This window comes from Vigna unguiculata, chromosome 9 (assembly GCF_004118075.2).
Source record: "Vigna unguiculata cultivar IT97K-499-35 chromosome 9, ASM411807v1, whole genome shotgun sequence".
Taxonomy (NCBI): Eukaryota; Viridiplantae; Streptophyta; class Magnoliopsida; order Fabales; family Fabaceae; genus Vigna; species Vigna unguiculata.
Genome location: NC_040287.1, coordinates 23,885,861 through 23,957,949, shown reverse-complemented (window position 1 = coordinate 23,957,949; position 72,089 = coordinate 23,885,861). Strand labels below are relative to the sequence as shown.

Below are 72,089 nucleotides of genomic sequence, written 5' to 3'. Positions count from 1 at the left end.
GCTCCACTCGGTGTAGAGTTGCCAAGGCTTAAGCGAGCCTTTTACTACTGTAGCAGCAAAATTTGAAAAGTTGTAGAGTAGAAAACTCATTTACATGCAAACTCATTTACGTGACAGCCTTGAGGAGTTTGTTTTCTTTTTGAAGCAGTTGTGTGGCAGCAACCAAAGCTAACCCGAAGTCAAAACGTGGCAGCCACACTCCTAGCTTAAAGCGGTGCAATAAGTTTTTCTTGAATTGGTACATGTGGCTTAGTTGCGTCTGCTGTTTGGAGCAGTGCAGAGTTTGTCCTGGCTATTTTTGGTGCTGATTTGAAGCTTGAAACAGCAGTTATTTAATGCAGTGTTTTTCATCTTTTACTGCTGCTTTGGCCTACCACCGTGGATGCTATCCTGAGGTGATTTTTGGTGCTATTTTGGAGTATTATTTGGTGCAAAATTGTGGCACTTTAGTCATGTTTCTGGTTGAATTTCTGATGCACTTTTTGCATTTTGCTTTGCTTAGTTCTTACCATTTAGAGTCATTAATTGTTCATTATCGCTTTGCTTGAGTCCCTTGTCCATCATTTCTCTTTGAGTTTGATTTTCCTTGGTTTCTTGTGTTGTGGGTCAATGTACCTTAAGCTAAATTGTTGGAAGTATTGCTTGTGTAAGTTTGTATTAATCATCACAATTTAGCTTGAGTATTTTGTTTCACATTTCCAGTAGTAATTCTAAATACTTTGTTTAGAATCTTAGTTTGTCACATATTCACTCTTGTCTTTTAAAGTGCTTTTCTCGTTGTTAGGATCTTAGTTTGTCACATATTCACTCTCTTTGGTTTAACCTTTTCTTGCTTTTGGTGCTTTTTAGTTTGTCTTTAAAGTTCCTTGGTTTTCTCTTGGAGTTTTCCTTTCATTGGCCTCTTGAGTTGAACTTAGATCTGTTACGTCTTTCACTTTGATGTTGAATTCTTGATGGGTTGATTGGAGGTTCTTTGAAGAATTGAACAGGAACTTGAGAGCGAGTGAATACACTTTGAGAGTGAAACACGAGTGGAATTGAGTGTAAACACGTAAGGAGTGGTGAGGCCCATTTGATAATTTTATCCACATTACTTTTGCTAACCACTTACTGTGTTTTGTGTTAGTTCTTGTTTTCTCTCTTTCCCTACAGGAATTAGGAATTCTGAGCACTTCAAAATGTTCCATACACGTTCGACCTTGATAGAAGATATCAACTTCATTGTGTCTAGAATTACAAGGTTGAATAGCAAACTTGAGAAAACTTGAGAGTCTTAGAAGGGAGCACCATGAAGATAGACGATCATTGCCAAAAGACAAAACAAGTGCTATTAGGTGCACCAAGTGTGCAGGTTATGGACACGAAAATTATCAATGTCCTAATTGGAACGCCAAGTACATGACTCTTCAAAAACTCCAAGATTACATTGTATACTTAAAAGAGGTGAAAATGAGTGTTAGGAAAAAGCTCGAAGTCAAACAAGGACAACAAGCACAAAGGGAGAGAGAAAACGCAAAAAGAGTACTAAAGGAAATGTGGGAAAAAGCCAAACAAGAGAAAGAGCTAAAGAAGGGAGAAGAGAAAGAGCGAAGAGAAAAGGAAGAAGACGCACAAAGAGAAAAACACGAGAAGGAGTCTCTCCTCACACCCCTGACATGCATGGTTGAGATGAAATCCTTAAAGGGGGATGATAATGTGTTAAATTGTTGTTCTCATTCACATCATGATATTGCATTTTCATTGGGAACACTTAGTAACCCATCTCTTTTTGTCTTAATGCGTAGGGAAGACTTATACATTAAGGAGCAATGGCATAAGCAATGGGGTGAGGAAAAGATGATAGAAAAGGCAGCAACAACATGGGCCAAACATGAACCTAACTTTAATAATCTGATTGTGTGTTTGGCCTATCATGAAAATCCAGAAGGATTTCAGGGACACTCTTTTTCTGTTCTGATTACTATAGGTTGTTTTCCTTTTTGTTTCATTGTGGATAGTTTAGTTGTGTTGAAACTCTTTGATGTGTTCTGCAGGTTTATCTTTGATCCTGGAGGGCAATCTCCAAGCACCTTGATAATAAGAGATTGGCCTCTTCCATGATTCCAATCTCATTTTTTTATAGCATTTTATTTATGTCTTTAGACTATTCTGGTTTTGTGTGCTTTCAACACTTATGTTTGTGTGATTGGTTGTAGGTAATAAATGCTAAAATTCGAGGTCGAATTTTCTCCAACCCGGAGGCAATGATGGAGGCGTGGTTCGATATCGTCACAAGGATTTTAAAGCAATTGATGGAATCATGCCCAAGACCTTCAAAGAGATCTCGGATTAGATTCAGATCGTAGAATATGAACTCTTTTATAATTTTTGTAAAGTTTTTTTTTGTTTGGGCTTTATCGGACCTTTAGTTGTGTTGGGCCTTTTTGTTTTTCGGCCCATAGTATATAAGCCCTTGTGACACACATTTGTATTCAGATTTGAGTTTTATAAAATAGTGAGTTTTCTCTCAAGTCTCGAGGTTCTCCTCAAAACCACCGATCCTTATATTTGAATCTCCGATTCAAAGTGGCGGATCTTCCTCATTTATCTTGGAATCTCCTCCAAGTGGCGTGAATTCCTCCCGTTCCGAAAACCCCAAAATCGATGTCCTCCATTTTCCCTCATTCGTTCTAGGGTTCATACCCATTTTCATTCTAGACAAATCTCACCGCGAAATCCGAGACGATCCTTCATCATATGCTCTCTTCAATAAATTTCTCAAATGGAGTGAGGATCGTAAGCTTTCTAGTTCCACGACTTTTGTTGCCCACACAGGTACATCTTTTGCTAGTCTGACTTAATATTCGTCTATTGGTCCTTGGGTGTTCGACTGAGGTGCCACCAATCACATCATTAGTAACAAATCTTTGTTTTCCTTTTTGTCCTCTCCAGATAATTTACCCTTCGTTACAATGGCTAATGAGTCTCGTGTTTTAGCTCATGGTGTTGGGACTATCGATCTTTTCCCTTTTTATTCATTGATAATGTTCTTTATGTCCCTAGGTCTCCTTTTAACTTATTATCCATTAGTCGTCTAACTTGATCTCTTTATTGTGTTATTTACTTTACCTAATCTTCTGTTTGTTTAAAAGATTGGGGTTCGAGACAAGTAATTGGCACTAGATGTGAGTCCCGTGGTCTTTATCATCTCTACCCCTCTTCTCATGTTGGCGCAGTTATGGAGTCTTCACCTCTTCTTCTTCATGCCCAGTTAGGCCATCCTAGTCTTGCCAAGTTGCAGCAGCTTATTCCTGGCTTCTCTAAGTTGTCTAAGTTGGTGTGTGAGTCATGCTAGTTAGGCAAGCATAGTCATAGTTCTTTTCCTCGTAGTGTCGCACACAGTGCTTCATCTCTTTTTGCCTTAGTTCATTCTGACATTTGGGGACCTAGTCGTGTTGCATCTAGTCTAGGTTTTAAATACTTTGTTACTTTTATTGATGATCATTCACAGTGTACTTGGTTATTTTTAATGAAGATTCGTTCTAAATTATTTCATATCTTTCAATCTTTTTTTAATGAAATTCAAACTCAATTTTGTGTTCCTATTAAAATTTTGCGAAGTGATAATGGTCGTGAATATCTTTCCAATTCTTTTAAACATGTTATGGCTTCGCGTGGCATTTTGCATCAAACATCTTATGCATATACACCTCAACAAAATGGGGTGGTTGAACAGAAAAATAGACATCTTATTGAAACCGCTCACACTCTTTTAATTCATGGTGGGGTTCCTCAATCTTTTTAGGGTGATGTTGTTCTTACTGCCTATTTCTTATTAATCGCATGCCTTCTTCGGTTTTAAATAATAAAATACCTCATTCCATTTTATTCCTCATGAACCTCTTCATCCCTTACCTCTTAAGGTTTTTGGGTCTACATGTTGTGTGCACAATTTTAGTTCTGGGCTTGATAAATTGTCTCTTCAATCACACAAATGTGTTTTTTAGGGTTTACGCGATCCCAAGAAAGATACAAGTGTTTTTCTCCTTCTCTTAATCGTTATTTTGTTTGTGCAGATGTCACCTTCAATGAGTTTTCCTTTTACTATAAAAGTTTTTCTCCTTCCACTGAGTCTCCATCTAATACTGTCAATTTTCTTAGTCTTGTCAATATTCTTATGCTATGTGATCTTCCAGGTGTGCCTTGTACGCTGTCAGTTTCTGCTCCACCACCTCTTCAAGTTTATAGTCGTCGTCATCGTCCTCAACAACCAGGGAGTGACTCACCTCAAGTTCCAACTATTGTGTCTCCTCCGGATCCGACAATTGAGTCTTCCCTTCCACCGAGTAACCTTCCAATCGCCCTCAAAAAGGTATTTGTTCTACACGTTATCCTTCTCCTCATTATATTGTTTTAAGTTACCATAGATTGTCTTCACCTTTTTATGCTTGTCTTTCGTCTATTTCTTCTATGGCCATTCCAAAATTTGTTTGTGATGCATTAGCCCATCCTGGTTGGCGTCAAGCCATGCTCAATGAACTGAGTGCTCTTTATAATGGTGAAACTTGGGAGCTTGTCCCATTACCGCCTGGAAAATCTGTTGTTGGTTGCAGGTGGGTGTTTGCTATTAAAATTGAACCTAATGGTACTATTGATTGTCTCAAAGCACGTCTTGTGGCCAAAGATTACACCCAAATCTTTGGGTTGGATTATGGTGATACTTTTTCTCCAGTTGTGAAAATGACTTTTGTTCGTCTATTCATTGCCATGGCGGATCTTCAAAAGGGGTCTCTTTATCAACAAGAAGTTAAAAATGCATTCCTCAATAACGATTTGCAAGAAGAGATTTATATGGAGCAACCTCCTTGGTTTGTTGCTCAAGGGGAGTCTTTTGGGTTGGTATGTCGTATGAAAAATTGATAAAGACTTGAAGAAATGACGTGTTGATCAAGCTTGATGTGTGTTTCATCTGACTAACACATAAATATCTTAAAGCTTGAAGATTGGAGCTTAACATGAGGACAATTTGACATAGAATAGTTATCTTGTGTCTAGTTGCTGTCTTTTAGTCTGTTAAATGGGTTTTTGACAGGTTAATTGGCTGGTTGATATAGTTTTGTTATTAACAAATTCAATAAGCTGAATTAACATTCAATCAACTGATTTCCCTTAAGTCAAGTGAAATCAACGGATTGAATAGGTAATTCAACTTGTTGAATATGCTAATAGACAAACTATAAAGTCTGATTTTTCAGAGAGATCACTAACATTGAGCATGAAATCAGTGTGAATACTTTGGAAAATTCTCTCTCTCTGAACTACATAGATTTCCAGTTGTTCGTGAAGTGTTCTTTGAATTCTTGGAGCGTTTTGCTTGGTGTAAGAGACTTGGAGAAAGAGGTTTGGTTGACTAGTGAGAGTCATCACTAAGGTTTGGTCTTTCTTAAGTTTCTGGGTGTTGTCTGGTGTGATTCTAGATTTCCAAGTGAGAGTCTTGTCATTCTTTTTTTAGATTATTCTAGGATTCAATGGTCTTGGTGTAGTTTTGACAAACTAGATGTAGCTCAGATTTAAGTGAACCAATATAAAATTTTGTGTATGTTTGCTTGTTCTTCATTTCCTTGCTTGTTCTTTGTTAAAAACTTTCAAGAAAACTGTTTTAAGTAATCTTTGTATGGTTTTCTAGTGATTTGATGTAATTTGGAGTTGTAACTGTGTTTGTACTATTGATTAGAATTAAATATTGATTGGTTGTGCAAGTTGTTTCTAAGTTTATCATTAATTGTGTTTTCTGCATAATTTTTCCAGTATTTGAATATGTTGTTTTATGGTTTTAATCTTTTGAAAAGTACTGGTCTGTCTAAGTGACTCTCTGTTTAATGAAATCAATATGTTAACTCTATTTTCAATAGACTAAAATGCTTGTTTCATAAGTGATTGTGTGTTGAGTTATTGGTAAATCCGATTCAAATAAAATGGTTTTTACAAGATTAAAAAGATCTAAAGTTTTAGAAAGGGCCAATTCAACCCCTATTATTGGCTAATTACTTCTTTCACCACTTACACTTTCTGCACAAGAAATTGTTCCATGATAACAAACTCTTCCTCCAAGAAAAACCTAAGCCATTAAGGAAATCCACCAACAAAAGGACAATAATGGAATTTGGCGCATTTTAATCTTAGGTTACATTAGATGGGAACAACTTGTCTAGTGCAATTGGGAAACATTGTTTCAAAATATTCAAAAAGATTTAGTTTAAAAAATTAAGAATTCCTTGAAGAAAAAAGGAAATGCAAAAATTCCTTATGCATCAACAAAAGAGAGTCTAATATATGTTCATTTTTGTATGCCTTCGTATATTATGTACGTTACAAAGGTGTTAGGGAGATATTTTTGAAACCTAGGATTGCATCTTTTGAAAACAATTAAATGTCATATGGTACTTACATATCAAAGGTTGGATAAGGTTGAGATCATTGGGTATATTGATTCAGATTTTGATAGATGCCAAGATAGGTTGAAATTTGTAACGATCACGGGAAGATTTGAGAATTTTATCTTTTTAATTATTATTTTTTCTATTTAAATATTTGTTCATAATAAAAATATTATTTTCAATTTTATTATTTTATTACTTTTCTAACTACTTGTTTGAATTCAAATAATACTCAGATGTATAGATAAATGAACAACACAATAAATATAAATTGCAATTAATTGAGACATACTTCCGTAGTAAACAAAAATAAAATGTATGTCTAACTATTATAATAATAATAATAATAATAATAATAATAATAATATCACTATAATAATATCCCATAATGATAAAAATACTAATAACAATAGTAATAATAATATTATCACTATAATAATATTTCGGAGTGATAATAATAACAACAACAATAATAATAATAATACCACTCTAATAATATAATTATTATTATTATTATAAATGCAATATGATTATCATAATAAAAAAATATTTTTCAGTTCTATTAATTTACTGATTTTACTAACTACTTTTTGAGTTCAAAGATTTCAAGATAAATCAATAATAAAACAAATAAAAAATGCAAATAATTGATATATAATCCCATATTAAATAAAAATAAGATGTTTGTCCCACCATACTACTACTACTACTACTAATAATAATAATATTAATACCACAATAATAATAATATCCCGTGAAAAATAATAATAATAATAATAATAATAATACAACTATATATATATATATATATATATATATATAAATAAATAAATAAAGAAACAAACATTTTAATGTCCTATTTTGTTTTTAGAATTTTATCATCTTATTAATTTTTAAATTTATCTAATTTTTCATTAAAAAAATATTTTAAATTTTATTATTTTTTGTAACTATTTATTGAATTCAAATAATACTCGGTTGGATTGATAAATAAACAACCAATAAAAAAAATTGCAAGAGATAAGAGTGGTAGCAAATAAAACTAAAATGTGTGTGTAATTACAATAATAATACCTATAACGTCCCATTTAATTAATAAGCGTAATTAAAGGAAGCGTCATACACAAACAGTATAGTAGCGCATTCATGGGGTCTTAAACACAACCCCTACAATATCCTAGGCACACCACGATGCCAAAACTAAACTAGTTACAACATTCAACAGTAATTTCAAAAGGAAATTAAAAAGGAAACTAATACATGGGCCACAACCCAAAAAGAATAGATCCAGTCCAAGCAGACTATGTAGCAGAACCTCCATCACCCTGATGATTACAAGAAGCTCTCACCTCTGCTCACATCAACAAGTTGATGATCATTGCAAAAGAAAAGACCATACCACAGAACATACAACAACAAATAGTAGGGTAAGCTAGAGTAGAAAACAATTTATCATGCAGTCACATACTATGAACCAATCCAAGCAATATTTGTAAATCATCCAACATGTTATGACTTTCTCAAGCAATACACTAGACTCTGACTCGACTCATCCGGATACATATAATCTGGTCGGATTCAGCGGATGCTTGCACTTGTGGTGGATACCTCTGCTCACCCCCGAGCTATGTGTTACAATGAATCAATCCCCCCCACACAAGGTTAGTCCTTAATGAGTTTCAAGCCTCCTGCTACTCTCACCACAAGAGTTAGTCCGCTCTAAGTGAGACTAATTGACTCCTTAGAGTGTTAGGATGCAATCCTTACCTTGAATCCTTAACGAATTATATAGATAGGGCACCACCATGGACAGCCACTAACAGGGGCCATGGAATTACGTCCCAACCACCGAAACACTACCCTGAAACCCCACCTAGAGATTTCAAGGAATTACGCACTAACACGGACCAATCATGCTCAATCAATCAGGTAATATTTATCATACACGTATCCTCATGCCAACCCTTTTTAACCAATCCTCATTCATATCCAAGTATTGAATCCATGCCAACTCAACCTTTGTATTTCATATCAATGTCATTCCTATTTGATACCAATTGCCTCATTTAATTTACAAGCCAAGTTCATACCAAACCTATCATTCACCATCCATTAATCATATCACTCATACATAGCAGTTCATCACATATTTTTCATCATAAACAATATACCCAAGCAAGTGCCAATCATCCAAGAACAATAAACCACCACAAACCTCACTGCCCTCGCCCAACTCCTCGCTCATGCTGAAGGGTCTCGCTCAGGCGAGAGACTCTTGCTCAGGCGAGCCCCCTTCACCTAGGCGAGGGCTCGAAGAGGGGAACAATAATCTCACACGGGAAATCGCTTAGGCGAGACCCCTCTCGCTTAGGCGAGATGTTCGCTCGCTCAGAAAGGACGTGGGTCGCCTGAGCGACTACTTGCGTGAAGTAGTTTGGCCGAGCCTATGTTAATCTCGCCTAGGCAAGACATGCTCGCTTGGACGAGAAAACCAGAGTTCACCACTGTTCTCGCGTGCACAAACACACAACATATCACCCATAGTTCAAAAACGCCATTCACAGGTTCATATTAAGCCACGATAAAACAGTAGTACAAACAGATTACACACGATAAAAAGGTGAACCCTAGCTTCTCGTACCTGGAAAAAGGGCTAGCAGCTGGGTTCTTGGGTACGAATAGAGGAACACAACAGCTCCTAGAGCAGTTTAGCGAGCTGGAAACATACAGAACAATTTAAAACGAAACTCCCCAGAACGACCTTAGTTGGGACACAAAGTAACACCGCTAAACAAGAGAGGTAAGGAATGGGAGGCAACTTACGTGGAACAAAAAGTATTGGTTCTAACTCGATTGACCAAGGTGACACCAAACCCTAGCAGAGTGGAAGACGGCTACAACTCAAGGTTTTCTGAAAGTGAGTTGAAAGAGTAAGTTAGGACAGACTTAGGTCTATTTTCCCCTTTGGGCCAGCCCTAAGGTCCAAAAGTTTGGGGCAGCTTTTAAATAAAAGGGCAGAACGAAAAGTGGACCTTACGATACCACTATAAAATTAACATTTTGTTTATATAAAACTAATAATAATAATAATAATAATAATAATACAAATAATAATTATTATATAGTAATATAATAATAATAAAAATAATTTTATAGAAATATAATAATAATAATAACCATTATAAATACAGTATGATTATCATAATAAAAATAAAATTTCCAGTTCTATTAATTTACTTATTTTAGTAACTATTTTTTTAGGCGAAATATTTAAAGATAAATCAACCACTACACAAATAAAAGTACTATGATCCTGAAGTAAATAAAAATAAAATGTGTGTCTATAATAATAATAATAATACTAATATTATTATTATTATTATTATTATTATTATTATGTGATAAAAAATTATAATGATAATACAACAACTACATGTATGTAAAGAGATACACATATTTAATATCCTATTTTATTTTTATAATTTTATCCTCTTAATTTTTATTTTTTAAATTTAAATAATTATAGATGATAGAATTTTTTTTTCAATTTTATTATTTTATTAATTTTGTAACTACTTATTTGAATTCAATAAATTAATTCGATATATATATAATAATAATAATAATATTATTATTATGATAATACTAATAATATTAATAATAATTTTAATAATAATAATAATAATATAATAACAATTTATTTTTATTACTATAATTATAACAACAACAAAAATAATAACAATAATGTAAATTCTAAATGATGTAATATCAATAATAATAAAAAGTATAATAATAAAAATATAATAATTTTAAAAAGAATGATAATTAAAAAACAATAAAAACAATAATAATTTCAATAATTATTGTAAAAATAATTAATATAATAATACTATCATAATAATTATTATTGTAATAATCGTAACGATATAAATTACAATAAAAAAGTACTATTATAAATAAAATAATATTTATAATTATTATTATAATAAATATTATAATATTCACAATAATAATATTAGTATTAATAAAAGTTAATATGAAAAATAAAATAAAAATATTATAATCATAAGTATTATAATTATAAAAATAATATTAGTATTAACAATTCTAATAATAATAAAAATAATATTAATAATAAAAATAAAATTAATTGTAATAATAATAATATAATAATAGAAAAAATAATATTATTACAAAAACATTATAATAATAACAATATTTATGATAATATTATAATGAAAGTAATAATAATTATAATAATAATATTACAAATAATTATAATGATTTGAGGTATAAAATTAATATATTAATATTAAAAATAATATTAAAAACGAAAATAACAATATAAATGGTAATAATTTCAATAATAATAATAATAACAACAATGAATATAATAATATTATAATTATAATAATATTCATAATAATATTAATAATAATATAAAATATTGCAATAAACAAAACAGAAATATAATTAATATAAATTTTATTTAATGATAATAATAATAATAATAATAATAATAATAATGTAATAATTACAATAAAAAAGTAACATTAATAATAATAAAAATATTAATTATAATAATGTTATTAATAATAATAATAATTACATTGTAGTAAAAATAATAAAAATAATAAAAATTATAGTATTATTAATATTAATTTTCATAATAATAATAATAAAAGTATTATTAATAATAAATTTAATAATAGTAATAATAATAAAAGTATTATAAGTGGCATGTTCGTAAATAACGTAAGTGGCATGTTCGTGAATAAGGAAAGATAGTAGGGGTAGTAATTCAGTGGCAATTTCGTGTATGGGAAAAAGTAGTAAAGACAGCTTCGTAAATTGGATAATAGATCAATGCAAAGTTACCAATTAACCCAAAAAGTGTATAGGTGTCAAATTTTAAAATAGGGGTGGTTTAGAAATTTCAATAGTACTTAATTTTCTTATACATATAGTAGATTAGTTTTTTAATTATTGGTATCATTTCTATTATTATTTTTATTATTATTATTATTATCATTATTATTATTATTATTATTATTATTATTATTATTACTATTATTATGTGTTATTATTAGAAGTGTTTTTTTTAATTATAAAATTTTTTAGTATACTAGATACTTTTGTTAAATATATTGGTATCATTATTATTTTTTTATTATTATTATTATTCATATGGGTGTTATTATACAAGTTTTTTTTAAGTGTATAATTACTGATTTGTTCTTCAACTTTTTCGTTAAGTTCAATTTGGTACCCAAATTTTTGGTTTGTTCAATTTAGTACCCAATTTTCTAAAGAGATTCAATTTGGTCCTCTCCGTTAAGTTGGAGTTAACACCGTCTCCGTACAGAACACGTGTCAAGCCATGGAATTTTTAATTTTTTTTCAAAATTTTTTTTTTCAAAAAATATTAAAACTGTCATGTGTCAGTTTATCATCATGCCACGTGACAGCTTACAATCATGACACGTGACAGTGATAATAGTTGTTTTCAATTTAGTACCCTAATTTAAATTTTTGTTTCAATTTAGTACCTCAATTTTGTAAAATGATTCAATTTCGTCCTTTCCAATTTGAGGCCAAATTAGTAACTAAGTTTAATTATAACTTATATATACATGTTAAAATAATTGTTTTGAATTTATACATCAAACACTACATCTAAATATTCAAATTATTTTATTTTTTACAAGTGTAAAAAGGTTTCATGTGTAAAAAATTACAAAGGTTAAAATGTAAAAAATTAAATAATTTAAGTATTTAGGTGAAATGATTTGATGTATATATTAGAAAAAGTTATTGTAACATGATGTAATTAAGCTTATTTACTAATTTGGTCTGAAATGGGAGAGGACGAAATTGAATCATTTTAAAAAATTGGGGTACTAAATTGAACCAAAAATTTAAATTGGGGTATTAAATTGAAAACAACTATTACACTACAATGTGTCATGATTGTAAGTTGCCATGTGGCACGATGATAAACTGACACGTGGCATTTTAAAATTTTTAAAAATTTTTTTTTTTAAAAATTAAAAATTTTATGGCTTGACACGTGTCCTATACGGACACGGTGTTAACTCCAACTTAACGGAGATGACCAATTTGAATCTCTTTAAAAAATTGGGGTACTAAATTGAACAAACCAAAAGTTTGGGTATCAAATTGAACTTAACGAAAAAGTTGAGGTACCAAATGCGTAATTATACATTTTTTTAATTATAAAAAACGTTATTATACTAAATACTTTTGCTAAATAGATTTTTAATCTTTTAAAAATTTATAATTTATAATAATCACTATTACTATTATTATTATTATTATTATTATTATTATTATTAAAGGTTAAATAAATATAATAACAATTATATTATTATTCTGAAAAGATTTGAAATAAAAAAAAAAAACCTACGTACACAGGATCATAGACTATTATAATTATTTCGTAAAATCAATTAATTGCACCATATTTTAATATCAATTTTATTTATTATATTTAAAATTGAAATTATTATCATATCACTTAAATTTATTACTTTATTACTTTAATAATAACATTTACAACAACATAACCTAATTTTCATAATATTTTCACTACTTTATTATTTTGTTATACAAAATAAAAAATGCAACATATGTATACGCATGGGTCGATGTACAAGTTAATATTGAAAAAATATACATAAACATCATTAGTAGTGCACTATGAAGAAAGAAGAATCAACATCGACACTAAAAGGGTATGACCAGATGTAGGCACATTTATAGTCTTCCATGCAAATTATTTCTAAGCTGGGTAATATACATTCAATCTTTTTAGGCAGAAGAGCAACCCAGTAATTTATATGGAAATATCAAAATTTAAACACATAATTGGATATTTTGAACAACGTATCTTTTGCAAAGAAAATTGATTTGCAATGTCCAAAATAGTGATTAGCAACATTGCTATGCTTCATTTCAGAATGTGCATATGTGGTATACTTCCTTTTTGGTACAACTGACGCGTATTATGCTTGGAAAATAGTCAATCCTCAAAGTAGAGATTAGGTTCTTATAACAACGTTTACTGAATGTACTAAAATATATAAATGTACTAATATATATATATATATATATATATATATATATATATATATATATATAAAGAATATATTTCAGATTATTACTATAAATTATTGTATCTAATCATTACTTTTTGATTTTAGGAATGTATATAATAGACTTTCAGAAGAGAGATTTGCCACATGCTCGTATATTATTATGGTTGAGTGACTCAAACAAGTTAGAAAATGCAAAGCACATAGATCATGTAATCTTTACTGAACTTCCTCATCCAGATCTATATCTAAAACTTTCAAAGGTTATTCAAATATATATGATACATGGTCCATGTAGAGCTGCTAGATTCAACTCACCATACATGAAAGAAGGTCGGTGCTCTAAATTTTTTCTTGAAAAGTTTAGACATGTATATAGATGTAGAGATGATGGTTTATTTGTGGAGAAAAATGGACATAAATTAGGCAATAGAAATGTGGTGCCTTATAGTCCTCTTCTCTTAATGAGAAGCTCATGTTAATACAAAATATTGTAACAAATCAAACTCAATTAAATATTTGTTCAAATATGTCAACAAATGTCCTGATAAAGCCACAATGAAAATTACAAATAAAGAGAATGAATCTACATAAACGATCGTTGTTGATGAGATAAAACGATATTATGATTGTAGATATTTATTGCCATGTGAAGCAGTTTGGAGAATTTTTGGTTTTGATATCCATTATAGATGACCTGCTGTTCAACGTTCAACTTTTCACCTACAAGATCAACAACCAGTTTTGTTTAAAGATGATGATTGAATTGATGATGTTGGACAAGAATGAGAATATGAATACAATGATTTTAACTTGGTTTGAAGCTAACAAGAAATTTGAGAAAGGCATGAACTTGACCTATGTTGAATTTCCAACAAAGTTTGTTTGGGTGTCTCAAAAAAAACAATGGAAACCAAGAAAACATGGTTATAGTATTGGTAGACTGACATATGTTCCTCCAAGATCAGGTGAATGCTACTACATGATAATCTTGCTGACTAAACAAAAAAAAATTAGTTTTATACAGTAAAAATTATATGATCTTAAAAAAAAGTCTTGAAAAGAAAATTACACCAATGACTATTTTAGTTTTAATTATATTAATCTTTTAATATTTTAATTTTCTTATAATTATATATATATGTGTGTGTGTGGCTTGCCTTAATAAAATTATACTATAAAAATTTATACAATCTTAAAAAATTTCTTGAAAAGAAAATTACACCGATGACTATTTTAGTTTTAATTATATTAATCTTTTAATATTTTAATTTACTTATAATTATATTCATGTTTTAAAATTTTAACCCAACATTATTAACATTAACATGGTTATTCTAAAGGCCCTCCCATTAATGTAAATGTGGACAATAATGTAGGCTTTGTTTGGACCTCCCACTAAGACTTTTTTACTATTTTTCACTGTTTGCATGTTCGTATGGTTATTATTTCTTCCATCTCCAAATTTCAATTTCACAAATATATGAGGAGTGAGTCTCTTCTACAAGTATGACAACGGACATGAAGCAACATGAAACCTACACAACCATATTTTAGAAGTTTAACACTATCTACATATATTCGATTCGAAGGTATGCCATTATATGGTTGCTCTGTAAATAGTGTTGGTTCCCATTATATGCTATAGGTTAAAGGAAACTTGGATATGAATTAGGTCCAATTTCACATAGATATTTATGAATGAAAAATAACGAAAACTGATGTATGGAACCAAACTTCAGAAAGATGCAAGTGGCTACAACGTACTTTTCTTAATTTTCATAAATACAATAAATTCTTTTTTAGGTATTGAAAATGCCTTAAAAACAGGAGGTTGTATTTCCACACTTTCTTTACTTCTTTATGACTATTGAACATTCATGTATGGTTATTCAACTTGGTTATGTGTCGACTTGAAGACATATTGGGCTTTCAAATTTTGGTACTAGTTCTAATAAGTAGAAGCATCAATTACTACTAAGTTTAAATACATGTTTATTCATCTACTGCTATTTTGTTGAGTAAAATTTGAATATATGTTTCTTTTATATTTCATTATTTCTATGTTAGAAGATTACTGTGTTGGAAGGTTTTTTTGGTTACTAACCTACATCTATGTCTCTATAACTTAATCAATTGATTCAAAGTATGTCAAATATAATATTCATAATTTTATTCATTAATTTATGCTAAATTTTATTTATAGTAGAACATTAATTTATACTCAATATTCAAAATAATCTCGCACAATGCACGAGTCAAAATAATATATATATATATATATATATATATATATATATATAAAGATTATTTGATTGATTATGAATATTTTAATAATTTAAATAGGGATGAGATATGGTGGGGATGAGTATTATGACGGGTACGGAGACGAAGATGGTATAGATATGGACATTCCCATATTTAATTGAAAAAGTCAGGAACTCTCCAAATCCATACCATATTCAGTCAATGCAGAAATTTTTTGTCAAAACGATGACGAATTCAAATAATATTCACAAAACAAATTTATTTGGGATTCCTAATTTTCAAAGTAGAGCTAGGGATGGATTGGCGTTCTTCCTAATCATTTAGAGGAAAATTCGTTTAAGAAAGAATAGACAAACATGACCAAAAATTATCTATAAGAATATATAAAGAAATATCCTTTTCTCTGTCCACATTCGTTATTTCAATTTTACCCTTAAGTATTTTAAATTTAATTATTTTAAAAATTGTTTATTTTTAACCGTTATTCTAAAACCTTCTTTTATCTTTAACATATATTTTTTTAAAAAAATTTGTGTACATATTTTTTTTCTATTTTTACATTTAACAACTATTTCAAAAATTAATTATATATTCTATAAAAATTAAAAAAATCAAACACATAAATGGGACAACGTCTATGTTTTTGCTAGTATATTATAACGACTAATTAAAAAAAATAACTTAAAATATTTTAAAACTAATATTAATTGACATAAGGTCACAATATATGTTGGATGGTTAAAATGGTAGGTATACAAAAGAGTTCAAGTTTTACCTTTCACGGTGGAAATTGTGCAGAAATTGTATACTCCTTCTTCTCGAATGGCTGGAGAAAAAACATTCCTATCAAATTAAATTCGAATTTGAGTTGTTTTTCTAATGGCAAGTTTCAGAAAAGTTGCGATCAACGTCTACAGAGTCATCAATTCCAACAAAGCCACCATCGCTACTTTCACAAACCCTGCTAACACTCTCAGGTACCCTTCAATCGCACCTTCACTTGTTCTTCTTCTTCTATTTTTCCCCTTTTAACCAAGTTTTTTCCGCAGACCTTTTTTTGGTTATTCCAGGTTTACCCCTTTCTCGTCCCACACTCAAACCCCATCCCAGGAAATCGATTTATCAAACGAAGAAAGCAAAAGACGCTTGTTTAACCAGTTAGTGTTTTTCCTTTTTTATAGCTTTATCAGTTTTTTCAATTGGTGAATCTGTTATTTTCAAAATCTTTTTGATTTGCTTTATTTTTTCTTCAACAGGCTATTGTATAGAAGCAAGCAACGAGGGTTCCTGGAACTCGATTTGGTCCTCGGCAAATGGGTTGAGGAAAACATTCACACTTTGGATGAAAATCGGATTAAGGCTCTCATCTATGTTCTCGACCTGGTAATTTATTTATTTTCATCTTCACATTGGAACTATTATTAGGCTTATATAAATTTTGAACAATTCAAATGCTAGAGTTGCTGCTTCTCGGCTACTTTATGATATTCAGGAACTTGAACAATTTCTAAACCTGAATGTGAGGTTTTTTGGACTAGCATATTTCATAAAATATTTGCACTGTCCTCCTGTTAAGCAAATTGAAATTCTCACTAAAAGGCTCTTGTGAAAAGTTGTGAATCAGAATTTTCACTGAAAGATTATAATGAAGGTTGCTTAAGATCTTATTTCCATTTTTATCTCTTAGATAAGCTTGTTTCTGTCAGTGATGTCTTTTAAAACTGTTTTCTGGTTTGAGACTTGAGAGGATGACTTAAATTCAGTTAAAGGGCACAAGAGATGGAAGTTTCAAAGTGAAAGCAACAGCTATTTGGTTTACGGCAACTTGATGTTTGCATGATTTCAAAGCTATATGAAAAATCAAGCCTTAAAGACCGTTAATAATACAGAGCCTAATCTGTAATATTATAAATTTGGGAGTTCATCTGTAGGATAAGAGTCTGGCTACAGGAATCTAGATGTTTTGGAAACAAGTTTCTATTCTGTCTCTTAAAGAGGATTTAGTTTATTAGTTTTTGTTAAGAGAGTTTCTGTTTTGAAATTAGAATCTTTGAATGGAAAATGCTGCTGCTTCTTTCACTTTTCTCTTTTGTACGCAAAAACACTTTTCTCTTTTGTACATAAAAAAGGGATCTTTTGAATGATGCTTTCCATTCTCCTAGTTGTTGATAATGCATCACATATATAATTGGACTGAAGTTTCGTAACTTTTGCCCCTTTCTAGTCACTACTAGATTTGAACCTAATTTAGAAGGGTGGCTGAGAAATCACGTATGTGCAATGGTTTTGTTAGAGGACTTTGCCAAGTTGTGATGGAAAATGACAATAGAACTGCAAGTAGCAACTAGATGCCAATAGTTTAAGGCAAAATATTTGTACTGTACAGGAAAACCCAGATTTATGGAAATGGATATCAGGGCAGGAACAACCCCCAGAATCAGTCAGCACAAACCCAGTGAGTTTTATTTTATTAATTGAATGATGAAATCTGATAATTTGGTTGATTTTTTTCCCCTTTGCGCGCTCTGATGCCGGTTAGTCATATGTTGCTTAGGTCTTTGCTGCAGTGCATGAAAGAGTTATGAAAAACCTCAATAGCCATTCTGCTCCAGAAGTAAGAGCAACGCCTGGCCAACCATGGGTAAGAGGCTGGGATGATATTAAGAAAGGACAAGACGGTCCCGTTTCTGGAAATCAGTAAATTGTTGTCATCTTTACCATGAACGAAATCTGGTCCACCATTTTTATAACTATGAATAAATAAATAGGGGTTGGGGACAACTCAAAGGTTTGTATTAGCTTCTAGAATTAAGTAAAAAGGATCTAAACTTTATGATGATAGTAACCTTCTTGGTTGTAACCTTTACTTTTGTTTGTTTTATATCTACTAAGTTTATTGTTGAGTGATATCCTTAGCGTGGTTTGATTCGGATTGAAATAATTTGAAAGGATTTGAAGGTAAAACAGAAATAATTTTAAGTGTTAATTTTTAAATTTTTATGGTCTCATATTTAGAATTTAATGTTTCTCGTAGGTTTGTAGCTAAATGTTTTGTTTCATTTTTCTTAAAGTAAGTTCAGTTCAATGTGCTGTCACTACAGGCAACCAAAATGAAAAGATAAAAACTCAGTTTTCTTGATTTTTATGTGTTTATATTAACTAGCTTGAGACCGAGTTTAGGCATGGGTCGTCGTTTTTGTACTTATTTTTTAATAAAAAAAATTAATGGAATAAGTATTATATTTAATAAATAATTTATTTACATATTTATATTTAGATGTTGTAATTGTGTATAAGTATTTAAATAAATATGGGTTTTAAAATGACAATAAAATGAATATTATTTAATATTGAATAGTTTACATTTAATAGTTAAATATATCAATTTAAAATGGTGATTATAAACGTGGTTGAATGTAATCATATTAAAGTTTAAAATGGTCAAATTTGAAGCTTAGTAGGAACTTATATGTATAATTTGAAAGTGTGGTTTTGAGAGGATTTGTAATGGATATGTATCTGTTTATATGTATTCCATATACATGTGGGTGAAATAAGTATTTGTCAGAATAATATTGTTACTTAAAATTGTTATTTCAGAATGATTTGGTCGGTTAATGTGGTTTGAAAATAGAGATTGAAAGATAAATTTGATATAGGAAGGATGCAACGAGAAATTAGTGGGGTGCAGTAATTAAAGACCATACACAAGTGGAATGTGTGTAGAGATGGCAAATAAACCTGTCCCCGTGGGTATTGTCCGAACCCGTCCCCGTTGTCCCCGTGGGTATTGTCCGAACCCGTCCCCGTTTTGACGAGAATCCCCGCATTGACTGGGTATGGGTATGGGTATGGGGAATCCCCGACTTTTTCAGTTGGGTATGGAGATGGGTATGGGGATGTACATATACCCGTCATAATACTCGTCCCCGCCATATTTCCATTCTCGTTTAAATTATTAAAATATTCACAATTAATCAAGTAACCCCTATATATATATATATATATATATATATATATATATATTCTATTTTTTATTTCTTTTAATTATTTCATTTGTCATGAAACTCATTCTCATCTCCAATATATTTTTTATCTTATCATAACCTTTATATAATTATGTTAAAATGATGTATGTTAATAAAAAAAAAATTATGCCTCACATTTGAATATTTATATTATTTTTTAATATTTTTATTTATTATAAATTTTCCTTTCACATGAGAATGTTTATACTCTCAATTTAAGGTAATATAAAAAAAATTCTTTACTTATTATTATTATTAATTTTTGTTTAATTTGAAGAACTCTTTTGTTTCATTAAAATAATTTTCATTATTTTTCAACCATTAAGTATATATGTTGATATTTGAAAAGTTTTCTTAGTTCTCTAAGATATTTTTCGTCTTATCATACCTTAGTTATACATTTGATTTCCTTTGTGTGATTTTTTTCGATAGTCTCTCAAATTATTTCTAAAACACACATTTGTTAGTTTTTTAATATTTTTATTTATTGTTTTTATTTTCATCATGTAGAATAATATTTCGATATATTCTATCTAATTATTTTTTATTTTATAACTCATTATTAATCATAATGTAATCTTTTCACTTTAAATTTTGTTTGAAGTGGTTAAATATATATATATATATATATATATATATATATATATATATAATGATATTTAGGAATAGTATATGATAATTCACTACAAGAAAAACATGAAATGGTGACTGATTTAGTCAGTAACCCATATCAGTCACTATTTTTCGTCATTGGTGGTAGTAGTTGATTTATTGTCTGAATCAATGACTAAATTAGTGACCGATTCAATGATCGAATCGGTACTTGATTTAGTGACCAATTTAATTACTAATTTATTTGTAATTTAATGACAAATTTTTTGGTCACTAATGATATTTCTATTTAATTTTAACCACTTCAAACATAATTTAATAATTAGTTCTCTAAGGTATTTTTCATTTTATCATACCTTAATTATACATTTGATTTTCTTTGTGCGATTTCTTTCGATAATCTCTCAAATTATTTCTAAAACACACATTTGTTAGTTTTTTAATATTTTTATTTATTGTTTATTTTCATCATGTAGAATAATATTTCGATATATTCTATCTAATTATTTGTTATTTTATAACTCACTATTAATCATACTGTAATTTTTTTCACTTTAATTGTATAAATAACTTTTATTTACTACAATATAAAAATTTAATGTAATTGTTATGAATATTTTTTTGTCACTATCCAACATATATTGAAGTTCAAAAGATAGAAAATCTATGTCAAAATTTTATTATTATGTTTATTATTTGTTCTTTATGTCATTTTGATCAAGTGATGTATTATAACTTTTATTAGTGTATAAAAAAGAGATTCATTATAATTTAAAAAATTGAAGTAAACAAACATTTAAAATATATTTTAATTTGATTATTTGTTTTCCTTTTATTATTATGTTTATTATTTGTTCTTTGTGTCATTTTGATCAAGTGATGTATTATAACTTTTATTAGTGTATAAAAAAGAGATTCATTAGAATTTAAAAAATTGAAGTAAACAAACATTTAAAATATATTTTAATTTGAATATTTGTTTTCCTTTTATATTTTTTTGAAATATTTTTTAATTTTATCAACTAAGTTCATCAATGTTGTAGTTTGCAAATTTAATAAATGTTTTGGTTCACATGAAATTTTATTTGGTATTCTAATATAAAATGTAAACAATTATAATTTATTTTAAGGTATTTGACATCGAAGAAAATCCTCCTAATATTGAATTTCATAATATTATGTTTTCTTTACCGTAATTTTTTTCTTTTATAAAAATTAATATTGAAGTAATTAGAACACGGGTACGGGTATGGGTACGAGATTATACCCGTTACCCGGTGGGGATGGGGATGGGAAAAAAGTTTGATACCCGTTGGGTTTGGGTATGGGGATGGGGATGAATTTTTTATGCGGGGATGGGTATGGGATAGCGAAACCCGTCACCGCCCCGCCCCGTTGCCATCCCTAACTGTGTGACTAGATCTGTGGTGGCGATTAGGGTGCACCTGGATGGCTAAAATTTGATGGTTTTTGGGTAGTTAATGCTCTTCTTGATGGAAGAGCAAACTTGTGGAGGATATATGAGGACAACTTGGTGCTCTATTATACGTCATCTTTGAATGAATTAATTGGAATGTTTGGGTCTTTTTTGAATTTGAATTTTTGTGTAATTTAGTTATATGAAAGTTATATCGTGGGTGGGGGTTAATTGTATCGATCCCTTCAATAGTAGTGGTAATAACAACGACAATTTCAAGTAGTATTGCTGAAGAAAAGTAACAACGACTGGTACTGCCGAAGAATCGTGGTGTTTGAGTTAGATACTGCGAAGGAATTTATTAAATTATAAGTTTATGTCTAATGAAGATAGAAAAATATATTGGTATGCATAAATGAAGAAATGATTATAGGAACATACGTTTGAGATTGTTTTGTGCACTTTAGAATTGTATAACATAGGTTAGATGGAACCTAGATTGTTTTGTGCACTTTAGAATTGCATAACATAGGTTAGATGGAACCTAGGTGCATATTTGGAATAGATTGCAGAAAACTTCTTTGAAGATTATATTGTTTGTAGAATTCAAAGGTTTCTTTTGACTACCATGTATTAGTATTTTTGGTCTAACTTTACTTTGAATTCTAGATATTACAACATATAGTTGTTCATGGCTGAAAATTGGTGATGAAAGGTACAATCCTATTGATGCTACAAATTTTCCTTGATATTTGTTTATCATCAATGAATATGATAGGATAACTGAGAATTGTCTTTTAATAAGCTTGGAAGGCTATAGGAAATGTGATGGTGACATAGACATTCGAGGTATATATACTTCATGACCTTTTCTATTTCTAGTAATTATCTTTGTTATAATAACATATTTTGCTAGTGTACTTACTATTAATCTACTGTCATTACATAATACCCGAGCCTGGTCCAAGTTCCTAAAAAACATAATTGGGGCCCAATCTTGAGTTTAATGTTATGTTTTGGGAGACTTGATGTATTTAATGTATTTAGATATTCTTAGGTAATTTGATCATATACATCAACAACCATTTCTTCAGTGTTGACAAAGTATCAAAATTGAGATATTCTTTGTGTTACCTATAATAGTACACTGAGTAGGCATTATATACCATTATTCATATATTTAAACATACTACACCGAAGGATGATGTTAATATCAAGGGCATACCTGGTGTTAAGGACAAAACACATTCATTAATCTCATTTACAATTTCTATTCTGCTAACCAAAAATGGTCTAGACTACAATAAGTAATCATTGAAATAGTTTTGTGTTAGATCTGGGTATGCGCTGTTGATAATAGTTTCAATACGATCATTAAAATCCAATATCAAAAATTCTGGTCGAATGTTAATTTCTACTAAAGCATCATTTAGTCCAACTAATATACCATCTCTGACCTTTACCATCCAATCAACAAATTCTTTAATTTTTTCTGTCTTAGTCAGGTCCAATCTAGCTTGTGATACACACATGTTCTTTATCGAAGATAATATTTGACAATGATTCCAAAGGTAAGAAGAATTTATAGTAGTATGAATAATATTTGATCTTGTTCCTCTTGACAAAACTAGGAGTATGCCTGAACTCTCCACCAAACACTAACTTTTCCACCAAAAGTTATCTTGTACTTGGTGCTATCCACATAAGTCTTCCAATAGTGTTTCCTTTTTCCTTGGTTTCCAACATCTATCTTTTTTCACATAAACAAACTCAAATACAAATTGACTGTAGGTTAAGTTTCATGCCTCTTGTAATTTCTTGTTACATTTGATCCAACTTGTGAACATTGACTCAGTAGTGTTTGGTTTCGCAATAAATTGGTCAATTTTGTTTGCATCTTTGAAATATATTGAGTGATGAAAAAAAAGTCTTTCAACAGTTGAATTTCTTCCACGAATAGTGTTGGAAGTCTCATAATGACTAAAGATAAGACCATTTAAAGCATATAAGTATGTGCAAACCTCACCTCATAAGTAGGTGATTGAAGATTAGAGCTTAAAGTGAAGACAATTTGACATAGTATAGGTTTCTTATGTTTGGTTGCAGTCTTAGCTTGTTGAATGAGTTTTTAACATGTTAATTGGCTAGCTGCTATAGTTCTGTTATTAACATATTCAATCAGTTAAATTAAATTTCAATCACCTTAAGTCAAATGAAATCAACAGATTTAACAGATAAATTAACTTATTGAATATGTTAACAAATAGATTATAAAATCTAGTTTTTTAGAGAGAATTGTAACAATTGCCATTTTGAGCGCGAAATCAATGTGAACTTTTAGAAATTTCTCTCTTTGTACTCTTTTGAGTTCCATTTTCAGTTATTCGTGTTGTAATCTTTGATTTCTTAGAGCATTTTTGCTTGGTGTAGAGACTTGGAGAAACTGTTTTAGTTGGATAGGGAGAGCTATCAACCATGTTTGGTCTTTCTCAAGTTTCTGGGTGTTGCCTGGTTAGTTTCCAGGTCTACAAGTAGGAGTCTTGTTGTGCTTTTGTAGAGATTCTTGTGGGATTTAAGAGTCTTGGTGTTGTTTTGTATATCTCGAAAGTGTAATCTTGGTGAATTGTGTAAATCTTTTGAAATAGTGTAAAGTCAGACTCAGATTGCCTTGACTAATTAGATGTAGCTCAATTTTGAGTAAACTAGTACAAAAAGTTTTGTGCAAGGGTTTGATCTTTCTCTCTTTGGTTGATATTTTGATAAAAAGTTTCAAGAAACATGTTTTTAGCAATCTTTGTATGGCATTTGTGTGAATTGACATAATATGGACTTGTAATTTTGTTTGTATCATTGTTTGGAATCAATTTTGATGAGTTGCTTGAACTGTTTATGAGTTTATGTGTCTTAATCTGTTGAAATTTACTGATCTATTTGGTTGACTCTCTATTTAATAAAATCAACTTGTTAACTCTATTTTCAATCGATTCAAAATGCATGTTCCAGTAGTAATTGCATACCGAGTTCTTGATCATTTTGGTTCAATTACATGTGTTTTTACAAGTTTGAAAGGAACTAAAGTTTTCAAAAAGGCCAATTCAAACCCCCTTTTTAGCTAATTACTTCTTTCATTTTCTACAAACATGTCAACTAAGGTCAACAAGTCAACCAAAGTCAAGTCATAATAAGTCAACTTAGGGAAAGTCAAAAAAAAACTAAACCAAAAGAAGATGAAGAAACTCCTAAGAAATAAAAGATATAAAAAGATATAAAAACAATGATAAAGAAAATATATTGGTTTCATTTCTTTTAAAATAGATTATTCACTAGTTATCTAAGGATTATTGTTCAATTAATTATTGTCTTAGATTTTTAAATTAATCAATATAAGTTTTCAATTAATTTGTTGGCGTTATTACTATTAACCAAATTACATTATTTATTAAAAGCAAGAACTTTATAAATTAATCATAGTAAATTTAATCAAAGTATATTCTCAATTAAATATTACTATGCCTAATTATGTTTATTCTTTTCCCTCTTATATCAAGTAAAAAGCTAATTAATCAAAGTACATTCTTCATTAATTATTGTTAAAGTTTTTACCTTTAATCAAAGTACATTCTCAATCATTGGCAAAAACACACTCAATCATATGAAAGTTTCTAAATTTAATCAAAGTACATTCTCAATTAAAATTAAAAACCTTTGAACACATATGATTGATATGTTATGTAGATTTAACATCGTGCTAACTTATTACAATATAAAAACCATTACTTTTACTTGATTAAAAGGCAAAAGACATAGAAAAATATAAATCACAGTAGTAATCAAAATAACAAACCAATTATTGCATTCTAACCTCATAATCCCTAATGAAATTGTAGTGGAACAAACTTGACAAGCTTAACCCTCCATGGAATCAAAATAACATCAAAATAAAAGAAGAGAGGGTAGAGAGAGGATGAAATTAGGGCCCCTTTAAAGGGTTCCTAACCTCTGAAGATCCAAACTTTTTTCTTCTATTTTCTCTTGGTTTCTTTATATAGGACTTAATTGGGCTTAGATCTTGCCTTTCTATTGTTGTAATTTCTCAAATATCTTTAAAATAATCATAAGTATCATTTATATTTATAGTGGTTATGAATATCTAAACATATTTAGAGAGATATAACTACTTTTAAACTATTTGATAAATATAGTTAGTTGACAATTTCTGATATAAGTAAATAAATTAATTACATATAGATATCTTATAAATTATTACCAACTAATATTTGCATTACTTTTTCAAATCAGCCTTTTGCAATCTCCTCCAATTATCTTCTAAATAATTCAATATCTTCAAGATATAGTTGTTTGTTGTGGAAATCTTAAAAGATTTAAGAAGATCTTGCCATATTTAAAAAAAATTGGTAGTTATTATCTTTTGATATTTTATGATATAATTAAATAAGATAATTATTTAAAATATCAAATAAAATATCTAAAGATATATTTTCTCCAGATTATCTTTAATCATAAATATTTATGAATTATCAAAGCCCTTTTTTCCTAGAAAAAGATAGAGAAAACTACAAGGTTCAATTTTTGTTGCATGTTCCCTCTTCTTAGCTTAGCCAAACTTCACTTTTTCAATATTTTCTTGCCTTCTTCATTCAATGCTTGACTTGGATTTTTGTGATTTTGATAATTTTCTATTCTTGGATTCACCTTTAAGATGTCATGAACCTTTAATCAATTTATTTCCACACCTCCATAAGTTCAACTTAGCTGCAACTGCACTAACACACCTCAAAATATCCAAAGAACATTTATGCAACTAAAAAACTATTTTTAACATGTTTTTGTATAATAAATCCAATTATAACAAATCCTAATTAAAACAATATTTTAAAGCACAAAAACCAATTAGGAATCCAATGTTAAAGGCTAACTGAGAGCATAAATATGCACTTATCACTCCACTTCTAAACATGTTTATTTTACCTAAGCATGTGTCTCTATCCTTAGTAGGGGTTAAGGGCTCATCATCCTCCTATTCTTGGCAAGAGTTTGACCATAAATTCTTGAAGACTTTCTTGGTTGAGTTTAACTTTATTTGAGCAAGTAATTTCTCCTCCCTCCCATGAGGTCTTTCCCAACCTTTACTCTTGAAGCATCCCCTAGCTTTGGAAATTTTATTGTCCCTTTCTTTGTGATTAGGCTTATGTTTCCCAGGATATTCACACGAGACTTGCGCCTAGTGGTTCTTTTCTGGCGCCTAACGTCAATAAGTTAGTGAGCACACTAACTTTGTAGCGCCAAGAGGTACCAAAGTTTTGCACAACAGAAGCAAAGTTAGTGACCATTGCACAATTGGTGCCTGACAACACTATAGGGTGCTCAATGGTGCACGAGAAGCTAGATATTTCTCTGAGTTTTGATTGAGAATTTTTACTTGTCCTGAGTTATTCCCCACTTAAACAACTTTATAAAATTGTAGTATAACTATATTTTAACTCAAGAAGTACCATATTTGATCAATCAAGGTCTCATAAAGGAATTCCTATCAACAAGAAAACCAAGGTTCTACGAGAACAACACACACTCTTTAGTACCAATTGAATCAAACTCGCTTCTTTAAATAAATCCTACAACACTAAACACCAAAACGCACACGATCCCCTAGACAAACAACAAAAATACTGATTAGAGTTCTAAGACTACCATTAGGATGAGAGAGCAACAAAGAGTCACCAAGAGCAACCTTGAATCATATGCGACTCAAGACCTAAAATACGTAGAAAAGAACAAAACAAAAACTTACACTATTTAACTTTCTGATCGGTGAGTTTTGTAGAGCTTCTCGCTAGGAGCAAATGTATGGTCTCTGATCTTCAATCAGATAAAGGCTGGAGTCATAAACTAATAGAGAAGATAGATAGAACTTAGAGTAATGGTTTTTAGAGAGGATGTGGTTTTTCTAAAAATAAACTTTCTTTCTTAAAAGCTTTTATATAACTTAACCTTTTATTATTAAAATATTACAGTGCTATATTTTTATAAAATCACAGTTACTCTAAAGTCATTTTTTAAGTTCTCACGTAAAACAATTAACTTGTGATATTTTGTTAATTAAACTTAAATTTTTTATCTCTAAAACTTATAAAAGTTAACAATATTTAGCAATTTATCACATTGATTTAATTTTATTCAACTCAGAAGTTAATTCAAGCGAATTTCAATGAATTTAGAGACTTTGATTCACTGTTTAATTACTTTTTAATTTATTAATAATGTATCTATTTTTTTTAGTTTAGTGGACATTATTATAATTCATAATATAAATCCTCTTAACCTATACGAATAAGTGAGGTTTGTTTTCGGTGTATATCTTTTGTGAGAAGCTGTATTGGAAATCTAGACCAAATAAAAATAAATAAATAAGAGTTAAACCTCACTTATACTATTTCAGTAAGTGATTAAGCAATAAAATATATGTCTTAATTAATTTTTAAATTAATGAAATTAGATGAGTAATTTTAAAATGACAAAATAATTATAAAATAAAGCTAATAATAGAGAAGAAAAAAAAAGAATAAGAGAGAATTGAACTAAATTTTCTATGTGTCTTATTAGTGATAGGAATAGTTTATTTATGGATAGAAGATATAACCCATAAAGGATATAAATAAAATAATTAATACAACTTGGGTGTCCATTGATAAGAGGATGTTCTTTGTGAAAAAAAGTAAAGGAAAAAAAGTACAACATTTTGTATTGTTTAATATAATATTGTTCATCATATATTTTATTTCTCCCCCTGATGTAAACTCATATCATTAAGTTCGCGAAGTCCAATCTTATAAACCAATTACTCATAAGTTCTTCTTGTTAAAGACTTTGTAAATAAATAGATCTGTCAAATTTTAATATGAACAAATCTTTTGGACCTCTATATCGCCCTTTCAATTGAACAATGCATTATTGTCTTCATGTATGGTTGTTGAGTCCATTTTTCCCGAGGATAGACCACAAGTTTGTTGCACATGTTGAATTATACACCTTAACCAAACACATTCATGACTTACCTCATGTAATGCTAAAATTCATCATGATTTGACAATGTTGTTGTTATGGTTTGTTTCACATGTCACCATGAAATCATTATTCTACAACATATGTGAACAAATATTTTGTTTGTGATCAACCATTGTGACATTGTGAGGATCTGATAAATAACATGCATCTCCATAACCCATTAGATATGATTTTAAATTATTTGGATAAAATGAGCTCATATTCATAATACTCTTAAGGTAACAAAGAATATGTTTTACTCCAATCCAATGTCTTCTTGTAGGTGAAGAACAATATCTTGCTTAACAAATTTAAAATAAATACAATATCAGATCGAGTATAGTTAGCAAGATACATTAGTGCTCCTATAACATTGAGATGTGGTACTTCTGGACCAAAAAGTTCTTCATCATTTTCTTGGGATCTAAAAAAGCCTTTATCAACATCTATCGACTTCAAATCATTAGAGTGCATAATGGGTGTGTCTTTCTATTTAGAATCTTTTAAGCACCTTCATTATATAAGTCTCTTGATATATAAAAACACCTTTATTTAAATACTCAATTTTGAATCTCAAACAAAATTTTTCCTACCCAAGATGCTTCATCTTAAATTCTTTCTTTAAGCAATCAATTGCCTTTGTGAACTCATTAAGAGTTCCAACGATGTTTATCTCATCTACATAAACAACAATTATGGCAAATCAATTTTCTAATTTCATATAAATACAAGGGCAAATATAATCATTTATATACCCTTTTAACAAGTATTCATTAAAACGGTTATACCATTTACGTTCTAATTAGGGATGTCAAAAAAATCCGTACCTGCGGGTATCTACTAATAAAACCCGTAACAGGTAGGAAATAGATATTATAAATGGATATCCACGAGTAACAGGTACGTGTATTTTTTATACTTACATGTTACCGGGGCAGGTACGGGTATCATAGTATTTATACCTATGGATACCCATACCCACTATACTCTAATTTAAATTTAAAAAAAAATGATTAAAACATTCACACATTGATTTTAAATGGGTTATTTTTTATCAATTGGTTTTAAAAAATCTTTATTTCTTTGTAAATTATCATTCAACACTATTTAAATGGGTTATTTGCACTTTGTTTGAAATTTATGAATGTTATGCATTGTATTTTTATTTGAATTTATGGTCAAAATATGTTGTTAAATATTAAAATTTTCTTTTGTAAATACTTGCGAGTACCTGTGGATATTAAAAAAAATATGTCAGTATCTGCATGCCTCGTTGACATCCCTAGTCGTGATTGCTTTAATCAATAAGGGGACTTATTCAATTTTATTGAATAATCCTCTTTAGAATTTTCTTTATTAGACAAATTAAATCCTTTATGGATTTTCATATACATATCATTCTTAAGAGAATCGTACAAATAGGATGTAACATCATCCATTAAATGTAAATGCAAAGCTTCTTGTGCAATTAGGATAATTAAATATTTGAAATATTGATGCATCCATACTAGTGAATATGTCTTATCACAAATCAATACCATATTTTTGTGAAAAAACTTGAGCAACTAATCATGCTTTGTATCTAACAATTTCAACATTCTTATTTTGTTTTTGAGAAAAAATCCATTTGTACCCAGCAGGTTTTACATCCTCAGGTGTGTGAACTACATGTTCAAAAACCTTTCGTTTTGCAAGGACATCTCATTATGCATTTATTACATCTTTTCATTTTGGCAATCATTTATTTGTTAATAATCTTCAATTGTAATTGGTTCTTGATCCTCATTGTCACTCATAACATTCATTGTTATATTATATGCAAAAGTCTTATCAACATTGACTTTATTTTGGTTCCATATTATCTTATTTATGACATAATTTATTGAGATTTCATCATTTTCAACAATTTCAGGTACCTGAGATTCTTCTGGAACCAAATCATTAATTATTTCAAATAAATCTCTTGGGATTTCCAAGTTTTTGACTAGGTCATCTTGCATTTTAGCTCCTTTTCTCATTCAAGAGTTTTTATCTTTGGAACCAATAGGTCTACCACGCTTCAACTATGTCTTTGGAACCAACAGTCCTACCATGTTGTAGGCATGTTATGAATTAATGTCAATTATATTTGGAGAACTAACAGTTGGTATATATGATTTAGATACTCTTTTTTTGTGAGTAAAAGCATCTAGTAATTGATTGACTAATTTTGTAAATGAATTATCCTTTGAACTTCCAGTTCACATTTTTTTTCTGTGAGGATCAAGATGAGATCATGTTAATTCATTCAACCAATATCTTTTTTCAATTGTTTTCTTTCTCCCCCTAATGTTGGAAAAGTTTATTCATCAAAAAGACAATCGTCAAATCAAACTATAAATAAGTCTTTTATTGATAGTTCAAGATATTTTTTATTATTGATGGAGAATCATATTAAACATATGCTCTCATTTGTCTTTGAGGACCCATCATAATCTCTTTTGGTGGGGAAATTGGAACATATACACCACACCAAAAATTCTTAAAGGAGAAACATTAGGTTACTAACTAAAAACCAACTGCATAACATAGTATTTATGATAACTTGTTGGCTTGATGCGAATCAATACTATAGCATGCAAAATTACATATACCCAAGTAGTGTAACATCTCTACTGGAAATTACTTGATTAAAATAAATAAATAAGAATAAATAAATTCAAATGTTGTACTTTATTACTCCCAAAATGTGGGAAAATTTAAAGCATTATTAATCGTGTCATAATTTAAATACAGCTTAATAGTAATTTCATTACAAGTTCCAAAATCTGACAAAACAATGGAAAACATAAGAAAATCCCTAGCTCAAAATTCCCCAAGCTAGCCCTCTCTCCGTCTCTATGCATCACCAGCATCACTTGTAATATCATCTGCTCACGTGTAATGAATCGCACGATCATCGCCAAACACACACAAAAAGAGTGAGCTTATAAATAGATTAGCACTTAAGATAACAAAATAAAAATAATGCACCCATCTCATTCATCCTAATTAATTCTTGGTTAAGACCCCTAACCCTAAGGCTTTGCAACCTTCACAACACACAACATAATTAGCCATGGACTCAGGATTCATGATGCTTACACGAACCTGCCCACTCGTGGTCTTGCCTCTACGAACCTCCCCACTCGTAGTCCTACCCTACAGACCTGCCCGCCTGTAGTCCAACACATGTGATCCACCAGCCACGTACCTCTCCGCATGCAACACCTCTCAAATGTGAGCACGGAACATACGAACCTACCTCGCTCGTATCCTCACATAAGAGTAACTGGGTATGAACCTCCCCGCTCATACCATCACATGTTAAACACCATCCATGAACCTACCCGCTCATGGCATAGCGTCTCCTGATCCACGTTCGCATCATTGCGTACAAACAATATACACAAACTGCACTAAACTCGCTTGGGCTAGAAGCCTTAGCTTAAGCGACCAGGTCTGTCTCACTTAGGCTAAGCTTTCTCGCCTGAGCGAGCGTGCTAACCTGGTTTATCTGCGAAGTCTCGCTTAAGCGAGTCTCTCCTCGCCTGGGCGAGATCGCCCTTCGCCTAACACCAAAAACTCTCGCCTAGGCGGCGAGTTAAGCAAAACACAAAGTTAAGCAAGAGTTCTCACTTAAGCGAGAACCTCTCGCCTGAGCAAAAAGCCTTATCGCCTAAAAATTGACCTTTTCGCCTATGTGAGGTGCTCAAATCAAAGTCTCACACCCCTCGATTTCTCGCTTAGGCGAGTGGTACTCGCCTGAGCGAGATAACAGGTCGCCCAAAACCTGGGCACTCTGCCTAAGCGATTAGCTCAAGCAGAATCAGGGTCAAGACTCTGCAACTCTCGCCTAGTCGAGATTGGCTCGCCTGAGCGAGATTAGCAGATGGAATCCCTGTTTACTCACGCACAAAGCAGAAACAATTACCAACCTGTTCCCAACATCACCAAGCAATCCAATAACAATGACAATTTGCATAACACATGTTCCAACTCAAATTGACCACTCAGAAAAATCAAGATTGATACAGACAATCATACAAATCAGAAAACCCCCAATATATTCACACAATTGCATAAGATGCTTTCCAAAACATATCAAAACAACCCATCTCTAATTCAAATCAGCTTTAGCAAGAAAATTCATGGTACTCAATAATGAAATCATGCAATTCATTCACAACCATAAAATCAAAGCATAAAGCTCCCCTAACCTGAAAATCCTTGCTCCAATTTGGCCTTCTAACCTTGGCTTAGTGGTACCCAAGAACCCTCCTTTGCTCTCCCAAAACAACTACATCTTTTCTCTCAATTCCAACTGACTCTTCCCTTTTGAATTTCGTCCTCCTCTCAACACTCTAGGTTTTTCAGTCTCAAAACCTTTCCACTGGCCTTATGTTTCCCTTTTTATATGTCCTTAATTATGGTAAAAATGGCAAAACAAAAATAATTAAAATTGTCCTTAATGATTTGATATTTTGGGTGTTAATGGTCATTTAAGGACTTTGGTGGCTGCCCTCTCATGACATCTAGGGTTTCCCCTCCCTGTTCATATTCAAGTCAAGGTAAAATTTAGCAAAAAGAAATTTTTAATTTCGTCCTTAACAAGGTTTGAACCCACCACCACTCAAACACAAAGCATATGCATAACCAATTCAACCAATCATGTTTCATGATAATTCCTATAGTTTTAGGATTAGATTATCATTACTCCTATTCAATCATAACCTTAGAATATTGCACAAAATAAAATATCATACAATTGGCATATATAAGACTCAAACCCAAGTCCTTTCACACAATCAAAGTACTCTCAACCACTTGAGCTAGTACTTTTCCATGTCACAACACTTAACATTAAATGCCATAAAGGCTTCTACTATCCGCATTTATTAATAATTATTTATTTAATTATTTAAATTCTCGGGTCTTACAAGTAGCCATTGAAAATTAGCTCTCATAAGTAATGATCTTACAACCAATTTTAGACGTTTTACTAATTATTCTGTAAGTCCATTTTGAGTGTGAACATGTGCTACTGGATGTTCAACTTCAATTCCAATTGATATACAATACTCATGAAAAGAATGAGATGTAAATTTACCAACATTATCAAGTCATATTTTCTTAATTGGATAATCTGGGAAGTGAGCTTTAAATTGTCTTAATAACTTTGCAAATGCCTGATTGCAAGTTGATAATAAATAAATATATGATCATCTAATTCATGCATCAATTAAAACCATGAAATATCTAAGGGATCCACATGATAGGTCCATTAGACCACAAATATCACTCTGAATTCGTTCTAAAAAGGAGATTGACTCATTTCTAATTTTTCTAGTTATGATCGTACTATCAACTTTCCTTTGTGATCGTTCTGTACATGAGAACTTCATCTACATCACTTCTCTCCTTCTAAACTTCTTCCCAAACCAAACTGAATCACAAAACCACAAGTCTCTATCACTCACCTCTATAAAGATGTTAAAATCAAAGGGAGAGAAAGAAGTAATTTCAAGGTTGGTGACGTGACTTTCCCTTTAATTCTTAGAAGTAATTTTGGGTTTGGTAAAGTGACTTTCCCTTTGGTTCTTCTCACTTAAATGAGTGCTCTCTAAAAATGATAATTATTCCCAAATTAACACTCTCAAATCGTTGGAAACTCAATTATCCAAAGAAGATAAACACTCGCTTTTTCATTTGTGTGAACTCATATCCAAACACATCATTAATGTTATAGTTGATATTTGAATCACTGTCCCAAATGTTTATTCTTATACTTCATATGTCTTCTTGTGAAAAGGTGTAGACCAAATAAAAATGTTAAATCTCACTTATACTACTTTAATTGTAACGTCCCATTTAATATATAAACGCAATTAAAGGAAACGCCACACATAAGATAGCATAACAACGCAGTCCTAGGGTTCCCAACATCACCCCTACAAAACTAGGCACACCACGATGCCAACAAAAGTAGGATAGTTGTTTAACTAAAAGTTACAATCTAAAAACCACGAATACAGGGGCCATAGCCCTAAAGAAAACACGAAAGAAAGAAGTGTGAGATCCAGCCCAGATGGCTAAGTAGCGGAGTCGCCATTCCCTTGTTGCCCATGAGAACCTCGCCCATCTGCTCCCATCAACCAAGTTGATGATCATCGCAAGAGAGAACAGCCACATACATCACAACCATGCAACAAAACGGGTAAGCTAGAGCCAACAACATATTCATCATGTAGTCAAATATATTTTCCTCATCTCATATCCACATAGCAACCAAACATGTTATGACTCTTCATTCAATACACTACGACTCGACTCGACTCATCCGGATACGTATAACTTGATCGGATTCAGCGGATGCTTGCACTTGTGGTGCATACCCCTGCTCGACTCTGAGCTGCTCATCTCCGAGCTATGTGTTACAAGTGTTACGATGAGTCAAATCTCCCTCACCACAAGGTTAGCCCTTAATGAATTTCAGGTCTCCTGCTACTCTCACCACAGGAGTCAGTCTGCTCTAAGTGAGACTAACTGGCCCCTTAGAGTGTCAGGATGCAGTCCTTACCTTGAATCCTTACCTAGTTATACAGATGGGGCACCACCATGGGCACCCACTAACAGGAGCCGTGGAATTACGTCCCGACCACTGAAGCGCGACCCCAGAGGTCTCACCTAGAGATCCCAAGGAATTTACACGCTGACACGGACTAACAGTCATAATTCAGCAATAAGAGAATATTAACACCATATTTACATTTCCATACCAACCCCTGAGATTAATTCCTCATACGTGTCAGATTTCAAATCCATACCTCGGATCATCACCACCCCATGAATCTAGGGTCTCATCTCATATTAATCACGTATTCCTTTAGTTCCAATCCATTCATTCATTCCACATGTCAATATCATACCCAACCCGTCATACGTCGTTCATAACTCATGCCAAAAATGCAGAATATTCTATTATATACATATCCATCATTACACAATCATACTCAACCAAGATAAATTCCTCGGGAACCATCAAACATCCAAATCACAGCAGTGTCTCGCCCAGCACCTTGCTCAGGCTGAGGGGTCTCGCTCAGGCGAGCCTCCCCCTCGCCTAGGCGAGGGCACAAGGGCAGAAGCATGAGCAACGCGGGATCTCGCTTAAGCGAGATCCCTCTCGCCTGGGCGAGTTGCCTGCTCGCTCAAAAGTTGAGCGAGCCGCCTGGGCGACTCTTCGCGCAGGAGCTCTAGGCGAGCTCCCTATTTCATCTCGCTTAGGCGAGACTGACTCGCCTGGGCGAGATTAACAGGTCTCGCCACTGTTCTTCACTGCACAACCATGTTTTCCGACCGAACAACACATACCAAGTATTTTCACACATCAAAACGACAGATCCAACCATACAATCAACAACCAACGCAAAAACAGTTCTAAAAAGACTCGAAACTAGAACCCTAACTTCCTGTACCTGGAAGAGGGCTAATGGAGCTTCAACACGGGACCTCGGAGTGCACCAACCCAAGGATGGCTCGCAGAACTGGCAGGACAGCGAAAAAGAATCAGGGAAACTGAGTCAACAGAGGCTTGTTAACTGGAAATATGAAACAAGGTAGCGAAAAGGGAATCAGTACGGCTGGGGGAGACACTTACATGGAGTAGAAGCCCCTTTAGCTTACGTGACAGTCGAACGGAACCCTAGCGGAAGTGAAAGGCGACTGCAGCTCAAGGCAAGGGTAAACTTTTCTGAAAATGGTAGAGTACATTAGGTTTAGGGCAGACCTAAGGACTTATACTGTGGGCCGGCCTTTAGGCCCAATACTGTAGGGCAGCCCAATAACTTTTAGGGCTGAGAAAAGAAATGAGCCTTACATTAATAAGTGTGAAATTAAGCAATAAAATATCTTTCTCTATCTTAATTTTAAATTAATGAAATTTGATGAGTAATTTTAAAATGACAAAAATTTGTTTGAATAATTCTCCTATCGTTATATTTACAAATTTAAATAATTGTTTTAGTATTTCGGAGAGTATATAAATAGTTTTTAATATTTTAAAATCCATTAACATCAATTCTCCTTCTTATCTTCCTTTCAGGGGAGGAAACACAAAGACAAAATAGCAAGAATGGGGAGTGGAAGAGAAGGAATATATTTCATAGCCTTTCTCCTTCTCTTCTCTCCTTCGGGATTGAGATTCTCAGAGGCTGCAACAGAGGACCCAATTCCCGCAGATTGGCCTCACCAGTTCCACGCGTTGATGTTCATGAACCGAACCGGAGTTCTCCAGAAAGTGGACTTGTGGTACGACTGGTCCAACGGTCGCAACTTCAACATCATTCAGAATCAGCTGGACAACGTTGTAACCTACGACCTGGAGTGGAACAACGGCACCTCCTTCGTCTACACGCTCCATCCCTCCAACCCCACGTGCCAGGTCCTGCACGTAGAAGTGGGTATTCTCCGCCCCAATTGGCTCCAGGGTGCAACCTATCTGGGTCAGCAGCGCGTTGATAATTTCCTCTGCAATGTGTGGGAGAAGGTCGATTTCATTTGGTACTACGAGGATGTCCTCACTCGCAGGCCTGTTAAGTGGATCTTCTACTCAGGTACACTTATACACTCCTCTCTTGCTTTCTAAACCCTCACCTATGATTCATTATATGTTAATTATATAATCAATTAACAATTACTTAATTGATTATGTAATTAACATTGATAGTTAATATATCAGTACTTATTGGAGAAATGAAATTTGAAGCACTAAACATTTATGAGTCGTTTCCATAGTCCAAGACTTTATCTTTTCTGAACTTCAATCATAGTTTTTGCAAAGGTCTCCAAAGTTTCAATTTTGAAAAATGATTACTTCTGATAACAACAATTGACACACCTTTTTCACCTGATCTTAGTGGGAAGAAATAACTTCGCAGTCACCATGTGAACCCAAAGCTGAACTTAGTAGGATGAATAAAGTCCCACTCACAAACACGTTGTCTTTAGTTAAACCTTAGATGTAGTTTTTAATTGATGTGCCATAACTTGATTGGAGGAACATGATTCAGTAGAGGAAATGGGGAGAGGTGATTTATGCCTAATCTTCGTAGACACATAAAGATAATCAACTGTTATTATTTTTTGTCAAATGAAAAAGCTTGAACATATTTGCTAAATAGATATTGATGGAAAACATGAATGTACGTGTAGTGGATTAGGACTACTTCATTTTTTTTCAATAATGACTAATTCGATCAGCTCAACAATAGCTACTATTATATAGATTATGATATTATCTTAAAACTGAAGTTTGATTTTATCTGAACATCAACAGTTATTACCCCAAAAATTATATTGTAGTCATATCATTAGTCAATTTGCAGTTATTGGTATTTTTTTGTTAGCTATGTTTGTATGTCTTCCTTATTTTTGAAACCTTTCCTTGGGCGTTTATTGAAGTTAGCACGGTTTGATTTAGTGAATACTAATCTAATTTGGTGAATTTAGGATACACTGCTCACGTGATGACATTTGAGGTCGGTGCAGTACTTGAGGATCCAAATTGGCAGGCTCCTGTGTACTGTTTTACTGAGAATGAAAAGGAAAATGATAACCCCATTTTAAGATCTGCTGTTCGTGGTGGTTCTCTTAGGAGTTTGATGATGTAATTATAGTTTTTATCAACTAGAGGTGCTCATGCATCACTCTGTTGTTTGTGAGCTATGACAGTCTTTGGAACTTGTGCTAGACCAAGTACCCACAAATTTTATTGAATTTGCTCTGTTTTTGTGGGACTTATCTAATGTTTTGTTACTTTTAGTAGTCACACTCTGGTAAAAGAGGCTTAATTTGTTGGCTCATAAGAGATGGTATCAAGGCTTGGCCTTAGTTTACCAGATACTTGTAAGTTATTGAATTAGAAAATTTGAAATATTCTCTTTGGAAAGAGATATTTTGTAAAGTGTTGGTCTTCCATTCACTTGTCAAACATTTTTTATGACTGATAAGTGGAACCATTGTAAGTGAAGTGGGAAAGTGTAACCTAATGTTGTATAGAATCCTGATAAGCGGAATCATTGCAATTCTTTTGCTTATGATTTGAATAAAATTCTACATGAAGAGACGTGAATAAGCTAGTGTAGCTTTCATGAAATATGTCTCTTCTCTACTTTCTTTATAGATATATATTTGAGCTTATGGTGAAAACTTTTGTGTGATCTCATACTTTTCTATGGAGTATGATGAAGAAGAAGATTTGATCTAAAAATCAAAGACATCAAAAGACACTCAAGAGCTTGAAATGGATTCAAAACCAAGTTAAAAAGACAATGAGTTGTTGAGGTAAGCACCATTAAACTTTCAACTATGATCTTGTTTGTTTGTTCATGAAAGAATTCTCTGACTCATGGTGTGTAGTACACTAAAACATGTCAATGATTTAAATGCCATTATTATTAGAAAATAATGAGTTGTTATGATTTAAGCCTTATGGATTGCTTCCTAAATTCTAACCTTCTAATAATGCAAAAGTGTGACATATATAATATTAAATAACAAAGAAAATAAGTTAAATCAATAACTATTATTAATGAAAAGAGTAATTATGGAAAATACATAAACCAACTACTGAAGAACTGTGTGTGGCTGATAACACTCTGATAGCTAACAAATCAAAGGAACCTGAACATCTCGGATTGAAGGTTGGTCAACGTTGTGAAGAGTTATTTGTAAAATATATTCGATCTTGTAATAACAAAAAAATCGTCACATCTGTCTCCTTAATTCTTCACATGATAGTTAATGATTTATTTTGTTTGCATCAAAGAAATCCCCTAGTGAACATTTGTATGAAATTTAGTTATTTGTCACTGTCGAATTTTTGGCAGTTTTGTACTTATAAAAATATTGTTCATTAAGAATAAAAATGAGTGCAGTTTGCTTTATAAGAAAATTTATAAGCACATTTAGGAGAGAATATCACTAGGAGAAAAAAACAGAGTATTAGCGTGATTCTATGAAATTATTATTATTTTTAAATCAAACCATAACCATTATATACTGTGCTTTGGGGTGTGACATAGAAGAAATTCATCACAATCCTTCTAAGTTGTACCCAAAACTTTTATATAATTTTTAAATAATTACTTAAATATGGACTCAAGTTAATACGTTGTGATTAAACGAAGATAAACTGGTTCTGCATCTCTTTTCTATTATCTCGTTTAAACTTTTACATTCATCTTATTTATGTTTCAATAACAATTTGTTTTTTAATTTCTAGTCTTTTTGTTGTTGAACTCTAACAATCGATTCATAGCCCTTTTCTCTATTATAGCTAGAATAATTCTTCTGCTGGTGGTGACCGGTTATTCTTAGCTAGAATTGAAAAAAGAGTGTGCAAATAGGTTCCCATTTCTTATATCCTTAGATAAAGGTGAACGAACTTCTTTCTGGTCCAAACCCTTTTAAATAAAAAATAATGCATACCCTTCATTACAAGCGAACTGTAAAAAAAGATTGAAAATGTGATGCTATTAATTTAGACAAAAGAGAAATTGAACTACAGTGATAGAAATAAAACTTCCTCAATAAGCTGAGGAAATCAAATTTAATTTTTAGTAAATTGTAGAAGTTTGTTTTCACATTTTTTTCGTTTTCAATCAGAGTCGGTTCGGCATGCAAAGCATTCATTTTAGGCTTTCGAAAAAAACATTTCAAAATTTATTTTTAGTACTAATATACTTCAATTAAATTAATTATAAAATTATGTTTAAGATAAAAAAATTTAAAAAATAGTATTAATGTATTTATATTAAATTAATTATAAATTTATATTTGAAAAAAATTTAATTAAATTATTATTAGTGTCATTGGATATTTAATGAGTTAAAACTTTTTTTCGATAAATCATAATTTTGTTCAAGAAAAAAAAATGATTTAAATTATCAAACATTTGTTTTGCAGTAATAGCCAACTTTAGGAGCATAGTTTTTATGTCATGATGAAATATTCTAAATTTTGCGGTTTCAGAAAATCCTCAGTTGGAACATGGAGTTAACATATAAAAGTAATTCTACAAAGTTGTTGTTATTTGCATCTTCCATTATGTTGTATAATACTTGATCATTTTCCTACCACTCTTACTCAATATTTTTTCATCGTTGATAAGCTCACAACCTTTGATCTTTGACCTCTAGTCTCACCCTACTTCATCCATTAATAACACAACTTCTTTATAGGATGATTCATTGGTAGGTGTAACTTGTTGTGGTGGTACATGTTGTTGCGGTTGAGAATCAAATGGAACATATGATGGCTAGGGTGGATATTTAGAATATAGTTGTTACTCATGGAATGTTGGTCGCTCATATTCCAAAAAAGATGGTCTAGGATATAGATAATTTAGTTGAAAAATAGTTAACATACTTGTATCAAGTGTAGTAGTAAGTGTGACAATTTGTTGCTCATAACCATATGAATCATGTGGTTGTTGTGGATAATAATCACATTTCATATAAAAATATATAGATATCTTAACTAGAAAATTTGAATAGGCTATTCAAAATCTAGAAGAAGAGAAAAATTGAAGCTTTAATTACATTACAAAAAGAAGCTATAAATAAATTTATACAAATAAATAAGAAAAATGGATTACAAAATACAAGGGGATGTTTTTTGAAAAACAAAATAATAACAAAATATATATATATATATATATATATATATATATATATGAAAGTAACATTAAAAAAACATAAATAATTATTGACGAAAATAAATGTAATTCTCAAACTTATGATAACAATTAAAAATATATATAAAAAATTAAATGGATAAACTTTATTATCTATAGAATCATGTTAAATAAAATTAATTTTTAGGAAATTTATATTCAATTTATAAGATTGTTTAGACTCATAATTTGTACTAATATGTTTTCAAATTAAAGATAGAAAAGAAACTAGTATATATAATCTACCTCACCACAATGTACAAGAAAGGTCCTACATAACCACGTTACATGTTTTACTAGTTTAAGATTATTATTTTTTTTATCTCGAAAATCTTACAGATGACATATTCTATGTTTTACCTAGTTTAATTTCATATAAAAAAATGACAAAATACATATTAAAAAAATATGAATTTGACTTAATCATATTTTTAGAGCATAAATTTGTAATAATTTGCTTTTCTCTAAATTTTAAAAACATGAATATAGCATCTAAAATCATACCTCATTATTTAAAACAGTTCAAAGTAAACACATGTTAGATAATCACGTAGTTGCATTGCAGTTTTTCATCATCCTTAAAATCAGATTAGAATCGCATTCTCTTAAATTAGAAAAATGAAAATAAATTTTCAATTTGATAAAAAAATACTGATAGAAGAACATACATAATCCTTGCAAAAATAAAAAATGAGATTAAAAATAAAATAATAATATAATATAGATCAGAGTGTTGATTTTAGGTTAAATTACTTTTTTGTCCTTCTATTTGTCATGAAATTTCAGTTTGATCCTCAAGTTTTTTCGTTGTCTCAATTTGGTCCTCATTTTTTAAAAAATGACTCAATTTGGTTTTCACCGTTCACTTTGACCAGACGGTATTAAAGTGAACACCACGGATCAATTTCTGATTTTTTTGAATTTTTTTAAAATATTTTTTATTTTTTTTAATTTTTTTTAAATTTTTGACATGTGTCACTTCACAATTGTACCATGTGTCAAAAATTAAAAAATTTTAAAAAAATTCAAAAAATTTAAAAAAAAAAACCAAAAATTAACGATAAGAATCAAATTAAATAACTTTTACAAAAAAATAAAGACCAAATTAAAGCAATAAACAACTTGAAAATTAAACTGAAACTTCGTAACAAATAAAAAAGAAAATAAATGAGTAATTTAAGCTTGATTTTATATTACTATTTTAATTTAATTTATTGGCACAACGCAGGACATAGCACAGCACAAAACTATTGCAGAACATAAGCTATTTTACAGAATTGGGATTTTGGGTATAAACAAACCGAACCGAACCAATATGGGTGGAATCGAAATTGGAATCTCTGCTTCCTCTGTGTCTGCTTCTACCTCTAGACGATGAGCGATTTACTGGGCAGAGTCAAATAACACAGGCAGAGGTAAGTAATTCAACTATCTCTCTCTCTCTATCTCTTCTTTCTATTCTTTCTCTGTCTCTGGATTCAACCTTTCACGATTCTGGTTATGGTTGTGGCGCTTCCACTGAGATTTTGAGCGCCGCGACTAAAACCAATTCCTCTAGATTCCATCATTGAGTATTCATTATTATTAGCATAAAAGAAAAGAATAGATGGGTTCGGGGTCGGATTCGAATGGATGGAACCGTGCCAGAGGGTTGGCTGTTAAGACTCTGCTACTCATTGGTGGCGCACTTCTTGTCAAGCGACTCCGCAAGTCCACCACGCGCTGGGACCATGCTCATTTCGTCTCTAAGGCCCTCACCGGCCAAAAGGTTCTTTTTCTTCTCTCTTCTCTCTTCTCACCTCCTAATGTTTCTTTTCACTTCCATTTCTCAATTGTTGTTATTCTTGCTGCTGTAGTATTCAAAGGACCAAGCTTCCAGAGACCCTGATAACTATTTCAATATTAGGTATTTTTATTTTTGTAATCGTCGTTATATTTGTTTATCCTCCTTTTTTGGGATGGGAGGGAATTTTTGAAACGGCACAACGTTGAGAATTGGATTTTGCAGGATGCTTACGTGCCCCGCCGCAGAGCTAGTGGATGGTTCCAAGGTGTTGTATTTTGAACAGGTGAGTGAGCATTTCTATGCGAGTTTGGAAGTTACTTATCTGTGAGTTTTTGTTTTCAGTCGTTTTATCTTTGCATTAAATATTATTAGCTCAATGATGTTCTTTTTTGTACTGCTAGGCTTTTTGGAGGAGTCCACAAAAGCCCTTTCGGCAGGTAGAGTTTCATATCTTGTGTGTGAGAATTTCTATTTATGTTTTCTGTTTCTGTTTCTGTTTCTGTTTCTTTGTGCTTGAGATATTTAGCGGGAGTAAGATGCTTCCGTTTGATATGTTTATGATGGAATATGTCAGCATGTTAATCTCTTAAAGCTGTTTTTTTTTTTTTAATTATTCTTCGTTTTTACCATTCATTTGTTTGCAGAGGTTTTTTATGGTGAAACCTTGTCCGAAAGAGTTGAAATGTGACGTTGAGGTATGTATTTCTTCACTTTAATGATGAGGATACCCTTTCTGTTCTAGTACTTTGTTGTAGAGGCATGTGCTGGTGCTTAGTTTTCTTTGAGAAGAGTAGCTCAATTAGCCATACCACATTTGCCTTAAGCATATATTTATGATGTTGATGTTTTGTCTTGTTTACATCTATAGCTTTGTAAAACAATATTGAGATCTTTAAAGGGAATGTATCATAACCTGATACAGAATGACATTATAAAAATTTATGCTAAACCTTCCTTAAGTAATGTGGTCTGGACTGTATGAAACTTCTTATGAAGCTTTCCCAGTTTTATATATGCACAATAATGCAGGACAGTAGGGGTCAAATTATAGTTAAATGCGGGGTTGCTATTTCGGCTATCATGGATGATTATATTTACATTGGTGTACAATATTGATTTAAATATTACCAGCATTCGATTATTATTGAGATTTTCTCTTGTGCTTATGCTCTGATTTGTAGAAGTATGATTTCATTTTGGCTTATTTCTTTTCAGAGGAATAGTATACTCGTTTTCTTGTTGCAACTTAAAAAAATGCTGCTAGGATTTGTATGATGAGAGCAGGCATACTAATTTCTGTTCGATGGCAGTTAAGTGCATACGCCATTAGAGACATGGAGGAGTACAAAAATTTCTGTGATCGGCCAAGGGATCAGCGTCCACAGCCAGAAGAAGTCATCGGGGTAAGCATTTAGTCATGCTCGTTGTTCATTCATACTCTTAGCTTAGACGCTTCTTCACTAGACATTTATGATTTCTTTATCGATAGAGAGAGAGGACTGGAATAGAGGAGAGAATGATTTGAAAATAAAAGAGGCAAATCTTAGGATGTTAAATATAAATTCTGTGGGTATAGAGTGTAAAAAGTAAATAGAAGGAAGAAAGAGATAGGGGAAAATTAAAGATATCTTCAGGATAGAAAGAAGGAAAGGGGGATGCTATAAAAACCGTGGGATTTTTTTGAAAATATAATTATTGTAATTAGATTAGTGGATATCCTGAAACTGGTTAGACATGTCATTTGGGAAGCAATTATAAAATCACAGCTTAAATCAAGAGTTTGTTATAAAATTTCCCTAATTTAATACCACATCAACATAATATATTAATAACTAGGGAGCCATATAAAATAGACCATTTCACAAAATGCCATAGATGCCAACAATCAATTCGGTCATCATTAGGTTGATAAATGCAGTGTGGCGAGTCAAATTCATCACAGTATCATCTACTATTCTTAAATGACAATTGATTAAATGAGTGTAACAATGTTCTTGTTTGTCTGTGGAAGTGCAGCTGTTATTTTCCTCAAATTTTGTTTATAAGATGATGTTACGATAATTCTGACTTAAGAAAGTAGGATGTAGAAGTTTTTTTGGCTGGCTTCTTAAGTCTTTATCTGGACAGGATCTGGTATAATAAAGGAGTTTTCTTTAATGAAATGCATGTAGATTAATCACAGAGTGATCTATATCCATGCATTGTTGATTTTGTCTTCTCCATCTGTTCTCGCTATTCTGGTGTGTGTTGCTGTGGGTTTTCTTAGATTATTTCAGTTGATATTTAGATTTCTGAAAGACTTTACATAAATGGATTATCTTGTTTAATATTCTGGGCATAAGTCTATTTGATTGAAAGTTTTTTAGGTAATTACTTTAGCATGCTCTAAATGGGTATTCATGACAAGTTTGTGTATTTGAATGTCTTGATGTCTTTGGTACTTGAATACTTGTAATACTTGTACTGCGGATTGCAGGATATTGCAGAACATTTGACAACAGTACATCTTAAGCGTTGTTCACGCGGAAAACGTTGCTTATATGAAGGTTCAACCCCACCTGGTGGATTTCCTAATTCATGGGTAATTTCAGTTCACACTGTTGTCTTAATATCTGTCATCCTCGTCCTTTTTTACCAGTACTATATAAAAGTTGGGTTGAAACACCTGTACTCTTGGTAGCAGAATGGAGCAAGCTACTGTACTTCAGAACTTGCAATTATGAAGAGCAACGAGATACACACCTGGGATAGGGGTTATGATGACGATGGAAATCAAGTTAGTTTCTTCATCTCGTTTTATCTACTTTGTTGGATTGCTTTACCTTTATAGTTGCAAATATAGATATATAGTATATGACAATAGAAAATCAAAAACATAAATTACTTCCTATTTGTTTGCAGGTCTGGGGACAGAAAGAAGGCCCTTATGAGTTTAAGCCTGCACCAACCTCCAGTTTTAATGATATGTTTTCTCCCTTCAACTTCCCCCCTCCACCGTCCATGGAAAGAAGAATAGAGGGCTCATTTGTTTTGCAAGAATGAAAGCGTTCCATATCACTACATTGTGTAATTCTGCTATTGTAGCTGTATGTCAATGTAATGTCTTTCTTGTTAGTCGCGCTATCTTGTCAATATTCAGTCATATTTTTATCCCAGTTAGTGTTAAAAGTAATAGTGAAATAAAGAGATGGCTTGTTAGATCATATGTTTGTATTAGATTTTGTTTAGAGATTATAATCTGATTCATTGAAAACAAATTGTTGGGGATACAGATATATTGGTAACTTAACGGAAGGAATAAGATAGAAACCTGTAAAACTGAACTAAATAACAAAGGAATAGGAATAAATGAGAGGCCTATATTTTTTGAAGTAAAGGGTAATGGAATCTAACATCCTGCCTAAAACGTGTTGTTCAGATAGAAGTATAATCCTGCAAGCACTGCAATTCCCACAGCAGCTGCAATTGGAAGTGCCTTCCTGTTTATTTAATATATATTAGATAGATATTGTTAAGACGCGAAAATGATGTGATAAAGTGAAGATACTACACAAGGTAAAAAGATCACAAATGTCTCACCCAGTTGCTTCTTCTTTCTGGATGTCGGATTTCCTTGCCTTTCTTACATCTGTATCATTTGCGTTTCTTGCAACAGCTGGAGCGTAGGGCCTAAACCTTTTTTTTGGAGCACCACAAACTGCAAAAGGCCATTTTAAGGCAATGAAAAAACAGTATACCATGTTTCTTTTGTATATAACATGGAAAGAAAATTATATTATGCAATGATTTTCCTTTAGCATTTTTGGTTAGCAACTTAGGAGGTGAAGTAAAAAGTGATTAACTACCCGGACAGAAGAATTTATCGGGTAATTTCTCAAAGGGTGTCCTCTCATTGTAAATATACCTGCATCATTATCAACAGAGGCATAAAATTGTGCTAGATATACTTCATACATGAATCATCTATGACCGAGAAAAGAGAAGGATAAAGGGTGAGGGAAAGATGAAAGGAAACCCGCAATCACGACAGATATAAGCTTGCTTGGAAGCCACACGCATGGAAATCCTGGGAGCTGGAGAAGTTACACGTTGTTGTTTTGGATGAAACAAGAGGTTAAGGGGACCAGAGAAGAAAGACGACTTCAAAGCTAAAGGGTTGAACTGTGGTCGCAAGCCAGCATTGAGTGTTGGGGCTAATGAAGGAGGGGACCTTGCAGTGTTAAGGGTTATTGTGGATGGCTGCAGGTGCATGGCCATTTGTTTTCCTTTGCTTTACTATGTATCTGGACGGAGAGTGAGTTAAGGAAGAGAGAATATAAAGAAAAACAAGTTGATAAGAAAAAGGTTGTGAAACGACGGGTGATTCTCATTTGAATGTTGTGGAATCGGCTTGTGTCTGAAGCCTACGTGGAAAGCGTGGCATTCATACTCCCCACACAAGCTCTTTCCCACTCTCATGCAATAGGCACCAAGTATTACTGCAACTATGCTATGGTCCCAACCTTCACAATACCTTCTAATTTTTAGTTTTGCTTGAATCCGATAACAAAACGAGGATAAATTTATTAAGTTGTTTAGGTTCAACACCAATGAAACATAGATACGGACAATGACACGAATAAGAACATACAACTAAATTGCTAAAATATAGGAATCATACACAGCTATATATATATATATATATATATATATATATATATATATATATATATTAAAATATATTAATTATACTTTATAATCTAAAAGTTTTTGGAAACATTTATAAAAAAAAGAAGTCTAACAAAAGAAAAAAGTTAAATAAATCATAATGTTTGACTTTTATGTTTGTTTTTCTTCATTAACAAATACAACTTATAATTCAGGATTATCAAGAGATAAGTTAGAAATCTCAAAAATTCTTTTGTCATTTAATGAAAAGTTATCTTATACAACATCTCACAATTTAGTTTCCTCTTTGTATTTTGAGAAGTTTCTTGAGAGAAGACAAAGATTACTATAGATAACTACTAAATTCTCTGTCTTTTTAGGTGTCACTTTATTTATTTTTAAAGCATTTATAAAAGAGTAGATACTCTCCAATTCATTTCACAACAAGAAGAAGAACATGGTAGCCCGAGTAGCTTAAGAGTTATATTTTGAACTGTTGGTGCATGAGATCCATAAATAATCCACTATGATTTTGCATCCATTTTACCTCTATCCCTTAAAGAGTTAATATCCACAACATCTTCTCTTCCATTTGAAAAATTTGCAAACTTTATATTTACTTGTCTCCTTACATCCACATCATCAGAAAACCTCTCTACACAATTCTTCTTTTCATAAGTAAGTTCCATATCTTGAAGTGGGATACGTCTTTGTGAATCTTCTTTTAACCTCTTATGGCTATAATATCTACAATATTAAAAAAATACATAAATAAAAATTAACATTAGATTATAAATAAGACATATGTAACAAAATATAATCATAAAATAATTTAATAATATAATTAATTACCTTGGATTTAAAGAATGAGTAAGACAATAAAGAGATGAGCTACTCTTAGTGTAACATCCCATTTAATTATTAAGCGAAATTAAAATAAACTTCACACAAAATAGTAATGTAGAGTAGTCCTGGGGTCCTTAATACAACCCCTACAAACTGGGCACACCACAATGCCAACGGAAACCAGATAAAAGTCTAACAAAAGAGAGTAAAGTAGTAAGGCATAGAGCAATACATGGGCCGTAGCCCTAAAGAAAACTCATGAAGAAAAGTAACGTAAAGTCCAGCCCAGATGGCTAAGCAGCGGAATCGCCATTTCCTTGCTGACTGCGGGAACCTCGCCCATCTGCTCCCATCAATTAATTGATGATCATCGCAAGAAAGAAGAGCCACATACAAGACAACCATACAACAAACAGGGTAAGCTAGAGCTAACAACATTTTCAATATCCATACAACAACCAAGCATGTTATGACTTTTCAATCAATACACTACGACTCGACTCATCCGGATACGTATAACCTGGTCGGATTCAGCGGATGCTTGCACTTGTGGTGGTTACCTCTGCTCACCCCCGAGCTGCTCACCCCCAAGTTATGTGTCACAAGTGTTACGATGGATCAATTTTCCCTCACCACAAGGTTAGCCCTTAATGAATTTCAGGCCTCCTGCTACTCTCACCACGCTCTAGGTGAGACTAACTGACTCCTTAGAGTGTCAGGATGCAACCTTACCTTGAATCCTTACCTAGTTATACAGATGGGGCACCACCATGGACACCCACTAATAGGGGCCATGGAATTACGTCCCGACCACTGAAGCGCGACCCTGAAAGTCTCACCTAGAGACCCCAAGGGATTATGCACTGACACAGACAAAACATGGTCACACAGTCAATTAGTATTCATCATGCAAGGATATATTCATTATGTCAACCTTTAAAGCCCATACCTTTCATGTTTCCAAATCCAACTCATTCCAACTCATCATAACCCATCCATGCACATAGAATTCAACTCATCTCGTTATCATGTCACTTTAATAATAACCACCTCATTTAGTTCACATGCCAAGTTCATACCAAACCCATCATCTAACATCCATGAATCACGCCACGCATACATAACACTCCAATATATATATTTCTCATCATAGAAAGCATACTTAAACAAATACCAACCATCCGAGAGCCACAAAACAATCCAACAGCGCACTGTCTCGCCCAGCCCCTCGCTCAGGCTGAAGGGTCTCGCTCAGGCGAGATGTTCTCGCCCAGGCGAGCCCCCCTTCGCCTAGGCGAGGGCTCGAAAAGGAAGCAGGAGCACACGCGGGATCTCGCTTAGGCAAGACCCCTCTCGCCTGGGCGAGGTGTTCGCTCGCTCAAAAAGCAGAGTAGGTCGCCTGGGCGACCTTTCGCGCAAAAGTTCTTGGCGAGTCCCCTGTTCATCTCGCCTAGGCGAGACTAGCTCGCTTGGGCGAGATTAACAGGTCTCGCCACTGTTCTCCTGTAACAGTCGCACCCACCAATCCAATACAACACCCCAAACCATTGCACGCATTCAGAACATCAAAACAACCAAAGACTCTCAACACAAAAGTAAAACATCAGAAAAAAAACGGAGCACACGAGTGGGTTCTAGCTTCCCTTACCTGGAAAGGGAATAAGAGGACTTGAGAGCCAAGGGTGAGGAACACAACAGCTCTAGGAACGAACTACAAGGCTGAGATGAGAGGTGAACAAAACCAAAAATGGAGTTAACCAAGGCTCTTAACTACAAATCAAGAAAAAGTGGTAAAAGAGAACTAGCATGAACTCGAAGGACAGTTACATGGAGCAACGAAATCTCCTGGCTCAACGTAACAACGAAAGCAGAAACCCTAGCAGAGGGGGTTGACGGCTGCGGCTCAAGGTTCACTAAAAGAGTGGAAGTATGAGTTAGGGAAACTAGGAGTGGCTTTATCTGCTGGGCCAGCCCCTTAGGCCCTCACTCACAAGGGCAGCCCCTTTAACTTAGGGCATAAGAGAAACATTAGATTTTAATGGGCCTTACATCCCCTCCAACATCAAAAATTTTCATCCACGAAAATAAAGACTCACCAGGTGAACAAATGCGGATGTGATTTTCTCATGTCCTCCTCCAACTCCCAAGTCGAGTTGCCCGTTATCCGATCCCAGATGACTTTAACGAGACTGACCGCTTTTCCTCGGCGTTCTTCAACCTTGCGCTCCTCTAGGGCGATGGATGGCACTTCCACGGTGAGGTCTTCCCTGATCTGTATATCCTCGGCTTCCAACACATGAGCCGGGTCAAACACATACTTCCTCAGCTGTGAGATGTGGAATACTGGGTGAAGGTTTGCCAACTGCGGGGGTAGGGCTATCTCGTAAGCCACCGACCCAATCCTCCTCATGATCTGATAGGGGCCAAGGAACTTGGGCGAAACCCTTAAGAATACATGATCCCCTGCCGCAAACTCTAAAGGCCTCCTCCTGCGGTCTGCATATGCCTTTTGCCTACTCTGAGAGGCCTACATCCTATCTCTCACCATCCTCACCTTCTCGGTGGTCTGCTTTAACAATTCTGGTCCAACCAACACCGCTTCTCCATCCTGATACTAACAAAGAGGAGTCCTACACCTCCTGCCATAAAGAGTCTCGTATGGCGCCATGCCAATGCTCGCATGAAAACTGTTGTTGTAGGTAAACTCTATCAAAGGCAATACCTCATCCCAAGCTCCCAGGTGGTCCAGTATACACGTCCGCAATAAGTCCTCAAGTGATTGAATGGTCCTCTTCGATTGGCCATCAGTCTGGGGATGGTAGGTTGAGCTCATAGTCAACTTGATCCCCAAGGCCTCCTACAAGGTTTGCCAGAACCGGGATGTAAACCGTGGGTCTCTGTCGGAGACTATGCTCGAAGGTACTCCATGCAATCTCACGATCTCCTTAACGTACAGTTGGACCAACTTGGCCATGGACGTCCTCAAGTTCATCGCCAAGAAGTGGGCACTCTTTGGCAATCGATCCACTATCACCCAGATGGTGTCATGTCCTCTAAAAGTCCGTGGCAAATGGGTTACAAAATCCATGGAGATGTTGTCCTATTTCCACACTGGTATTTCCAAGGGCTGTAGATTCCCACTGGGCCTCTGGTGCTCCACCTTCGCCTTTTGACAAGTTAAACATGCTGATACGAACTGAGCCACATCCTTCTTCATCCCTTGTCACCAGAAAGTTTCCTTGAGATCCTGGTACATCTTAGTCATGCCGGGATGCAGACTAAGACGACTCTTATGTCCTTCCTCAAGAATTAACTTCTTTACCTCAACATCATTTGGTACACAGATCCTGCCTTGGAACCTCAAGATATCATCATCGCCCAAAGTGAAATCTCTAGTCTCATCTGACCCAAGTTGCTCTCTGACTCTGTTCAGGCTGACATCTAATAACTGTCTCTCTCTCACTAAGCTCAAGAAGTCACTAGATATAGTAAGGGTACTACACCTAATGGACTCGGACCCCATCTCCACCTGTAGCCTCATGTCTCTGAACTTCTCCAGTAGTTCCACCTCCTTAATCATGAGGTGTGCCGTATGTACAGTCTTCCTACTTAGGACATTTGCTACCACGTTTGCCTTCCCCAGATGATATAGGAGCTCAAAGTTATAATCTTTCAGGAACTCCATCCACCTCCTCTGCCTCATGTTTAGCTCCCTCTAGTCAAACAAGTACTTGAAACTTTTGTGGTCGCTGAACACAGGAAACTGGGCACCATAAAGATAATGCCTCAAAATCTTCAAGTCAAAGACAATCGTCGCCAACTCCAAGTCACGAGTGGGGTAGTTTCTCTCGTGAACCTTAAGTTGCCTTGAAGCATACGCTACTGCCTTCTTCTCTTGCATTAACACACAGCCGAGCCCAAGGTGAGAGGCATCACAATAAACCTCAAAGGGTTTTCCAACATCAGGGATCACCAAAATAGGAGCACTGGTCAACCTCCTCTTAAGCTCCTGAAAACTCTCCTCACACTTGTTCGTCCAAGTGAAGGGCTGGTCCTTCCGAGTAAGTAGTGTCAAGGGTGCCACTATCTTGGAGAACCCCTCTATGAATCTTCTATAGTAGCTCGCCAACCCTACAAAACTCCTGATCTCTGTGGCAGACTTAAGGCTTTCCCACTTCACCACTACCTCGACCTTCGATGGGTCCACTGCAATACCCTGAGCGGATATCACATGTCCCAAAAACTGAACCTCACTCATCCAGAACTCACACTTGGACAACTTGGCGTACAACTGCTTCTCTCTCAAAACACCTAGCACCAGCCTCAGATGTTCTGTATGCTCCTCCTGAGTCCGGGAATAGATAAGGATATCGTCTATGAAGACTACGACAAACTTATCTAGGAAGGGTCTGAAAATCCGGTTCATGTAGTCCATGAACACTGCTGGAGCATTGGTCACACCAAAAGGCATAACCACGTACTCATACTGTCCATACTGGGATCAGAAGGCCGTCTTCTGCACATCATCAGCCTTTACCAAAATCTGGTGGTATCTTGACCGTAGGTCTATCTTCGAGAACACCGATGACCCATGCAGCTGATCCATCAAGTCATCAATCCTCGGAAGTGGATATTTGTTCTTGATAGTCATCTTGTTTAATTGCCTGTAGTCCACACACAGACGTGAACTCCCATCCTTCTTCTTTACTAGCAACACTGGTGCTCCCCACGGCGAAGTACTGGGTCGGATAAACTGTTTCTCCATCAGTTCCTCTATCTATTTCTTGAGTTCCACCAACTCTACCGGAGCCATGCGGTATGGAGCCATCGATACCGGACCTGTCCCCGGTACTAGGTCAATAGAGAACTCCACCTCTCTACTAGGAGGTAACCCAGGCAGTTCATCCGGAAACACGTCCTCAAACTCATGTGCCATAGGTATAACTAATGGTCTCTCTCTCCCCCACTTCCATACGGGCGAAGATTATGAAGCATTGCACGCCACTCTGAATCTCCCTCACCACCCTCTGAGGCGACACCAACTCAAGCTCCTCTGAATCGGGAAACAACAACCTCTTCTCCCGGCAGTCTATAAGGATGCGGTTGGTAGAGAGCCAATCCATCCCTATGATTACTTCTAGCTCTTGGAGAGGCAGACATATCAGATTCACCTTATATCTGCGTCCCTCCACCTCCACAGGACACCTAGCACACAAGGACGACGTCCTGACCAAACCCGATGCCAGAGTAGATATCACAAGTTCACACTGCAGTTCACACACCGGCAGACCCAACTTTTTCACACAAGCATCTGACACAAAGGAGTGTATCGCTCCAGAATCATATAGCACACAACATTTCATCCCAGCTATCAAACAAAAACCCATCACGAGGTTACCTGAACCTGTAGCTTCTGCTCCTGTCATAGCATAAACTTGGCCCATCGCCTGAGGCCTGTTGCCTCTGTCTCTCCGCTGATGCTGGTGGGAAGCCTGAACCGGAGGGCGTGCCGTAGTCCTAGCAAGAGTGGGACAATCCTTCCCAAAGTGGCCCTCCTTGCCATAGTTGTTGCATCTACGGTAACCCTCCATGCGTGGGCAGGCGCTCCTCAGGTGAGGGCCTCCACATATGTAGCACTACACTCTACCCTGCTAGGGAGGAAGACCCCTAAACCCTTGAGGCTGAGGGAGAGGTTTGTCATATGGTCTCCTCCGCTCGTCATGTTTGGGCTTGGACCCAGAAGGTCCATCAATCCTCTGAAGCTACTGAGGCCGCTGACCCTCTACCTCATTCTTCATCTTCTCCATTACTCTGGCCTTCTCTACTAGCGCAGCAAAATCCTTGATGGATAAGGGTGCTACCATCAAGCGAATGTCTCCCCTGAGGCCGTTCTCAAATTTTCGGCATCTCCACTCCTCATCGAGCGGTAAGGTATAGAAGCGGCTGAGGTGCTTGAACTTCTCAGCATAGTCGGCTACTGACTTCCCTCCCTGGGTGAGCTGGAGGAATTCCACCTCTTTGGCATACCTGACGTTATCGGGGAAATACTCCGAGAGGAATCTCCCCCGGAAAACCTCCCATGTGACTGGTTCTCCCCTCTCCTCCATGATGGATTTGGTGCTGATCCACCAATGCTTAGCCTCCCCGGTGAGCATGTATACTGTGAAAGCCAACCTGTTCTCCGCTGGGCATGTCTTTGCATCAAAGATCCTTTCCAGATCCTTCAACGACTGGTCTGCTGCGTCAGGGCTCGTCTTCCCGTTGAACTTCACGGGATGGTGTTTCAAGAAGTCTTCCAGACTCCACTCCCTGATTGGTGGTCGTGGCTCCGGGCCAAACACAGGGGCGGTTGCCCTGTTCTCCTCCAGCTGGGGGAGGGCCTTCATATGCTGCCTATGTGCATCCTCGGCAGCCACACGTGCAACTTCCATCTACTGCATCACTACCTGTTGTTGCTCAAGCGACACCGCCTGTCGCTGCATTGATGCCTCATGCTACTGCATCATAGTTATGCTTTGCTGCGTCATGGCAGCTACCATCGTCTCTATTGCCCTGGCGATATCGGGCACGTCACCCTGGGACAATTGCGAAGTTCTACGAGGAGGTGTCATAGTTCACTGGCACACAGTAAATCACTTGGTTAGGCTCGATAAAGGCAAGAATTTAACTAAGAACACTCAGAAGACACAGAGAAAGCTTAAGCGAACATCCAAGTCCACAAACCTAAGAAATGACCGCTTTGATACCATAAATGTAACGTCCTATTTAATTATTAAGCGAAATCAAAAGAAACGTTACACAAAATAGTAATGTAGAGTAGTCCTGGGGTCCTTAACACAACCTCTACAAACTGGGCACACCACGATGCCAACGGAAACTAGATAAAAGTCTAACAAAAGAGAGTAAAGTAGTAAGGCATAAAGCAATACATGGGCCATAGCCCTAAAGAAAACTCATAAAGAAAAGTAACATAAACTCCAGCCCAGATGGCTAAGCAACGGAATCACCATTTCCTTGCTGACCGCGGGAACCTCGCCCATCTGCTCCCATCAATTAAATTGATGATCATCGCAAGAAAGAAGAGCCACATACAAGACAACCATACAACAAACAGGGTAAGCTAGAGCCAACAACATTTTCATCATACAGTCAAATATACTTTCACCATTAAATATCCATACAACAATCAAGCATGTTATGACTTTTCAATCAATACACTACAACTCAACTCAACTCATCCGGATACGTATAACCTGGTCGGATTCAGCAGATGCTAGCACTTGTGGTGGTTACCTCTGCTCACCCCCGAGCTATGTGTCACAAGTGTTACGATGGATCAATTTTCCCTCACCACAAGGTTAGCCCTTAATGAATTTCAGGCCTCCTGCTACTCTCACCACAGGAGTCAGTCTGCTCTAGGTGAGACTACAGACTACTTAGAGTGTCAGGATGCAACCTTACTTTGAATCCTTACCTAGTTATACAGATGGGGAACCACCATGGACACCCACTAACAAGGGCCATGGAATTACGTCCCGACCACTGAAGCGCGACCCTGAAAGTCTCACCTAGAGACCCCAAGGGATTATGCACTGACACAGACAAAACATGGTCACACAGTCAATTAGTATTCATCATGCAAGGATATATTCATTATGTCAACCTTTAAAGCCCATACCTTTCATGTTTCCAAATCCAACTCATTCCAACTCATCATAACCCATCCATGCACATAGAATTCAACTCATCTCGTTATCATGTCACTTTAATAATAACCACCTCATTTAGTTCACATGCCAAGTTCATACCAAACCCATCATCTAACATTCATGAATCATGCCACGCATACATAACACTCCAATATATATATATATATTTCTCATCATAGAAAGCATACTTAAACAAATACCAACCATCCGAGAGCCACAAAACAATCCAACAGCGCACTGTCTCGCCCAGCCCCTTGTTTAGGCTGAAGGGTCTCGCTCAGGCGAGACGTTCTCGCCTAGGCGAGCCCCCATTCGCCTAGGTGAGGGCTCGAAAAGGAAGTAGGAGCACATGCGGGATCTCGCTTAGGCGAGACCCCTCTCGTCTGGGCGAGGTGTTCGCTCGCTCAAAAAGTAGAGCAGGTCGCCTGGGCGACCTTTCGCGCAAATTTTATGGGCGAGTCCCCTGTTCATCTCACCTAGGCGAGACTGGCTCGCTTGGGCGAGATTAACAGGTCTCGCCACTGTTCTCCTGTAACAGTCACACCCACCAATCCAAAACAACACCCCAAACCATTGCACGCATTCAGAACATCAAAACAGCCAAAGACTCTCAGCACAAAAGTAAAACAACAGAAAAAATGAAGCACACAAGTGGGTTCTAACTTCCCTTACCTAGAAAGGGAATAAGAGGACTTGACAGCCAAGCGTGAGGAACACAACAACTCTAGGAACAAACTACAGGGCTGAGATGAGAGTGGAACAAAACCAAAAATGGAGTTAACCAAGGCTCTTAGCTGTAGATCACGAAAAAGTGGTAAAAGAGAACTAGCATGAACTCGAAGGACACTTACATGGAGCAATGAAATCTCCTCGCTCAACATAACAACGGAAGCAGAAACCCTAGCAGAGGGGGTTGACGACTGCGGCTTAAAGTTCACTGAAAGAATGGAAGTATGAGTTAGGGCAACTAGGAGTGGCTTTATATTCTGGGCCAGCCCCTTAGGCCCACTCACAAGGGTAGCCCCTTTAACTTAGGGCATAAGAGAAACATCAGATTTTAATGGGCCTTACACTTAGTCCAATGATCAATTAATATTGAGTTTATTGCTTAAAAAAAGAATAAATGTTCAACTTCTATCTTTCTTTTATGTTGGTATATGATCTTTCTCACACTTTCAATCAGTAAATCCTACATTTCATACACTTAGCGAATAGTAGCCTCATATCTATTTTTCTAATAACATCATAAATAGGAATAATAAAAACAAGGGTTAAATATGTTTTTGGTCCCTTAACTTTCAGTGAATTTTGGAATTAGTCCATTTCGAAACCTTAGACCAATTTAGTCATTTTAATCAAATTTTATTAAGTTTATTTGACATTTCAAGTACCTTTCATAACAATATTTGACATAACATTAAAGCAAAAATGTGTCAAATAGTATAAACAACTCAAATACAATCTTGAAATGCACTTGAAATGTCAAATAAACTTAATAAAATTTGATTAAAAGGACTAAATTCACGTATTTCGAAAGATGAATGACTAAATTGGTCCAAAATTTTGAAATGGACTAATTCCAAAATTCACTGAAAGTTAAAGGACCAAAAACATATTAAACCTTAAAAACAAGTACATAATAACCTTTCATCCACCAATTATCAGTCTATAAAGTTTCTTTCAGAAATTGTGCACTATCCACATTACCCTCTATGTAAGAATTCCATTCATCACTAATAACCATCTCTTGGAGTCCTTTTTTCTAACTTCTAAACCTTTTGAGCATGACAATGCTTGAAGCAAATCTTGTTTGACCAACATAGAGCAGCTTCAATTAGTTGATGTTATTGAACATTCATAAAATAGTGCCCCCATAATAAAGTTTTTAATAAATGTAGTATCGTCAATAATTTGTGTGATCCAAGTACATTCTTGATAAGTATCACTATTTTTTTTGTACTTTTTGTTGCACAAATATTTTTTAATGCAAGATTCAAGGTGTGTAGTACATAAGGAGTCTAGTAGACGGAAGGAGATTCTAATTCCGTGAGCATATTTGGTGCCTTACATATAGCTGCATTATTAATTATAATTTGTACCATATTTTTCGGTCCAACCTTCATAATTTCATCTCACATGTGTTTAACAATAAAATATTTATCTTTTATGTCACCAAATCCATCTATTGACCTGAAAAACATTGATCCACTCTTAATGATAGTCACATCTTTCTGATTCCACAAGGGATGGCAAACCTCTAACCAGGAGTACACAAGAAGAATGGACTCCATCTAAGATAAATGGGCCTAAGCTCTTATTTTCTTGGGTCAATGCTGATTGTAAATGAGTAGAATAAGTTTCTTTTGTGCCTTGTATTTTGGGCCAAGTAGTATATGTTTCTCCTTGGACTTATATTTGGGCTTTACTTTGGGCTTGGGCTTAGTAGTCTAGTTTGGGCCTAAAGGGTTGGGCTTTTGTGTATGAGACATGAATTATGATTACTTGGGCTAACTTGGGCCTCAAGCAACCTTAGACCGCATGGGTTGTTCTCCAAGAGGTACGATTGGCACCTCTATGCATGGGAAGCATGAACTTGCCACAGAGGCAAGTCACATTAGAAACATCACTCATTTGGCTCCATATTTTGAGTGTTTGAACTTGAATTTTGGCACTCCTTTTTAGAGACCACTTTAGGGTTTCTTGGCCTATAAATAAAAGGCCTCACCTTTTGTAAAATCAACTTTGAGATTAGTAGATAAATGGTGCCAAATTTGAGCCACTCACTTATCTTAAAGTTTTCTCTAGATTAGTCTCCTCTTCTAGACCAATCTAGCTTCCTTCCTTAGGAGTTAACCTCACCTTTTCCTAGGTTTCTCACCATAGCCAAACCAAACACCTTTAAACCTTCATCAATTCATTTATTCCACGCCATTACATCACCATGCTTCATCCATTCTATACATTGGAATCAAGCTTACTTTAATGAAGGCCATCAATTTGTATTTAGAGTCGTGGTTCTACACAATTTCTACAAGAGATAAGTGCTTATTCTCCTAGTCTTCAATTTCTGTGTTGTTCATATGATGTTTTCCATGATTTGAGTTCATTTCACCAATTGATTTGTTGTTTTATGTCTTTTTGCTTTGGTTCAAACTCATTTGCTTCATCTTGAACCATCTATGTGTGCTTTTAGGCTTTCTAATATATGTCGCGTGTGCTTTTACATTTTCTTGTGTTTTTGTTCATTTTGTTCTATTGGTTTGCTTTAATTTTTAGTCATTTTGATTTTGAAATCCATATGTTGTGTCTAGAGTCATGTTTAGTCCTTGTTATGTCATTTACTTATAGTTTGATTGATTGAAAAATTGAAAAACATGTTATCTTAATGTTGTCTTGAAAACCGCATGATAATATGTTCCTTTGAATGCTTTTGTTTTTCAATTTTGAGTACATACTTCCTAGTAGATTATTAGTGAGTTCTTAGAGTTAGGTGTCTTTTGTTTCTTATTTGAATTTGTGTATCAAATTGTTGATTCCTCAGGTAATTCCATTTGACATTTTTCTCTAGTGTTCATCCTTGGTTGAATGCAACTTTTGTTTGAAGGAATGTGTGTAGTGTAGTGATTAGCCGAATAGTTTGAACAAAATTTTTGAAAAGAAGTATTCATAAAGATATATACAAATAATTGTGGAAAGAGAAAAATAATTGAAAAGAAAAGTTTGAAAAATCATATGCTGACCACTACATGTAGTTGAGTGTGTGTGTTGAAGCCTTTGTTATTTGAGCTTGTAAATCTTGATTTTCCAGCACATTGAGCTCTTGGCTTTATAGCATTTCATGACCTAGAAACTTTGTTTTGATTCAACCTTGGTGATAGCTAGTAGCACTCATCTTATTCTAGTTGATTTTTGGTTTTTGAATCCAGTCTAGTGCCATTCTACAGTTAATTTCTTTAGAGTGCTTCCTCTTTGTTTTACACCTTTAATTTCTTTCTTGTCTTGTTTGAAACCCTTTGAGTATGTCTTGACTTCATTCTATTTGAATTTAGCATCCTTTAATATGTGCTTTTCTTGCTTTATTTTCTTGACCTCTTGGTTTGGCTATGCTATATTGGTGTTGTTTCCTGCTTGGATGTGAACTAACATTCCTAAGGTAGCATCTTAGGAAGTGGAGCATCTAGTTTGAAGGGAACTCATCTATGGAGGACTCAACAAGTGGAGGTTCCAGAGAGTGAGACAATTGAAGAGAAAGCAAAAGAAGAGAGCAAAAGAAAGGAGTGGAGCGAAACACACTTAGAGAGGAATTCTTTTATTTTTGTTGTAATTTTTTTTGCTTCTAAACATGTGTATGTGCAACCTAATTAGGTGTCTTGGGAGAGCCTTTGGTGTTCTCTCATCTTCTTATTAGAACTTTAATCAAATAATAAAAGCGCTTAGATAGTGGGTGTGTCTTGAGGCTCAAAAGTACCAACAAGGCTCACCTTAGAACACACTTAGTTTAGGTGCTTTAATTTTCTTGATTTGTTTTTTTTTTTTTTTGCTTTATAGTTTAGTGTGTGTTAACTTTCTCTTTCACTTAATTCCACTTGATAAGTTTTGGGCAAGAAGTATTGAGGTAAGCTTTGGCTAGTACTTAAGCAATCTAAGTGATTCACCTATTTTTCCTAGCTTTGGCTACTTCTCCTTTGGAATTTATTTGAAAGACTAAGTAAACACCTAAAAACCAAAATCATGTCTAGAGATCCTTCTTACCAAATTGGTAATGATTGTAGTGAAAAAGCTTCAAAAATTTTAACCAAAATTTCTCAAGAGCTAAAGTCACTACAACTTTGGAGAAAAGGAAGAGGCAATTCAAAAGGAAAAAGATAGAATTGAAAGAAAGGTCCAACTTGCCATTCTAGATAAGGAACTTAGAATTTTAACAAAAAATAATGAGAGGTTACAAAAGAAAATTAATAGTAGGAGCAACTCAAGAAGCTCCAAGACTCCAACACTTATCACACCCTTTGAAGAGGACAATAGTTTAGTGGATCAATTTTATCAACCTTTTTCTCCTTCACCAAGGAGACATAGAAGAGAACATATCCCAAGGAGACATTGAGGATGATGTGGAAACATATATAGATTAAGAGATGAAGGTGGAGCAACCTTTTGCTTGCCTTTAAGTGAGTGAAGAGAGGAAAGTGCCTTCGGCCACCCTTAGCTTCCAAGCATATGCCATGTATTAATGGACATCACTAGAGAGGGAGTGTAGAATTAACACAACTCCCGCGATGCAATATTGGAATGATCTTAAAAGTGTCCTTAGGAGGAGACACATTCCTTCCTACTACCATAGTGAGCTTATAGGTAAGCTACAAAGACGCCATTAGAAGAACATGAGTGTGGAAGAGTATAAACAAAAAGATGGAGTTATACATGTTGAGGGAAAGGATTAGTGAGCATGAGGATACAACAATCTCTAGGTTCTTAAATGGTATTTACCTTAACATAAGAGATAAAGTGGAATTATTGCTCTACAAAGACTTAATGACTCATAACAAATCTACATAAAGGTAAAGCAACAAAATTTGAGAAAAGGTTCAAAAACTATCCACTCTAGCTCTTATGGTAAGAAGGAATACAAGAGGGATGTCAAACAAGTTTGAGAAGAACCCTATAAGATCCTAGTGAAGGAGAAGGAAAGGGAAAAAAAAAAGGGAAGGACCATCATCACACACTCACACTAGTGACATTAAGGGCTTTAAGTGTCTTGGTAGAGGTCACATTGCAAACATCATTGTTTTTCTTACCTTGACTCCAAGCATCAATGTGGAACTTATACCCATTGACATATAACGTATGCCATTGTTTAACCTCGGTAAAAGGACCTAATGATTAATCTCTCAAGTGTTGGTTTGTTACACTTAAAGACTCATTGTAAACCTATGTTATAACACAAACTCATGTCATATTTTATTTATTATATATTGAAAAAGTAAATTAATTTTCAAGTACATACTTGATTCTTGAACTATCTAGGAAAATCAGCATGTACACGACTAGAAGTAGTTGAGTCCTGAGATTGAAGGAATGACCTATTCAAATAAGTCATTCAAAAGGTTAATTTAATACAAGAATTAACTTTATTATAAGAATGGAATGGATAGTTGGAAAATATTTACTCAAGGTATGGTTTGACTTCTTGGCAATTGATCTGCACATGAACATGGACCGAATCACATTCTCTTTGGGTTAACCAGTGAATTGATGGATTCCCAAAAGGACGAGTTGGATGGTTGAAGATGGATAACGATGTTAGACAACTTTGGCTTTCAACTCCCATTTCATTTTTACTACTTCGCACTGATAACATATAACTTTTGAAATAATGGGAACAAAATTAAGTTGTTTCTCGTTGTTCGTAAGATGCACATGTCAATCCTTCAATCCTTGCCTTATTTTTTTTGATCGCTTAGAATCTCCCATAAACCTATACAAATATAATAAATGGGTCATGCTTCGTAATAGTTAAAGAAATGCATTTTATGTGAAATACATTGATCATGTAGTACCTTTCAAAAGGATACATCCACCTATATTGAATTGGGCCACCAAGTCTAGGTTTATATGCTAGATGAATTGGGAGATGTTTCATTGAATCAAAGAATGCAGGAGGAAATACTCTTTCCAACTTGCAAAGAATTAGTGAAATGTTTTCTTCCATTGTAACTAAATATTCATACCTCAATGTCGTAGAGCATAAGTCTTTAAAGAAATAACTTATTTTGATTAGGGGATTCAAAGCATGCATTGGCAATGTACGAAATGCAATAGGAAGTAAACACTCCATGAACACGCTACAATCATGGCTTTTCATCCTATGAGCACATCTTTCCATGTTCAATGAATAACCATCAAGCACCCTGAGTTCTTTTATCCAACGACAAACTAATTTCGCTTCCTCTATACTTAAAGAGTAATTGGCTTTTGGCTTAAACCTTTTTCCATTAGCTAGCTGTTTGAGCTCTAAGTTAGGGCAACTACAATACAAAGCGAGACCCATCCTTGCTTTCTCATTGTCTTTTCTTTTACCAGTGACATTCATGATAGTGTTCAATATATTGTCAAAGAAATTTTTTTCTATGTGCATGATGTAACATCCCTAGTGAATATTACTTAAATAAATATTAAAGATATAAAAAGAAGGTTAAACGTCGCAATATTATTAAATCTCATACTCGGAAACGACAAAATTTAATATTCAACGTGACAAAAATTTCAAATGTAATTAAATCTAAAGTCATTACAAGTTCCAAATAAAACTATGAAAACAATGGTAAATCCCTAGCTCTATCCCAAATAGCCCTCACTCCATCGCCTGAGCACCCTCAGCATCACCTGTATCATCATCTACTCCTGTGTAACGAATTACACAATCATTGCCACACACACATAGAAAGAGTGAGCTCAAAAGAAATATAAGAAACATATCAAATAAATAATATATAGAACAACCACCCCATTTTATATTCTCATAGTTAGACCATGGTCACATCCTCAATACCCTAAGGCTTTTAAACCTCCAATTTAACAACAAAGTTAGCCATGGACTCAGGATTCATGATGCTCACACGAACTTGCCCGCTCGTGGTCCTGCCTCTACGAACCTACCCGCTCGTAGTCCTACTCCACGGATTTACCTGCCTGTAGTCCAACATATGTGATCCACTAGCTACGTACCTTCCCGCACGCAGCATCTCTCAACTGTGAGCACAGAACATACGAACCTACCTCACTCGTATCCCCACAGGAGAGTAATTGAGTATGAACCTCCCCGCTCATACCATCACATGTCCACCACCATCCATGAACCGACCCGCTTATGGCACAACATCTCCTGATCCACGTTCGCATCAATGCTTACAAACAATACACCTAAACTGCACTAAACTCACTTGGGCTAGAAGTCTTAGCTTAAGCGACCAGGCCTGTCTCGCCTAAGCGAAACTTCCTCGCCTGAGCGAGCGTGCCACAGTGATTCATAGCGAAGCCTCGCTTAAGCGAGCCTCTACTCGCTTGGGCGAGATTGTCCCTCGCCTAACACCAAAACGCTCGTTTAGGCGGCGAGTTAAGCCAACTACAAAACCCTGCACGACTTCTCGCTTAAGCGAGAACCTCTCGCCTGAGCGAGAGTCTCAGTCGCCCAAGAACTTGGCCTCTGCCTAAGCGAGTGGCTCAAACAGAACCAGGGTCAAGTCTATGCAACTCTCGTCTAGGCTCGCCTGAGCGAAATTAGCGAATGGAATTCTTGTTCACGCACATACAAAGTAGAAACAATTACCAAACTATGTTCCCAACATCACCAAGTAATCCAAAATCAGTGACAATTTGCATAAACATGTTCCAAATCCAATTGAACCCTCAGAAGAGTCAGGATTGATACAGACAATCATGCAAAATAGGAACCCCCAATATATATATTCACACAATAGTATAAGATGCTTTCCAAAACATATCAAAACAACCCATCTTTAGACCCAATCCGACTTAGCACAAAAATTTGTGGTGCTCAATAATGAAATCATGCAATTCATTCACCACTGTAAAACACTCCGTCCGAGCGAGGTGCCCAAACAGAACCACACAACCCTTACGGGTTCTCGCTCGGGCGAGATACACTCGCCTGAGCGAGATGCTCGCGTACGACCATTCTCGCATTTCTGGTTTTCTCTCCTAGGCGAGCCTGGCTCGCTCGAGTGAGAATACCAGACCTTTCCACTGTTACGCACACGAAAAACCAGAAGCCATGCCCAATTCATATCCCAAAACCAATATCTTACAATTTTATACAATTGGAAACTACGCACAACACATAAGGTATAATCTAGACTCATACTGGTCATAACTTTTCGAGTTGGGAACCCAATTCACGCATACAAAATCAAATACACATTTATTCATAGTATTGCATACACAATTTTAATCAATAACATTAAGCCAAACAGATTCTGATTCACAACAGAATAGTCACGAAATTCATAGTGAGCATGCATAAAAATCACGCAAACAATTCAACAATATACAAATTAGGGTCAGCTCCCTTAACCTGAAAATCCTTGCTTCTAATGGTTGTCTACTTTGGCTTTGTGACACCTAAGAACCTTCCTGTGCTCTCCCAAAAAAATTGCAGCTTTGCTCTCAATTCCAAACTCACCTTTTCCACTCAGGATTCGTGCTCCCTTCTCACTCTAGGTTTCAGACTTCTAAAACCCTTCTAATAGCCTAAATCTCCCCTTTTATATGGCTCCTAATTGTGGTAAAAAGAAATAAAACGAAAAATGGCCTTTTTAATGTCTATTATTATCTTTTATAGGCTGTTTTTCCCAACTTTCTTGGCTGCGCATTGTCTCTAGGGCTTTCCCACCCTTTCACATTCAGACCACAAGTATTCTAGCAAAAATAAAGAGATTAAGTTGTTCTCATCAAGGGTTGAACCCACAACCACTCAATTAACAAGTCAAGTGCATAATCATTTCAACCAATTCACATTTGTGATAATTCCTATAATTTTAGGATTATATTATCACAACTAGCATTCAAATATATTAACAAATAATGCACACATTAAAATAACACACAATTAGCATACATAGGACTTGAACCCAATTCCTCTCATACAATCAAGTACTCTCAACCACTTGAGCTAGTACTCTTCCACGTCACAACAACTAACATTAAATGCCATAAAGGCTTCTACTATCCGCATTTATTAAATAATTATTTATTTAATTATTTAATTTTCTCGGGTTTTACATTCCCCCCACCTTTAAAGATTTTCGTCCTCGAAAATTAGACTTACCAGGAAACAAGTGTGGGTAGGATTGCCTCATGTGAACCTCTATCTCCCAAGTCATCTCCTGAGTAATTTCATCCTACAGGACCTTCACTGTCTTTAATTCCTTTCCTCGCAGCTTTTTCACTTGCGAGTCGAGAATTTGTATTGGTCCGGTGTTTATGGTCAAGTCTTCCATGATCTGAATATCATCTGACTCCAGCACATGCGATGGATCTGCTATGTATTTCCTCAACTGAGAAACGTGAAATACATTATGCAGATTTGCCAAGTGCGGTGGCAGGGCAATCTCATAGGCTACAGCGCCAATCCTTCTCAGTATCTGATAGGGTCCAACAAACCTTGGAGTTAACTTCCTTGATTTGATGGCTCTTCCCATACACGCCGTCGGTGTTACTTGGAGGAACACATGATCCCCTGCTTCAAATTCCAAGGGCTTCCTCTTCTTGTCCGCATAGGACTTTTGCCTACTTTGAGTTGCCTTCATTCTCTCCTGAATGGCTTTGACCTTCTTAGTAGTCTGCTGTAAAAACTCTTGACCCAATACTAGTGATTCGCCATCTTGATTCCAACAAAGTGTTATCCTGCACCGTCACCCATACAAGGCCTCATATGGCGCCATACCAATACTGGAGTGATAACTGTTGTTGTATGTAAATCCCACCAAAGGAAGCATGTCACCCCAATGACAGCAGGTCTTCCAAGGACTGGATCGTCCTCTCAGACTGCCTATCCGTCTGAGGATGATAAGCAAAACTCATCCGTAACTGAGTCCCTAAAGCTGCCTGCAGCGACTGCCAAAAACGAGAAGTAAATCTTGAATCTTTGTCAGATATGATACTAGTTGGCACCCCATGCAATCTGACTACCTCTCTAACATATAATTCAGCCAGCTTGTCCATTGACATCTTTTGATTAATTGCCAAAAAATGGGCACACTTAGTCAATCTGTCAACAATCACCCAGACCGAATCATTTCCCTTAGCTGATATCGGAAAATGTGTCACGAAGTCCATTGTAATACTATCCCATTTCCACTGCGGGATGTCTAATGGTTCTAGTGTACCCCCTGGTCGCTGATGTTCAATCTTGGCCTTCTGACACACCAAGCACGATGCCACAAAGTCGGCGACATCAGTTTTCATCCCATTCCACCAAAAGGACTGTTCCAAATCCTGATACATCTTAGTCATACCTAGGTGTATGCTAAGACGACTTTTGTGTCCCTCCTCCAGAATTTGCTTCCTCAATCTTCAATTTCCCGACACACAAACTCTATCTCTGAAACGCAGGATGCCATCAGATCCCATTCGATAGTCCTTCCCTTTCTCAGTACCCAACCAGCTCACAAACTGCTGTAATTCAGCGTCACTCTTTTGCCCCTCACGAATCAACCCCATGATGTCACTAGTTAAGGTTAGTAAACTACATCAGATAGAACCCTCTCCCAACTGTATACCCATATTCATATCCTTGAGCTTCTCAATCAACTCTAGCTCTTTCACCATCATCGCTAACATGTGAATCCTTTTCCGACTTAAGGCGTCCGCTACCACATTCGCCTCACCTGGATGGTAAAGTAACTCGAAGTCATAATCCTTGAGATACTCCATCCATCACCTCTGTCTCATATTCAACTCCTTCTAGTCAAACAGGTATTTTAGACTTTTGTGATCGTTGAAAACTTGGAACTGGGAGCCATACAAGTAGTGCCTCCATGTCTTGAGAGCAAACACCACAACAGCCAATTCTAAGTCATGGGTGGGGTAGTTCTTTTCATGCATCTTTAACTGTCGAGACGCGTAAGCTTCTGACCTCTTTTCCTACATCAATACACACCCCAAGCCATGATAGGATGCATCACAATACACCTCAAATTTCTTACTTGTGTCTGGTATAGCTAACACCGGAGCGGTTGCCAATCTTTTCTTCATCGCCTCAAAACATTCATCACACTTCTCCGTCCAGGAGAATGGTTGGTCTTTTCTAGTGAGTTGGGTCAAAGGACTCACCATTTTAGAGAACCCTTCTACAAATCGCCTGTAGTATCCGGCCAATCCCAAGAAACTTTGTAGCTTAGTCACAATCTGTGGTCATTCCCATTTCAATACCGTATCAATCTTGCTTGGATCCACTAAAATACAATGTGAGTAAATGACATGCCCCAGAAACTGTACCTCCTCTAACCAAAACTCGCACTTGGACAACTTGCCATAGAGCTGATGTTCTTTGAGTACTGTCAATACAACTCTCAGATGCTCAGCGTGCTCCTCCCTATTCCTGGAATAGATGAGAATGTCATCTATAAACACCACCACAAATTTGTCCAAATAAGGTCAAAAAATCTGGTTCATATAATCCATGAAGACTGCTGGAGCATTAGTCACTCCAAATGGCATTACTACATACTCGTAATGCCCATATCTCGATCTGAATGTTGTCTTCTGAACGTCTTCTAGTTTGACCAAAAGCTGATGGTATCCAGACCTCAAGTTAATCTTGGAGAATACACCTGCCCCTCTCAACTGGTCCAGTAGATCATCAATTCTCGACAATGGATACTTGTTCTTTATCGTCAGCTTATTCAGCTGTCGGTAGTCTACGCATAACCGAGAACTCTCATCCTTCTTCTTCACTAGTAACACCGAAGCTCCCCACGGTGATGCACTAGGTCTGATGAATTTCTTTTCTAGCAAATCCTCGATCTACTTTTTCAACTCTGCCAGCTCCACCGATGCCATTCTGTAAGGGGCGACCGACACTGGACCCGCTCCAGGGATTAGATCAATAGAGAAATCTATGTCCCTGCTTGGTGTCAATTCGAGTATTTCGTCAGAAAATACGTCGGCATACTCGTCCACCACTGGTATACTTTTGATCTTTTCCTTTGTACTCTTCTTTTCTCCTTGAGCCACTATCATGAAACAAGTAGCTCCATCTTCAATTTCCTTCAAGGCTTTGTGAGAAGAGATAAACTCAATTCCCTCTGACTCTAAGAACACCACCCTGCGTTGTCCAGAATCAATGACTATGTGATTGCTTGACAACCAGTTCATTCCCAATATCGCGTCCAAACCCTCCAAAGGCAAGCATACAAGGTTCACCTTGAATTGTCTGCCCTCTACCTCCAACGAGCATCCAACACAGGCAGAATTAGTTGAAACCTGCCCAGATGCTGGTGTCAAGACGATCAACTCGCACCCCAGGTCGCGAGTCGACAATCCCAGTTTCTTCACGCAGTCGTGGGATATGAAGGAGTGTGAAGCTCCTGAGTCAAAAAGCACTGACACACTATTACCATACAAAAAAAAGTAATCTAGAATAAGATTACCTGACCGGATGGCCTAAGTGTTGGTCATGGCGAAAACCCGGCCTGTTGCTCTCAGCCTATCAGAGGAAGGTGGCTGAGATCGTGCTCCGGGAGTGGTCTTCTTATTAGGACACTTATTAGCAAACTGCCCCGGCTGATCACATGCATAACACTTACGAGTGCTAACACTACTGCCTCCACTGCCAACTTGTTGACTGCAATCTCTCCTCAGATGTTCTCCCCCAAAATCAGTGACAATTTGCATAAACATGTTCCAACTCCAATTGTCCCCTTAGAAGAGTCAGGATTGATACAGACAATCATGCAAAATAGGAACCCCCAATATATATTCACACAATAATATAAGATGTTTTCCAAAACATATCAAAACAACCCATCTTTAGACCAAATTCGACTTAGCACGAAAATTCGTGGTACTCATTAATGAAATCATGCAATTCATTCACCACTGTAAAACACTCTGTCCGAGCGAGGTGCCCAAACAGAACTACAAAACCCTTATGGGTTCTCGCTTAGGCGAGATACACTCGCTTGAGCGAGATGCTCGCGTACGACCATTCTCGCATTTCTGGTTTTCTTGCCTAGGCGAGCCTGGCTCGCTCGAGAATACCAGACCTTTCCACTGTTATGCACACGAAAAACCAGAGGCCATGCCCAATTCATATCCCAAAACCTATATCTTACAATTTTATACAATTGGAAACTGCGCACAACACATAAGGTATAACCCAATTCACACATATAGAATCAAATTCTCATTTATTCATAGTATTGCATTCAAAATTTTAATCAATAAGATTAAGCCAAACAGATTCTGATTCACAACAGAATAGTCACGAAATTCATAGTGAGCATGCATCAAAATCAGGCAAACAATTCAACAATACACAAATTAGGCTTAGCTCCCCTAACCTGAAAATCCTTGCTTCTAATGGTTGTGTACTTTGGCTTTGTGACACCTAAGAACCTTCTTGTGCTCTCCCAAAAAAATTGCAGCTTTGCTCTCAATTCCAAACTCACCTTTTCCACTCAGAATTCGTGCTCCCTTCTCACTCTAGGTTTTAGACTTCTAAAACCCTTCTAATTGCCTAAATCTCCCCTTTTATATGGCTCCTAATTGTGGTAAAAAGAAATAAAAAGAAAAGTGGCCTTTTTAATGTCTATTATTATCTTTTATAGGTTGTTTTTCCCAACTCCCTTGGCTGCCCATTGTCTCTAGGGCTTTCCCACCATTTCACATTCAGACCACAAGTATTCTAGCAAAAATAAAGAGATTAAGTTGTTCTCAACAAGGGTTGAACCCACAACCACTCAATTAACAAGTTAAGTGCATAACCAATTCAACCAATTCACATTTGTGATAATTCCTATAATTTTAGGATTATATTATCATAGCTAGCATTCAAATATATTAACAAAATAATGCACACATTAAAATAACACACAACTGACAGATATAAGTCTTGAACCCAAGTCCTCTCACTCAATCAAGTACTCTCAACCACTTGGCCTAGTACTTTTTCACGTCACAACAACTAATATTAAATGCCATAAAGGCTTCTACTACCCGCATTTATTAAATAATTATTTATTTAATTATTTAATTTTCCCAAGTTTTACACATGACGTCTAGGTTGTGTTTTAAGAGATTATCTTTCCAATAAGGAAGATTCCAAAATATACTTTTTTTTCCTCCAATTATGAAACTCGCCATATCCTCGTAATTTCGGCAAACGAGGATTTTCCGTGGCCATTGATAAATCCCTTACTCTTCCCCAAACCAAATCAGGTGTCATTGTAGGTGATGGGTCATTGGTTTCAACTTTCCCTTTTAATAAGGCTTTTCTATTTTTTCTAAATGCATGACCACTAGGTAAAAACCTACAGTGTGAGTCAAACCAACAATCCCTCCTGTAACACCCCAATTTTTGGGACGTCACAGAACGTTAGAAAATTTTTGCGTTTAGCGGAAAAAGAATTAACATTGAAAATGTACTAATAAAAACTTTTAATTTAATTTAAATTGCATCACACCAACACTTTGTCAAAAACTTCCAATAACATTTGCGACCAAAAGAAAATTACATAATTTCTAGTATCTGATTTAAAACACAACTAAATATATTATAAAAACTCTCGAATCCACCCCAACCTCTCGTCAATCTACTCTATGCCAAAATTATCTGCAATATCATATGCTCCCGTATAACACACACGTTATACGATCATCGCACATATAACAAACACAAAAACAAACAAATAG

General features: G+C 34.7%; 6 protein-coding genes across 8 annotated transcripts; 3 read left to right on the top strand and 3 right to left on the bottom strand.

Annotated features, from left to right (window-relative positions):
- The first annotated feature begins 16,560 nt into the window (after positions 1-16,560).
- Positions 16,561-18,793, top strand: LOC114162297 (succinate dehydrogenase assembly factor 2, mitochondrial). Its single transcript, XM_028046134.1, has 5 exons — positions 16,561-16,776; positions 16,849-16,956; positions 17,056-17,182; positions 18,186-18,254; positions 18,354-18,793. The coding sequence occupies exons 1-5, from the start codon at positions 16,679-16,681 to the stop codon at positions 18,498-18,500; spliced, it is 549 nt and encodes a 182-aa protein (XP_027901935.1). The 5' UTR covers positions 16,561-16,678; the 3' UTR covers positions 18,501-18,793.
- Positions 18,794-37,014: 18,221 nt separating this feature from the next.
- Positions 37,015-39,071, top strand: LOC114163299 (uncharacterized protein At4g14100-like). Its single transcript, XM_028047527.1, has 2 exons — positions 37,015-37,551; positions 38,447-39,071. The coding sequence occupies exons 1-2, from the start codon at positions 37,071-37,073 to the stop codon at positions 38,605-38,607; spliced, it is 642 nt and encodes a 213-aa protein (XP_027903328.1). The 5' UTR covers positions 37,015-37,070; the 3' UTR covers positions 38,608-39,071.
- Positions 39,072-42,912: 3,841 nt separating this feature from the next.
- On the top strand, positions 42,913-46,725 carry LOC114163298 (chromophore lyase CRL, chloroplastic). Of its 3 annotated transcripts, none has more exons than XM_028047524.1 (10): positions 42,913-43,087; positions 43,261-43,440; positions 43,529-43,578; positions 43,681-43,741; positions 43,860-43,895; positions 44,103-44,153; positions 44,769-44,861; positions 45,935-46,039; positions 46,142-46,234; positions 46,360-46,725. In XM_028047524.1, exons 2-10 carry the CDS (start codon positions 43,279-43,281, stop codon positions 46,498-46,500), a joined length of 792 nt encoding a protein of 263 aa, XP_027903325.1. In that variant the 5' UTR covers positions 42,913-43,087; positions 43,261-43,278; the 3' UTR covers positions 46,501-46,725. The 3 variants fall into 3 exon arrangements, with proteins under 3 accessions (XP_027903325.1, XP_027903327.1, XP_027903326.1); XM_028047526.1 differs by having other exon boundaries at positions 42,919-43,087; positions 43,279-43,440; XM_028047525.1 differs by having other exon boundaries at positions 42,920-43,087; positions 43,269-43,440.
- Positions 46,682-47,793, bottom strand: LOC114163300. The gene is made up of 4 exons (XM_028047528.1): positions 47,474-47,793; positions 47,304-47,362; positions 47,038-47,155; positions 46,682-46,937 (listed from the first exon to the last, which is right to left on the bottom strand). Exons 1-4 carry the CDS (start codon positions 47,713-47,715, stop codon positions 46,859-46,861), a joined length of 498 nt encoding a protein of 165 aa, XP_027903329.1. The 5' UTR covers positions 47,716-47,793; the 3' UTR covers positions 46,682-46,858.
- Positions 47,794-53,876: 6,083 nt separating this feature from the next.
- LOC114163577 lies at positions 53,877-54,542 on the bottom strand. The gene is made up of 2 exons (XM_028047882.1): positions 54,342-54,542; positions 53,877-54,218 (listed from the first exon to the last, which is right to left on the bottom strand). The coding sequence occupies exons 1-2, from the start codon at positions 54,540-54,542 to the stop codon at positions 53,877-53,879; spliced, it is 543 nt and encodes a 180-aa protein (XP_027903683.1).
- A 14,658-nt stretch (positions 54,543-69,200) lies between these two features.
- LOC114163576 lies at positions 69,201-70,076 on the bottom strand. Its single transcript, XM_028047881.1, has 2 exons — positions 69,869-70,076; positions 69,201-69,763 (listed from the first exon to the last, which is right to left on the bottom strand). The coding sequence occupies exons 1-2, from the start codon at positions 70,074-70,076 to the stop codon at positions 69,201-69,203; spliced, it is 771 nt and encodes a 256-aa protein (XP_027903682.1).
- Between the last annotated feature and the right edge of the window lie 2,013 nt (positions 70,077-72,089).

Coding starts and splice junctions, on each gene's coding strand:
- LOC114163576 (XM_028047881.1), bottom strand. CDS start 70,076: ATGTTTATGCAAATTGTCACTGATTTTGGGGGAGAACATCTGAGGAGA. Junction 69,764..69,868: donor TGATAGGCTGAGAGCAACAG/GCCGGGTTTTCG, acceptor TTTTTGACTCAG/GAGCTTCACACTCCTTCATA.
- LOC114163299 (XM_028047527.1), top strand. CDS start 37,071: ATGGGGAGTGGAAGAGAAGGAATATATTTCATAGCCTTTCTCCTTCTC. Junction 37,552..38,446: donor TAAGTGGATCTTCTACTCAG/GTACACTTATAC, acceptor TGGTGAATTTAG/GATACACTGCTCACGTGATG.
- LOC114163300 (XM_028047528.1), bottom strand. CDS start 47,715: ATGGCCATGCACCTGCAGCCATCCACAATAACCCTTAACACTGCAAGG. Junction 47,156..47,303: donor CGATAAATTCTTCTGTCCGG/GTAGTTAATCAC, acceptor GGCCTTTTGCAG/TTTGTGGTGCTCCAAAAAAA. Junction 46,938..47,037: donor CAGAAAGAAGAAGCAACTGG/GTGAGACATTTG, acceptor TTAAATAAACAG/GAAGGCACTTCCAATTGCAG.
- LOC114163298 (XM_028047524.1), top strand. CDS start 43,279: ATGGGTTCGGGGTCGGATTCGAATGGATGGAACCGTGCCAGAGGGTTG. Junction 43,742..43,859: donor AGGTGTTGTATTTTGAACAG/GTGAGTGAGCAT, acceptor TTGTACTGCTAG/GCTTTTTGGAGGAGTCCACA. Junction 44,862..45,934: donor AGCCAGAAGAAGTCATCGGG/GTAAGCATTTAG, acceptor TGCGGATTGCAG/GATATTGCAGAACATTTGAC.
- LOC114162297 (XM_028046134.1), top strand. CDS start 16,679: ATGGCAAGTTTCAGAAAAGTTGCGATCAACGTCTACAGAGTCATCAAT. Junction 17,183..18,185: donor TCATCTATGTTCTCGACCTG/GTAATTTATTTA, acceptor TGTACTGTACAG/GAAAACCCAGATTTATGGAA. Junction 18,255..18,353: donor AATCAGTCAGCACAAACCCA/GTGAGTTTTATT, acceptor TATGTTGCTTAG/GTCTTTGCTGCAGTGCATGA.
- LOC114163577 (XM_028047882.1), bottom strand. CDS start 54,542: ATGGAGGGTTACCGTAGATGCAACAACTATGGCAAGGAGGGCCACTTT. Junction 54,219..54,341: donor CTACAGGTTCAGGTAACCTC/GTGATGGGTTTT, acceptor TGTGAACTGCAG/TGTGAACTTGTGATATCTAC.